A 72,089-nucleotide genomic window follows, 5' to 3' on the forward strand; every position below is an offset into this window, starting at 1 on the left:
CAGATCCACAGATGAGTTCTTGAACATGACCCAGTCCACTGATTTGAAGCAATTCCATAGCCGCCCCACCTCCTGCGACTACCTCTTTGTTGCCTTAATCTCTGGAGCTTTGCTCCTTAGCCTCTGCCTGTATGCAGGGAGGACAACAACCAAGTGACCGATTTACCAAAATGCAATCTGGGCATGGGACTGTAGGCATTCCTTATCTTAGTGGTCTAGTGTGTTCGGATCTTGGGTACTTCAAACTATATGCTGACAGTAATTGGGCAGGGTTTCTTCAAACAAGCCTGGTTGAAGTTTCGGATCATGATCTGAAATGTGGCAGGATGGACTGTTTCTCATTTGGAGATAGCATCATGCAGCAACTCAAGCGCTTGATAATAGTTGGCTGCAGGTGGTATGTAAACTGAAAGGTCCATGAACACTATCTTGTTCTTCCTCTTTCGCTATTTCTTTCCTATTGCAGTTGATAGGAACTTTTTTGTCTTGTACTGTACTGCTGCCACAAAACAAATTTCACAACATATATGTGATAATAAACCTGATTCTGAAAATAGTTGTGTAGAAAGTAAATTGTCCCAGCTCCAGGACATCTCTACAAGAGCACCTATTATTCAGAAGTGTTCTGGAGCGAACTATCTTCATTTCTTTTAACAACCTTCACTTAATCACAAAGTCAGAAATAGCGATGTTAACTGACATTGGCACAATATTCAAATTCATTTGAGACTTCTCGGCAAATGAAAACACGGAGACACAGGCTTGCCTTCTGACAAACCCTTTCCATCATCCACAAGGAAAAGGCAGGAACATAATAAAACACTCTATATTTACATCACTGTGTCCAGGTCCATCAACTCAAAGAGCTTAACACTATCCCAGATACAGCAGCTTACCCAAATGATGCTCTTTCAACCATTCTGAACATTCAATCCCTCACTGACAATGTCTGTATTTTGCATCATCTTCAAAGACCACTGATTACTCTCCTAGGCTACACAAACAGCACCTCTCAAACTTGTGACCTCTGTCACCAAGGACAAGGACAGGAGGAGTATAGTTCTGATTGCAGGTTTCCCTCAGTCATGTCACTTTGATTTATAAATATATTGTCATGTTCATCTGGTTCAACCCCCTATCCAATAGCACTAGAAGGGAGTTCACAAGAAAGGCAATAAATGCTGGTTACGGAGGGAAGTTGAAAATCTGCCTCACCAACCACCTCTCACTCAAAGTCAGCACGACGAAGGAGCTGATTATTAACTTCAGGGGGAGGAAACTGGTGTTTCCAGTTCTCAGTTCTCACCAGGGGATCACAGGTGGAGATAGTCAGCAACTTTATATTCCTTGGTGTTTTTACTTTGGAGGGCCTTTCCAGGGCCAGCATGCAACTGCAATTACAAAGAAAGCATGGCAGCTCCCCTACTTTCTTAGAACCTTGCGAAGATTCAGCATGATATCTAGAACTCTGACAAACTTCTATAGATAAGTGGTGGAGAGTATATTGACTGGCTGCATCACCACCTGGCATGGAAACACCAATGTCCTTTAATAGAAAATCCTACAAAGAGTAGTGTACACAGCTCTCCCCACCATTGAGCACATCTACATGGAGCACTGTCACAGGAAAGCATTCATCATCAGATCCTCACCACCCAGCTTATTCTGTCCTCTCGCTGCTGATAGCAGGAATAGGAGCCTCAGGACCTACACAGCCTGGTTCAAGAACAACTACTACCCCTCAACTGGGAGGCTATTGAATCAGAAAGGATAACTTCACTTGCCCCATCACCGAACTGTTCCTACAATCTATGGACTCATCATCTCAATGTTTATTTTTCATTTTGTATTTTGCAGTTTGTTGTCTTTTGCACACTGGTTGCCCGTCCTGTTGTGTGCAATGTCATTGATACTAATATGGTTATTGGGTTTATTGAGTATGCCCGCAAGAAAACAAATCTCAGGGTTGCAAATGATGACAGATATGTACTTTGATATTAAATTTACTTTGAACTCTGGTGGCATTGCTCAGATCCTGAAAAACCAAAAAATGGTCAAATCCTGTAGACAGGAGGCCCATCCTCGGGTTGGAGAATTGTCCTTTTGTGTAGATGGGAAGGAGGAGGGGGGGGTTTTGCTGTTATTGTTTTGTTCATGTTGTGTTCTGGGTTGTTCTGAACATCACGGGCATGAGGTGCTCGTGTCAGAATGTATGACAACACTTGCGGGCTGCCCCCAGCACATCCTGAGGTTGTGTTGGTTGTTAATGCAAATTATGTATTTCACTTTATATTTTGATGTACATGTGAAAATAAATTGAATAAAAATAAAAAATGTTCAGAGCGAAGCTTGGTAAAGTTTTGGAGATTTTAGAAACTTACAGCATGCAAAAGTGCTTTCTTTTGTAAGTTAGTGACTAGACTTCAAAAGCATTTTATTTGCTCCAGCAACACCTTTGGGGTACTGTCAGATTATGAAAATTTCAATGCAAGTCACTTACTTTATATAAAATAATTATGTTTCATTGTCTATATTTCAGCCGCTCAACACTTTTACATATAATTCAAACTTAATTCTTCCAAACAATAATGCAAACTAAAATGTACAACAAAGTTTTGATTTTCACAAAATATTGTTCAAAACTGGCGAGCATTAATAAAAATACAGAATTATTCAGTGCATGTTTTAAGTTCTGATTTGCAATTTATTAACCATTGAACTTTGTCTCCAGGTTAACCTTGCCTTTGTTTGTGCCGAGGATGAGTCTTGCAATACACATACAAGCGACCCCGTCGACGCACAAAGAAGCAGTCCTTGCAGCGCTTCTTTAGAGCACTCTTTGTTTTCATTCCAGCACAGTTCTGTATGCCTTGCAGCTGATGTGGTTCAAGAAACGACATGGCAATCGGTCTCATTGCTTTGTAATGATCTGGCCAAACCATGGGCTTCATTGCAGCAGGAATAATCAAATGCTTCTGCATCACAGAGCTGACTGACGTCCAAAGCACTGAGCACCTATTCCATTGCAAAAAAGGCTTGTTGACCACTTGGAAAAGATTCTTGACAAGTAGAGCCATTTTGTTGGCATCTGTAATGATAAATACATGATTTAGTATAGAGCAGTAATGGAAATTAATTCTCTCCTTATGACCTTCTGACATTAATACAAAATGAATGAGGTTGAAATGAATCAAATCTATTTAAAGGTTTTACATCTGCTTACATAGCAAACACTACACCTCAAAGTAATTCGTTAAATGCACACCTTTTTATTTTTCTATTATAGTGTGTTTACTCCATTACTTACAATATTAGGAAGTTGGTTATATCTTGCTGCAAATGTCAAGATGTTAACAATTCCTTTCCCTCGACAGTGACTGCTCAACCCACTGAGTTCCTCCAGCTGTCTGTTTTCCTGTCCCGGTTCTTACTGCCATCCAAAGGTCAGCACTAAAGCACATTGGTATGGATTATGGGCAATTGCACAAGAGTCTAATTGTGATACATTCTCATGTTTGAATTGGTTATTGTCATTAATTATCTGTAAGGACTTCTTTGATTTTTTTTCTTTTGGAATTTTATGATTAAAATTAGGACTCAAAAACAGTTACTTTCCCCAAGCATTAAGGCTAATCAACACCTCCACCTACTAACCCACACCCCACCATCTCTACTTTCTCATTTCCTGCCAGTCACCTCACCTTATGTAGACACTCCTATACCTAACATCATTTCTGTACATACAATTTTTATATATATATATAAAAGCTATCTTATGGATTTATATTATTATGGATTTTCTATTATTGTGTTCTTTTTGCTGCATTAGATTTGGAGTGATATTTTTATTGAGATACAGCACAGAATAGGCCCTTCTAGCCCTTTAAGCTGCACTGCCCAGCAACCCCCCCAATTTATCAATAGTCTAATCACAGATAATTTACAATGACCAATTAACCGACAAACCGTTATGACTTTGGACTGTGAGAGGAAACCAGAGCACCTGGAGGAAATCCATGCGGTCACAGGAAGAACATACGAATTCCTAAGAGAGCAGTGGAAGTTGTACTCAAGTTGCTGGTACTGTAAAGTGTTGTGCTAACCACTACGTTCTCGTTTACACTTGTGTACAGGAAATGACATTAAACAACCTTGAATCGTGAACAATGCTATCAACTTACTTCTATTAGGATCCAGAGTAATGAGAACAAATTTGTGAACATTATTAATACCTAATCAGCTAGTACGATAAGATGGACACTTGATGTTAGAATTTACCTCGGTATGACTTTGCACTTCACTGTCTGCCTGCACAGGACTTTCTCTGTAATTCTTTATTCTGCATTGTTAATCTTCCCTTGAACCACCCCAATGAACTGTTGTAATGAAATTATCTGTATGGATGGCATGCAAAATAAAGTGTTTCTACTGCACCTTGATTTGTTTGACAATAAACCAATTGACCATTTAAATCAATTTTCACTGACACATTAAAAGAAATGACAAATGAACTGTCCAACATTATTTAACTTTAACAGATGATCAGAAATTCTAACATTACAGTGGGGCAGCATGGTAATGTAGTGGTTAGCACAATGCTTTACAGTACAGGCGACCCAGGTTCAATTCCCGCCACTGCCAGTAAGGTGTTTGCACGTTCTCCCCATGACCGCATGGGTTTCCTCTGGGGGCTCTGGTTTCCTCCCACAGTCCAAAGACGTACCGGTTGGTAGGTTTAATTGGTCATTGTAAATTGTCCTGTAATTAGGCTAGGGTTAAATAGGGGGAATGCTGGGTGGCGTGGCTCAAAGGGCCAGAAGGGCAGATTCTGCATTATCTCAATAAAATAAATTTTACCCGGTTCTGCTGAAAGGCCTTCAATCTGAAATGTTAACTCTGCTTCTCTTTCCACAGACACTCATATACTGGCTGGGCTTCCAACTCTTATTTTTAAGAAATATAAACTGTTCCATTTGCTCTAACAACTATCTGATGAGTCTATTCAGCATTACCATTAAAGATTTCCAGCTGTATTTTTTTTAGTTAGTATTCAGTTTACAGTTACAGTTTTTTCCAGCTGTATTTTTCATAAGTTAGTAGAGCAGGCATCTCACTGCTCCAGAAACCTGGGTGCAACCCTGACAGCACGCAAAGCATGTGTAAAATTTGTACATTCTCCTTGTGACCACATGTATTCCTCCCAGTCCCAAAAACATGTGGGTTAGATACCTGGTACAGTGAACAATCTGTTGGAGGAACTCAGCAGGTGTGTGTGGGGAGGGGAAGGGAGGGATGGGTAAAGTTAACTCAAGTTTAAGGACCAAACTCTGTGTCAGTCTGCAGTTACTTGTGTTTGTTAGCTACTATTGCCCCAAATACACAGGAGACTGGTTAAATCTCAAGAGTGTTGATGGAAATGCGGGGAGAATAATTAGATTGGTTGTTGGATTAGGCATGATGGAACATTACTTGCAGGTCTCACGGTGACATAACTGATTCCAACTCGTCTACCAAACTAGTTATATCAATATACTGGGCCTACAACCATCTTCTCAGGACAGCCCAGAGGTGCTAATTACAGATTTGACTGGTGAAGGCTTCATCCCAAAGGCAAGTTAATGAAAAAAATGACTGACACTCTTAAATGTCAATTTAATGCAAGGTCAGATTAATCATTCATTATGTGCTGTGTGGCATGACGTAGGCGATCACGGTCTACCCAAGACCATGATTTGTTCCTGGCAGATAATACCTTGTTCAAATGTAGCATTTCCAGCATAGGTTCCAGGAAGTAGAACTAAAACCATCTAAATTTACAGTGTCTACAAAAACAAAAAATGCTGGATGTTGTCTCAAAGAGACTACTTCAAATGAGGTTGGAGGCGACATGGGATGCACAACAACTCTGGCAGGGTTTGCAAGACATTACCTCCTACAAAGTGAAACCTAACCGCAGGAATGGCAGCGATGCTTCACTACCAGATGAACTCAACGCCTTCTATGCCCGCTTTGAAAGGGAGAACACAACTAGAGCTGTGAAGATCCCTGCTGCACCTGATGACCATGTGATCTCCGTCTCAGAGGCCAATGTTAGGCTGTCTTTAAAGAAAGTGAACCCTCGCAAGGCATAAGGTCCCGATGGAGTACATGGTAAAGCTCTGAAAATCTGTGCCAACCAACAAATGTATTCAAGGACATTTTCAACCTATCACAGCTATGGGCAGAAGTTCCCACTTGCTTCAAAAAGGCAACAATTATACCAGTGCCTAAGAAGAATAATGTGGGCTGTCTTAATGACTATCGCCTGGTAGCACTCACATCGACAGTGATGAAATGCTTTGAGAGGTTGGTCATGACTAGTCTAAACTCCTGCCTCAGCAAGGACCTGGACCCATTGCAATTTGCCTATTGCCACAATAGGTCGATGACAGATGCAATGTCACTGGCTCTCCACACGGCTTTAGACCACCTGGACAACACAAACACCTATGACAGGATACTGTTCATCAACTATAGGTAGCTCAGCATTTAATACCATCATTCCCACAATTGTGATTGAGAAGTTGCAGAACCTGAGCCTCTGTACCTCCCTCTGCAATTGGATCCTTGACTTCCTAACCAGAAGACCACAATCTGTGTGGAATGGTGATAACATATCCTCCTCACTGACGATCAACACTGGTGCACCTCAGGGGTATGTGCTTACCCCACTGCTCTACATACACATGAATGTGTGGCTAGGCATTGCTCAAATACCATTTATAAACTTGCTGACGATACAACCATTGTTGGTAGAATCTCAGGTGGTGACGAAAGGTCATACAGGAATGGTGGAATGGTGCTGCAGCAACAACTTCGCACAACGTCAGTAAGACAAAAGAGCTGATTGTGGACTTTAGGAAGGGTAAGACGAAGGAACACATACCAATCCTCATAGAGGGATCAGAAGTGTAAGGAGTCAGCAGTTTCAAGTTGCTGGGTGTCAAGATCTCTGAGGATCTAACCTGGTCTGAACATATCGATGTAATTATAAAGAAGGCAAGACAGCGACTGTACTTCATTAGGAATTTGAAGAGATTTAGCATGTCAACAAATACACTCAAGAACTAAGATAGTGGTACCATGGAGAGCATTCTGACAGGCTGCATCACTGTCTGGTATGGAGGGGCTACTGCATAGGACAGAAAGAAGCTGCAGAAGGTTGTAAATCTAGTCAGCTCCATCTTGGGTACTAGCCTACAAAGTACCCAGGACATCTTCAGGGAGTGGTGTCTCAGAAAGACAGCGTCCATTATTACGGATCTCCAGCTCCCAGGGCATGCCCTTTTCTCACTGTTACCATCAGGAAGGAGGTACAGAAGCCTGAAGGCACACACTCAGCGATTCAGAAACAGCTTCTTCCCCCTCTGCCATCCGATTCCTAAATGGAAATGAACCCTTGGAAACTACCTCACTTTTAAAAAAATATACAGTATTCCTTTTTTTTGCACGTTTAAAAAAAAACTATTCAATATATGTATACTGTAATTGATTTACTTATTTATTTTTTAAAATTTTATTATTTTTTTCTCTTCTAGATTATGTATCGCAATAAACTGGTGATAATAAACCTGATTCTGATTCCCATAAGGGTCCTTGTCAAAGGGTGCTGCCTAATCTATAACTTCTTAAAGCATTTTCTGTCTTTTGATTTACATGTTATGGTAACATCAAATGCCCGAAATACCAGTTCCACCCAGCACACACACAACAATCTCACGAGCCCTACCCTCAAACTAGGGCTTCATCCTTCCCCACACTTCCTTTTAAAATCTAAATCCATCTACACCCGACACGGTTCTACACCCCTACACTGCAGCCTAAACCCCCATGATAATCTGAGTCGTTCCCCCCCTCCCCCCGGATCCACAATACGAACCGCCCGGGGTCTGGGCCCCAATTGCCAGCCTCCAAACAGAACCGAGCCGGCCCAGGCCACAGACAGAATTCGAACCGAACCGCCGCGGGCCCCATCCCCGACCCCCTCGGAACATCAGACGATCTCTACCGCTCACTCAGGGCACACCGACCTGACCCCAGCCCCGTCCCAGATCCTCTCAGACCGCCGACCCGCTCCCGCTCAGCCGGACGGATGTCGGGAAAAGACTAACCGGTCCTTCCGGGCTCCCTGCGTCGAGCTCGGCTGGTGGACTTCCGCCGGGCCCTTAGCTCCGTCATGTTACACGCTCATGGTTTAGTCCTTCACATTTCACGATCAAATGGTAACTCTATGTTGGAAATAAAACAGTAATACGTTCAGTTGTAATAGAGACTCAAAGGAGGACTTGTTAAAACCTATTCATTAATAAACAAAATTGCTTCTGAATGTTTTGAAACATTTCTACATATCAAGAGAATATTGCTAAAAATGTATAACCTGTGTTACTCTCACTTGGTATACAAATTTCAGCATTACTTTTTTGTTCGTATTGACAAAAAATCGCGCTTCCGTTTGAAGTAAGTAGTCAAGGCTGATTCTACAATGGTTTTTTTTAAATGAAATATCCTGCTGTTTGAAAGATTAAACTCAGGTTCGTCAGTATCCTCACCTGAATGTAGATTCTACCACGATACTCTTCAAAAGTAACTTGGAGTTTGTCCAGATAACGTTTACAATATTCATCCTTCAGGCAGCAGTACGACAAATAAAAAAGATGCTTTTGATCAATGAGTAAACTAGTCAGTATCTGAGGAGAATTTTTGAAAGGCGTTTTGACACAAAAATGTTAGGAGACAGCAGCCCAGATTATGCTCCTTTTGTGTACTGACTGTGCTAAGACAGCCTGAGCGGAGCGGTGCGGGCAGTAGGACCCGGCGGAGCACAGGTCACCGCTCGCTTCCCTGAAGGTGACCGATTCAACATGGCGGCCGTGGTGGGTCGCCGGCTCTGGTCCTCGGCCGTTCTGCGTGCGGGCACAAGGCTGCTCGCCGGCAGCCCGGGTGCGGGTGTGAGGCTGGCCAGCAGCACCCCGGTCGCCGTCTTGCAGGCAGCGGAGCGAGTAACACACACCGGACAGGTAGGCTGGGGCGGGCAGCGGGGAAGGCACTGAGTGTGGGTGAAGGTGCGACCGAGGAACGGCGTACACTCGGGAGTTTGATGTCCAAGGGGGGTGTAAATGGAGAAACCTGGAGATGGCGTGAGGCTGGGAGAAAGAGAAACATTCTCTCCGCATCCACTCTACATATTTGATAGGTTTCAATGACATGTACCCTTCATTCTTCTAAATTCCAGCGGGTACAGGCCCAGAGGCAACAAATGCTCCTCATATGATAAGCCTTTCATTCATGGAACCTCTTGTGAACCCTCTCCAATGTCAGCACGTCCTTGCTTAGATAAGGGCCCAAAACTGCTCACAGTACTCCAAGTGAGGCTTCACCAGTGTCTTATAAATTCTCGAAGTTATATCCTTTTATATTCTAGTCCTCTTGAAATGAATGCTAACATTGCATTTTTCTTCCTCACCACCAGCTCAACCTGCAAGTTAACCTCTAGGGAATCCCGCATGAGGACTCCCAAGTCCCTTTGCACCTTGGATTTTTGAATTTTCTCCCCCATTTAGAAAATACTGTACCCTTTTATTTCTACTACCAAAGTGCATGACTGTACACTTCCTGACATTATATTTCATCTGCCACTTTTCTGGCTGTTCTCCTAATCTGTCTAGGTGTTTCAGCAGCCTCCCTGTTTTCTCAACATCATTTGCCCCTCCACCTACCTTCGTATCATCCACAAACTTGGCCATAAAAACCATCAGTTTTGTCATCCAAATCATTGACATACAACATAAAAAGATGTAGTCCCAACGCAGACCCTTGTGAAACACCTCTAGTCACCAGCAACCAGTAAGAAAAGGCTCCCTTTGTTCCCACTCTTTGGCTCCTGCCAATCAGCCTCTGCTGTATCCATGATAGAATCTTCCCTTTAATATCATGGGCTCTTACCTTGCTCAGCCACCTCATGTGCAACACCTTGTCTAAGGTCTTCTTAAAATCCAAGTATACTACATCCACCAGTTCTCCTTTGCCTGGCCTGCTTGTTATTTCCTTAAGAATTCCAACAAGTTTGTCAAGCAAGATTTTCCCTGAAGTAAGCCATGCTGACTTTGGCCTATTTTATCATGCACCTCCAGGCTACCCAAAACCACATTCTTAACAATTGACTCCAACATCTTCCCAACCACTGAGGTCAGACTAACTGGCTTATAATTTCCATTCTTCTGTCTTCCTCCCTTTTTGAAGAGTGGAGTGACATTTGTAATTTTCCGGTCCTCTGGAACCATCCATTGATTCTTGAAAGATCATTAATGCCTCCACAATCTCTTCTGCTAACTCTTTCAGAATCTCTTTCAGAAAGGTGAAGTGCCTTCTCACCTGGAAGGACTGTTTGAGGCCATGAATGATGGTGAGGGTGGAGGTGTAGGTACAGGTTCAGAACCTGTCACTTACTTTTCGTCTCTGTTGATTCAAGAGAGGAAGCTGATTAATTGAATATTGGTTGTACTGCTTCTTGAGGATAAGAAATAACTTTGCAAGTGTTCAGCATTTTTAGAACAACTGGGCTAGTTAGTTCCAAAATACAAGTCTTCAGCACTGCATCTGGGATTTTACTGGGGGCCTTTAGACTTTGCTGTGTCAGTGTATACTCGTGATGATGCAGAACTTTGGAGGAGGCTGCAGGGCCTCGACTCTGTCTAATTGGACACAGTTACACCTACTTCAGGGATGTTTCGTACTTCAGAATCAGGTTTAGTATCACCGGCATATGTCGTGAGATTTGTTATATTAGTGGCAGCAGTACATTGTAATACATGATAATATAGAAAAAAAAGTAAATCATTTATTTTAAGTATATATATATTAAATTAAAAATAGTGCAAAAACATAAATAATATAAGTGAAATGGTGTTAATGGGTACAATGTCCATTTAGGAATTGGATGGCAGAGAGAAAGAAGCTGAGTGTGTACCTTCAGGCGTCTGTACCTCCTTCCTGACGGTGACAATGAGAAGAGGACATGTGTTGAGTGAGAGGTTCCTTAATAAAGGACACCACCTTTCATAGGCACTGCTCCTTGAAGTTATCTTGGATACTACAGAGGCTAGCATCTAAGATGGAGCTGACTAATTTTACAGCTTTCTGTAGCTTCTTTCAATCCTGCATATTAGCCCCCCCCCCCACACCATACCAGCCAGTGATGCAGCCTGTCAGAATGCTTTCCATTGTACACCTGTATAAGTTTTCGAGTGTTTTAGGTGACAAACCAAATCTCCTCATACTACTTCTTTGTACCACTTCTGGGAACATCATTTAGGATGGGGACAATCAAGGGACCATTTCTGTTAGCTGTTTCACTGTACACTGTTCATCACTGGATGTGTCAAATCTGCAAAGCTGTTATTTGATCGATCGGCTGTAGGGATATCTTAGCCCTATTTGGAATGTCCTGCTTTCATTGATTGCACAAACCTTTTTACAGCAGTAGTAAGTTGGTACATTATAGATGTTTGTAGTGAAGCTCCTGGCTTCTACCTCTTTGAGTCATTGAATAAGGTTTGGTCCCTGATTGATTAGTAGTGGTAGGTTGAGTCACATACCTGACCATTAATTGGCCACTATAAATTGCTCTTCATTTGTGTAGGTCCGTAGAAGAGTCTGAGCAAAGTGCAGGACAAATAAAACGGTAATTGTGTCAGATTAGTATAAATGGCTGTTTCATTACTTGATAAGCCAAAGAAGTTTCCATGTTTTATGACTACAGATTATAACGGAGCACAGTTTAGCTACTCTTGTTTTGCGTCTTATCTAATTTAGTTCAGTTGTACTGCTACAACACACAAATGCAAGTTTCTCGTTGTAAAGACAGAACATTTTCCCCATTGTCCCCCTTCAACACAATAATGGACTGATGCCTGTCCAGCACATGACCAGAGAAGTGCGAAAACGTGATCATTTCCCTAAAATTGGATTATAGAGTCATAGAAAAGTACAGCACAGAAAGAGGCTCTGGCATATCTAGTCTGTGCAAACCATTTAAATTGTCTACTCCCATTGACCTGCATAGGAACCATCACCCTCCATACCCTACCATACATGTACCCATCCAAACTTCGCTTAAAAGTTGAAATCAAGCCGGCATGCACCACTTGTGTTGGCAGCTCATTCCACGCTCTCACGACACTCTGAGTGAAGAAGTTTCTCCTCACCACCAACCATGTACATGTAACTGCAGTCTGGCTGATACTTCATTCAGGACTTGACCTACTCAGAAAGTTGTGGTGCTACTAAGCCATTCTTGTGATCGATGTTGAAGTTCTGTTATCAGAATGGTGATTCATTCATTGGGGAAAGCCGGGCACATGTTTCCTCGCTCGTTTAGCCTGAGGTGAGACTTCATGTTGTCCAGTCATTACATTGGATTACTTGGCCCTATAAACTGCCAGCTGTGTGTTGTTCCTTTTCGTACCTTCTGTCACATAAGCTGACAACCTTGCAATTTCTTTAGTATTTTTATCTGTTTTTACGATGAATGGAAAGTGTGCAAGAAGTTGGTCGGATTTGAATCCGGGACCACTCGCCTTAAAGTCTGACGCAGGTGGACTACACCACCAGTCAGCTTAATAAACTACCAATGTTAACCTCTATTCCATAACATCACCCTTGTTTGGTCTGTCCTGCTAGTGGGGCAGGACATATACAGAAAACTGAGACATTGAATAAAGGCTATGACACTGAGCACGATTGCTGGCTGGGCTTTTGCTTGATGATAAAGCTTGGTACAAGTACTCCAGTGTTTGTGTTGAGGAACGGGGGTCCTTTGCAGTGTTTGCTTCAATTATGATTGAAAGATGAGTTTTAATTCGGTTGTCTGTCATTATATTCTATTGATGATACAGATCCTGCCATTTCATCATGCACACCATTTCTTGATGAACATCTTAAGGTTAACATGTTCTCCACAGATGCTGATGTTCCTGTCAAGTTAGTCCAGCAATTTTTCTGCGTGAGATTCAAAATCTACTTTCAATACATTTACTTTTATACATAGTACAAATTTTTTAAAAACGCTGTACTTCAGTTAAAGTTGCAGTCCTCATTCTAAGAAATTAATGTTATCAAATGCCCTTGTTGGGATTGTATGGTATTTATGATTAGCATCAATGGAATTGATACTAAGTGCTCATAACACGCAGTTGTTTGCTTGTTTGCTTCAGGTTTATGACGAGGAAGATTATAGAAAAATCAGATTTATTGGTCGACAAAAAGAAGTAAGTTTTTGCATATTATGACTGCACTGGGAGGTCAGGGGACTATCCACTCCTTTATTTCAGTTCATGCACTAAAATATTTAAAATAGTACTAATTTTACAGTAGTAAATCAATTTTAATATCAGACAACTTTTAATTTAAAGTTCAAAATCTAAAACAAAATTAGTTTTCATTTGTCCTGGTATCTCCTGACTTTGGTTCTATTTGTCAGCTCTTTATGCAATTTTAATATTTATTTAAACTTCTGTCTCATTTTATTCTATGCAGCAGAGAGCATGCAGTGTCTCTCCAGTGGTTACTTAGTTTAATTTACCATTGTCCTGTACAGAATATCCATTCCCTTGTGAACATAGTCTTTGCCATCTTTGAGCTATTGTGGATGATTGCATCAATTGCATCATTTGGGATCAGACTCATTTAAAAGCTCTTTTTAATTTTGTTCTTTTCTTCATTTTCTATTCTAAATGTTCTTAATAGCTGTGTCTATTATTCCATCACCTCTCTGTGAGAAGCTCATGGACTAGTGTGACCAAAATGCAGACCATCCAAATTGTTCCCTATGTTCCTTCCTTCATGTCCATTTATTAACTAACCCAAATGTTTATCTTCTCTCTCCTCCCCCTCTCCTCCTCCGCCTGCCCTCTCTCTCTCTCCATCTCTCTCTTTCCCTCCCCTCCCCCCATCTCTCTCGTTCATCCCTCAAAGCATTGATTACTGAGCTTCCCTTCACTTTACTGATATTTTTAATTGTTCTCTCTCCTTGGCTCTCTTCACATCTTTTATCGTTAACTCTCTATTCAGTAACAAGCCTCGAGTCTTACTGCTTTGGACACAACTGCGCTCCTCTCCCAATGCCTCAGTGCCAAAGTATTCTTTATCGCTGCCACAAATGACATCCTCTTTCACTCTCCTCCTACTTGACCTGTAACAATATACTCCTGTGATTAGGAATTATATTTGAATATTGTTTGCTGCTATTTGTTATTAATCTCTTTAATTATCTATGGATAAAAAAGTTATAATTGAACATTTATTGTAATACCATGGATCTTCTTCATGCCAATAATGAACAACTGAACACCAGTTGTTCAGTCCAAACATCAGAATGGGGAAGATGTGTGATCTAAATGACTTTGACTGTGGAATGTTCGATGGCACCAGATGGGGTGATTTGAGTATTTCAGAAACTGCTGATCTCCTGGGATTTTAATGCATAACAGTCTAGAGTTTACAGAGGTTAGTGCGAGGAGCAAAAATTAACAAGTGAGTGGCAGTTCAATGGGTGTTGAGAGAGGTCAGAGGAGAATGGCCAAACTGGTTCCAATGGAGACTGGGAGACAGCTTTGCTGAGCATCTACACTCTGTCCACCAGAAGAAGCGGGATCTCCCAGTGATAGATAGATAGATAGATACTTTATTCATCCCCATGGGGAAATTCAACTTTTTTTCCAATGTCCCATACACTTGTTGTAGCAAAACTAATTACATACAATACTTAACTCAGTAAAAAATATGATATGCATCTAAATCACTATCTCAAAAAGCATTAATAATAGCTTTTAAAAAGTTCTTACGTCCTGGCGGTAGAATTGTAAAGCCTAATGGCATTGGGGAGTATTGACCTCTTCATCCTGTCTGAGGAGCATTGCATCGATAGTAACCTGTCGCTGAAACTGCTTCTCTGTCTCTGGATGGTGCTATGTAGAGGATGTTCAGAGTTATCCATAATTGACCGTAGCCTACTCAGCGCCCTTCGCTCAGCTACCGATGTTAAACTCTCCAGTACTTTGCCCACGACAGAGCCCGCCTTCCTTACCAGCTTATTAAGACGTGAGGCGTCCCTCTTCTTAATGCTTCCTCCCCAACACGCCACCACAAAGAAGAGGGCGCTCTCCACAACTGACCTATAGAACATCTTCAGCATCTCACTACAGACATTGAATGACGCCAACCTTCTTAGGAAGTACAGTCGACTCTGTGCCTTCCTGCACAAGGCCACCCATTTTAATTTCAATTCCCATTCCCATTCTGAGGTGTCAATCCATGGCCTCTTCTACTATCACGGTGAGGCCACACTCAGGTTGGAGGAACAGCATCTTGTATTCTGTCTGGGTAGCCTCCAACCTGATGACATGAACATTGATTTCTTGAACTTCCAGTAATGCCCCCACTCCCCCCCACCATTCTCTCACCTCAAGTCCTTGCCTACCCATCGCCTCCCTCTGGTGCTCCTTCCCCCTTTACTTTCTTCCATGGCCTTCTGTCCTTTCCTATCAGACTCCCCTTCTCCACCCTGTATCTCTTTCACCTATCACCTTGTGTTTCTCTCTCCCCTCCCCCACCCCCACGACATAAATCTACTGCTCATCTTTTTTACTCCAGTCCTGCCAAAGGGTTTCGGCCCAAAGCGTCAACTGTAATTTTTTTCCATAGATGCTGCCTGAATTGCGAGTTTTGTGTACGTTGGTAAGAAAGGTGACAGTAACTGAAATAACTTTGTGTTGTGTTACAACAGTGGTGTGCAGAAGAGCATCTCCGAATGCAGAACACATTGAACCTTGACGTGGATAGGCTACAGCAGTAGAAGATGTTGGTGTACCTTATAGGGGTGCCAAATAAAATGGCCACTGTGTGTATGTTTGAGGGGTAGGGAAAGGCACAGAGCATTGTCATTTAATATCACACAGACTCAGTAAATACTGAAAATACTCAGCAGCTTTGGCAGAGAGAAGCAGAGTTAGTGACCCAAAATTAAATTTAGCAAATTACTTTTCCTGGTTTATCTTCTCCTAGAATGGCTCCTGTAGCAATTCTTTAGTCTAGTTAAGGGCACACATCATTACTTGTCCTGGTCACATTGGCTGTTATTGAGATATTTATGTAACTTCTTAATAAATGGTACCAGAGCAAATCCAAGTGCATATCTTGCAAAGCACGTGTATTCTGCTAGGTATAACATTCATTACAATTAAAGTTAAATCCCAATTCCTTTGCTTTCCAATTATATTTTGGTAGGTAAATGAAAATTTTGCTATTGACTTAGTAGCCGAGGAACCAATAACTGAAGTAACAGACAGAGTGGTTTCATGTGATGGTGGTGGTGGAGCTCGTGGGCATCCTAAGGTGTACATAAACTTGGTAAGTGTTTAATTTACCATAACAACTTGCATAAGGCATATTGCAAAAAGTAACAATTGATCATAAATTTACTTGATGCCGTGTATGGACTTCAGCAAATGAAAAATATTGACTTGTCTGCATGTAACATAATTGTGAAAGCATAAGTTATATGCGACAGCCATACTATACTTACATTGTACAGATTTTTCAAAACATGAGCAGTATGCCTTTTAAAACCAATGTTCATTAGTATATTCTCTAAGGTAATTTATATTGATAATTTTTACAAATTTTCTTTAAAATTATATTCAATATTAATCAAAAAATAAAATTGACTGATTATCACTAAGCAGGTTTGATACTTTAAGGAAGGTTGATTTTGACTGGAAGTTCTGTATGAATGCAAAGTGAATACATTTATATTTAGTGAGTAATAGTTTATAATACTTTTGTGCATCTGAAAGCTAGAATAATCTTTTTGTGTTTTTTAGGATAAAGAGACAAAAGTTGGAACATGTGGTTATTGTGGACTTCGTTTTAAACAAAAGCATCATCATTGAAATTGAGTCATTTAGAACAGATTCACTTGCTCCACTGTATGACTGCAAAGAAAGCTTTGAAAATGAGTTAATTGAACTTTGTATTTGGTTGTTGCTGAGTTCAAAATGAAGTTAGAATAAAAATAGTCTCTAATGAGACAAATGTGACTAACTAACAGATTTTCAGAGTCTAATTTCCACCTGAAAAGCAATTTCTCAGATTAACATTCATTAAAGTAGCCTCCACTGTTCTGAATGTTTTCCTAACTTCAAATTATTCTATTCTAAAGCCTTATGTTGCTGACAAATTTGCTGGAAATGTGATAAAAGAAGTTTTTTTTTAGTCTGATTTGAAATCCAGATCCTGATATATTTAACAAAGATAACTTGCATTTTGAATTGTTGCATTATGACCCAGAGTTTGCAGGGGTAGGCTACTTGCACTGTTTCGCATGTAGCAAAGCTTATCTCTTCGCCTCTGAAATGTTTTGCCTTGGTAATTTGAAATGTTGGGCACTAATGAAGTGACAAGGGAACATGATAGGGCCAGACTGTCCCAATAATTGAAATATTGGGGAAGAAAGAGCAAAGCAGTGATACATTAAAATCAAAATGGTCAACAAATAGAAAGAGAAACAAGAGTTAGAATAATAGATTGTGGGGGCAGAATTGCTGTCTTAATAATTGCAAACACGTTTAAACGTCCATGGAGTAAATTCTAGGCAAGAATGAAGGAATGTAAGTTTTTTTCCTGCTAAATAATGGATAACACACTAACCTAGCAGGTATTGTTGCTGACTCATAGCTCCAGGAATTCAGATTCAATCCTATACTTCGATGCTGTTTGTGTGGATTTAGTTAGCACCTATGAAATAACATAGTTCTTGGGGGGGGGGGGGGGAAGGTAGAAAAGGAATAAAATTAATGCTCTGGCTCTGAAAGTTGGCATAGATTTAATGAGACTAAAGATCTCCTGTATTATAAAATAATTATGATTGGTGTTAAAACAATCAGGCTGGAACAGTTTGATGCACTTTCTAGCTTACAAGTAACATGATTACACCTTACCATTGAAATTTCACATTTAAAAGGCTAACATTTTCTTTTAGTGTTTAATGTACAGGGGAAACATGTCATTCATTGTTCTAAATGTTTTTTTATTTTTACATGTACATGATGAATTTTCTATTTTCTTTGTTTTCACATTTTGCCTTTATTTCACATTTGATAGAATTACACTGAAGCTGAAGAAGTATTTTTCACTTTAAAAGCCGTTGATTGCATGATTTTTGGATTGCCAAACCTATCCTGACAAGAAATAAAACGTAGCTACATGTTTCTTCCATGGTTATGAGAGGACATGAACAAGACGTCAGAGTTGCTGTTATTCTGGAACTATTTTATGAGGATCATTCTATCCCACCCTTAATATTTTTGATTTTGTGCAGGTTAAGGTAAAAATAATGTACTTTACTGACACAAAAATATTAAATATATTATTTTTGTTGAAGGGTCTAAATTCCCCAAGTTCTTCTGATGAATATTGACTATGGTGAATTCAACTGAATATCCATGATATTCGTTGATATCCATGATATTAATACAATATTAATCTGGTAATCTTCAGTCTTCCAAAGCCCTTTATACTGTGTAATTACCCTTAGCAATCAGATTATTTAAATTCAAGCTTCAGCTGAAATGTTTAAAACAGTGGAAACTTTATTTCTATTAATTGCCAGATGTTCTGATTGCAAATACCAGCTTTTAGTCATTGTAACTGCAATACAAGGTGGTCATCAGTGATCAAATGCAGAAGGCTGAGGCTTACTGATGTTGACAGTAGGATAGGCCTGTTTGCTATGGACTGGAATGCCATGAAAACAAGTAGCAAGGCCTAGTTTTGCTAGAATTGTGAAGCATAATTCTGAGGAATGTTCCATCTGATTCTGCACCAGATATACTTGAATCTGGATCCAAAACCCCCATTAACTTTGGGAAGTGTTATGGGGCAAGCATATGAGACGCAATAAAGATATTAAAATTTAATTACTTTGCATTTACTGTCTCTTAACTGCGTTTGCATGTTGTAACTCATAATTTCGACATTATTAATGCACTTTATTTTTTTAAACTTCAAATTAATTTCCTCCTTTTCCAGTCAGTATCTATAGCATTTTTATTTTGAAGTGTGGTTGGGGCTTTGCTGTATGTCAGAATTTGTCAGTGGTATGATTTTAAATAAAGGGCATCTAATCCACTTGAAGCCATGCCACTGAACTCTGTATGTGGATGGCTGCTGAGCTGGTGTCCTTGCATCCAGATAAGGGAAGTACAGATGCAGAAGACACCAGAATACAATTTCCAGTGGGGGAATTGTGCCAGCAGAATCTGGCCCATTGATGATTTTAAACTTCTAGGTGTTAGTATTATATAGCAGCTTACCTTCATGTAAAACATCTAGATTGTCTAAAACAGATTCAAGGAACCTAATCTAAAAAGAAATGCAAATATTTAATTGATCACTGGAATGTTCAATGTTTACATTTCCATTTCACTGAAGTGGCTGCCTGAAACAATAACAAAAACAAGAGATCCTTCACGTGCTGAATCCTCAAACTGGGTACCGATATCCGTAATAAATCTGCCGACAACCACAACTATTCAGACTATACCTTTTCCCACCCTATCTATTGTAACAATGCCATTCTTTTTTCTCAGTTTCTTCCTGCAGGAACAGGGTTTCCCTTCCTCCACCACTGATGTTACCCTCAGCTGCATCTTCCTGCTGCCTTAACTGGAAGAGTTCCTCTTAACCTTACCTACCACCCATGAGCCTCTGCATGCAGTAGGTCATTCTCTGCAGCTTCTGCCATCTTCAGCACGACTCTACCAGCAAACCTCCCCCCCCCAAAAAAAACCCGCCAAATGCTCCTCTCATGTTAACCCCTTCATTCCCAGAATCATCTTCGTGAACCACCTCTGGACTCCAGTGACAACACATCTTTTCTGAGATAGGGGCCCAAAAGTGTTGACAATACTCCCAAGTGTGGTCTGACTAGTATCTTATAATGGCACAGCATTATCGCCTTGCTTTTATATTCTATTCCCCTTGAAATAAATGCCAATATTGCATTTGCCTTCTTTTATCACAGATTCAACCTGGAAATTAACCTTCTGGGAGTCTTGCATGACGACTCCTAAGTCCCTCTGCACCTCTGATGTTTGAAACTTCTCCCCATTTAGATAATAGTCAAGCTATTGTTCCTTCTACTGAAAATGCATTATCATACATTTCCCAACACTGTATTCCAGCTGCCACATTTTTGTCCAATCTTCCAACAGTCTAAGTCCTGCCACAATCGCATTGCTTCCTCAACACTACCTACCCCTCCACCTATCTTCGTATCATCTACAAACTTTGCCACAAAGCCATCAATTTCATTATGCAAATCATTGACAAACAATGTAAAAAGTACTGGTTCCAGTACTGGCCCCTGAGGAACACCACCAGTCACTGGCAGCCAACTAGAAAAGGCCCCTTTTATAACCACTCACTGACACCCGCCTGTCAGCCATTCCACTATCCATGTCATCCCTGTAACGCCGTAGGATTTTATCTTGTTAAGCAGCCTTGTGTGGCATGTTATCAGACGCCTTCTGAAAATACTAGTAAATGACATCCACTGCTTCTCCTTTGTCCACCTTGCTTGTTACTTCCTCGAAGAACTCTTAACTGATTTGTCAGGCAAGATTTCCCTTTACAGAAACCATTCTGACTTTGACTTATTTTGTCATCAGTCTCCAAGTTTCCTGAAACCTCATCCTTAATAATAGACTCTAACACTTTCCCTACCACTGATAGTGTTACCAATAACTCTCTTGCTATTGAAAATAATATTTTTATGAAATGTGGGTATTGTTGGAAGGCTAACCTGTAATCCCCATCTCTGCCTGTCTTTGAGGAAGTGGTGGTGAGCTGTTTTGAATTGATTTAGTGCTGCTGGTGAAGCTATTGGACGCTTCTTCTGCAATGAAGGAAGCACAATTTGCTAACAGGTCAGATTGGTGCCTGCAGGTGGTCATGTGACCATACACAGGCTGTCTTTGTCCTTTGTGGTGTTAAGTTTGGGAGACTTGTAATGTCAGAGACCTGATGAGGTATTTCTCAGTGTTCCAAAAGAAATATGATATTCCACATTTTAAAAATTTTCTTGTATTTTGCTTCCTATTCATTGGACAAAAACAAGTGTGACCCCCTCCCCACCCACCGCCCCGAAGGAGGGAGAGAGAAAGCTGGGGCTGGGAATTACCAACACAATTCATCTGATGTTGACATTACAGTGGGGAAGTTCTGGAATCAATAATAATGTGATATCATGACACTTATGAGAAATATTCCTTTAAGAATGTGCAATGGATTCCACATCTGTAATATTGTGTACAATCTTCATCTCCTTACCCAAGGAGAGCAATGATGCTTTTCCAGATTGGTTCTTGATATGGTGGTGAGTCCTTATGAAGGGTCTCGGCCCGAAACGTCGACTGTTCCATAAATGCTGCCTGACCTGCTGAGTTCCTCTGGCATTTTATGTGTTTTGCCTTGGATTTCCATCAACTGCAGATTTTCTTGTGTTCTTGATATGGTGAAACTGATATGAGGAAGTATTGAATAAGTGAGATGTCTATTTAGATTCCAGGCATTTTGTGGTTTCATTCAAAGCTACAGTTTCTGGAACTTTGAATACTTGATAGAGTAGATATGGGGAAGATATTTAACTTGGCTAAAGAGTCTAGAATTCTGGCATTCATCAGAAGGAGAGTTTATTTAGGACTGCAATGAAATTATTAATTCAAATGTGATTCAAAAATTATTCATTCAAAGAATTCTTTGTAATTCTCTAGTAAGTGCTTTGAAGACTTAGTAATTGATTCCATTCAAAGAACGGTACTTCCCTCAATTGCAGGGCTCTGCAGAGAGTGGAGCGGACAGCCCAGTGCATCTGTAGATGTGAACTTCCCATTGTTCAGGACATTTACAGAGACAGGTGCATAAAAAGAGCCTGAAGGATCACTGGGCACCCAAATTACTCCAACCACAAACTGTTGCAGCTGCTACCACCTGGGAAATGTTACCGCAGCATAAAAGCCAGGACCAACAGGCTCCAGGCCATCACACTGAGGCAATTGTATTTCTGTATTGACTGTCCTGTTGTATACACTATTTATTATAAATTACTATAAATTGCACATTTAGACGGAGACGTAACAAAGATTTTTACTCCATGTGTATGTGAAGGATTTAAAAAATAAAGTTAATTCATTTCAAATGGTGATTAATTTCTTGAGCTTAAAGGGCTTGAGATATTGGGGTAGAGCAGGAAAATGCAGTGTAAGTAGAAGATCGCCCATAATCCTGCTGAAAGTCAGAGTGAGTCCAGAGTTCAAATGACCTCCTGCTCCCACATGCAGTATGTTCTTAGCAGGTCGAGCAGCATCCGTTGATTTTCGTCTGTGAAGAATATGATTTATATGCAGTTACAGTTTAGTTTCAGGTCAATCGGTACACCTCCCCCAAACTGATTGTAATGTCATTATGGGTCCACTGGGAGATGGCAAGTTGTGTGACGTGACTATTACTTACCCCCGTGGACGAATACTGTCCTTAGTGTTGGCATGGAATGCTACATTTCCTGAGAAGTTGCGATCCAATTGCACACTATGCGATTATCAGTTAGCATCTGACATGATGATAGCCACGTCTTATTAAGCATGCCTGGGGCAGCAATGCTTGACCTCCAACGACCATCATTCTATGGAGAGCTATCAGTGATGCCGTGGACAAGTGCGTGTCCAATAGGTAGGTTTGTGTTATATATTCAATATGTTCGTTCAGGAACTTCTGCGTGCCAATCTGGCAGGCGCATCCTTCAGGACAAGGTCATCCTGATCGATGACCAACCCCCTCTTGGTGGTGGGCAGTGAGTACAGCGCCCCGGTTTCCCCCCGTCAACTATTAACCAACCAAGCCCGCGGGTTCAGTTGAAAGCGGGGGAGCAGAAAAGGACGAAACCGAAGGCAGAGGGGTGGATTAGGATTGACATTGATTAAAAAGGGCAGCCATTTTTATTTATTTTTTCAGTTATTTGTCAAAATCGCGCATCATGCTTTGCATTTCCAGGAACGCCGCACAACTTGCAAGTTCTCACCCAGCAACGAACCCACGTACGAAGGTGCGGACAAACCGAAAACCCTCTCGCAGCCTCTTGAGCGTCAGAAAGAAAACGCCATGGCAGAGAGAGGGCGCTCTTGGCCTAAGAAACGTAGCGATGGCTCCTTGAGTTTCAGAATTAGTAATTCTTCAATGTTGTTTCAAAACCTACTTACCGAATTCCTGGTCTGCCTACTTTTTTAAAAAAAAATCTACCTCCCTGCCTTTCTGCCTGCATCTGTTGCCGGTTATCCTTAGAAACCCTACCTCTAAATATTTTGCTCATGTCAGGATGTACATTTCGATACACGCGGTGGATCCTTTGTTTTGGCAGTCTGGTTATTAGTTGTACTAGGGTGCCTGTATATATACCATAGATGGAAACACAGCTATTCCAAAGCCCTTCAATTAGTTGTTTTCTTTAGAGAAATAGCTTTGAGATAAAAGATGTAATGACATGTTTTACATGTCATTAAATGGATCCAGTATCATCGTGCTTCTGTAAATTTCAGTTTTATAAGTAAATGATTAATTATTAGTGACTTAGTTTCTATCTCTCAAATATCACGATATCACAGCTGTGCTTGTAAAACATATTTCCTTCACCTGTATCTGCGTCTCTTTCTCAACTACTTGCAAAATTGAGCAGAGCAAAAAAAAATCACGTTTATTAATCACACAATTTACAAAAGCCACCTCTCAATTTAGCTTTATTATTTGCTTATGGTGTATCCAAAATTGTAAAATAAAGCTTTGAAAGCCTGTGAAGCAGTGTAGTCATCGGGTGCTGCCTTTTAGATGAATTTGAAGAATTTACAAAAAATATTATAAAGATGTAAATTATATGCAACAAATGAGAAATAAGTTCTATCACAGGAGAAAATCTGCAGATGCTAGAAATACAAACAACACACACAAAATGCTGGAAGAACTCAGCAGGCCAGGCAGCATCTATGGAAATAAATAGTCAACGTTTTGGGCTGAGACCTTTCTTCAGGACTGAAAAGGAAAGGGGAAGATGCCAGAAATAAAATAATAAATTATATTACTGGCTTAAAGACAGGAGTGGAATGCATTTCCCTTATGAGTTAATTGAGGTAGATCGCAATAAATGCAGTGTGTTCTTTTAAGAGAGATTTATCTGACTGAAATCCAGAAATTCACCATCTTGCTTCTGTAAATAATTATTCAGGAGCAAATTCTGATGCACAGCATTATCTCCAATACCTCTGTTTCATATGTTAATCTAAGTTGATGTGTTTGCATTTGGGCAGCATCCGCCTAGTTGAGGAGTGGGTAGTGTCACTGTGAAGGAATTCCATCACCCTGCAGGAGTAGGGAAATCCACATTAATCCAATCATTTACATGAAGTATGTACTCTATATGGATTTACCATTTTAAAGAAATAACTGATGGATGTGCTTCAAGACAACAGGCGAGTTGCAGATTATTACAAGCTACATGTTGACACCAATGAGAAGCATTTTAAACTTTGAACATTTTTATTCCTGTTCCCAAAAAAAAATTAAGATGCATCTATCATGTGTGAATTAAACATAAGGTTTAAGTTCCTAAATTGCATTAACATTCAGCAATATATCACTATAACTGTTTTTGAATAATCATTTCAGCTTTCTAATCTCATTCAATGATGTATGTGGCTACAAAAGATGAGGGATCTCACGGTGTTAGTGCAATCCTTTTGAGTGAAGTTGCCTGGCTGTCAGGCGCTTGGCCTCGGCTGGCTGAACTCGTCTCATTAAACCGTCTGCCCGTTTATCCACCTCCAAAAGCTTCTGTATTATGTCAGAAACACTTATTTAGGCTCCAACCGTCAGAGTGTATTAACATTAATAGCAGCCATCACATGGGAAGAGAATGACCAGCTCCAAGACACAGAGATAGTATACACACCAAGAACTTGCAATCAAATTGGAAAGAAAGGTCACATTTGCAATAAGTTGGTGGAAATGCAGGTAATTGGTTAGAAAGCACTATGTATGTCCCTAACGGTAATGTCATTGATTTGAATACTTTTCATATAATTAAACGTTCTTGCATTTATTACTTTCCAAAAGCTAAAAGCATCTCAAATGTTAATGAAACCGTTTGTGTTACAGGCAGCATGGAACTGAGTTCAACTGCAATATCGTCCTTTTTAATTTTAGGTGAGTTGTAGTCAGATGATATTTCATTCTTTTACCTTTCAACATGTGCAGAAAGCATTAAGTCAGAGTGTAAATATTTCCCACATGAACTCTAAACACAAGGTACAGATTTAACATTTGAGGCATTTTAAAAAGCCTTTTAATCAAAAATAGAATGCAAAAGTTTTGATTATTTGAAAAGTGTTCAAATCCATCACACCACTGTTTGTGTTCTTTGGAGGCCTTACATTGTGTGTTCATACAATCTACCTGCATCCCCTTTCATTTCCAGCAAAGATAACCTTTCTGTCCAATATTCATATGCCACCATGGGCCATTTGGTCCTTCAAACCTGTCATTCAATTAGGCCATAGCTGACCTGTAGCTCATCTGTGTGCGGCAGTATTTCTTCCATAGTATTTACTATTGTCAATCTGTCAAAAAAAATCTTTTCTTTTAAAGAGATTGAAAGATTATTAAAAGCCTTTTTGGGTGTGAGTTCAGGTGTGAGTGTGTGTATGTGTATGTGTGTGTGTGTGTGTGGGAGGGGAGGGTGTGGGCAGGAATGCGTGAGTGTAAGTTCGGTGTTCCATTACCTTTTGTGAGGAAAAGTGCTTTCTGATTTCACAGCTGAATAGCCTGCCTCTAATGTGCTCTGTATCAAGTTCCAAAGCCTGTATCAAAACGAGTCAATCAGTGACATCTATACTTATAATTTAATTCAAGGCATATTCAATACTATAAAGTAAACACCAGAGATTCAGCAGATGCTGGAAATCCAGAGCAAAACACACACACACACACACACACACACACACACACACACACACACACACACACACACACACACACACACACACACACACACACACACACACACACACACACACACACACACACACACACAATTCTGGAGGAATTCAGCAGGTCAGGCAACATCTAGGGCAGGGGTCCCCAACCCTGGGCCCATGGACCACTTGGTTAATGGTAGGGGTCCATGGCATAAAAAAGATTGGGAACCCCGGACTATGGAAGGAAAGAAAGAGTTGATGTTTCAGGCTGAGGCCCTTCACCAGGACTGGCCTTTATGATCAATTCTATATGTTTGCATTGTGTTCCTTTGTGAGAGGTTGGCAGTCAGGTATAGTTAGTTTTAATGGGAAAGGGACAAAGCTTGCCCTTTCTTAAAATTTTGCTGCTTTCTGTAACAACAAATGTAGGTTTCATTCTAGGATGCAAAGAGCCTACTGCTATGCATCATACACAAAATGCTGGAGGAACTCAGCAGGCCAGGCAGCATCTTGTATGTGTAATATTGCTATGCCTGTGGGTTTTAGAAAGAATTTAGTAGTTTTTTAAAGGTGTGAGTCCCTGTATATTGGTGACAATGGATGGAAGTATTTGTAATCCTTTTCACTTCAGGTGAATCATGATAGGGTACTTATTTCAGCAACAGTGTCTCCATAACTTTAACTTCTGGAGATGAACGGGTAAAAGGCTCCTTTTTTTATTCAGGAAAAAGAATGAAGAAGTCAATATTAAAAAACCTGGTTGTACTTTCCATTTTGGCAGGAGTGTGGTATCTTGGGGAGAATGAATTAGGTTAATCCAACTTTGAAAAGAATGAAGATGTCACCTAACTTTCCGAAATGTCGGTTTTGCTATGTTGGGAGACCAAGGCAGGCCTGCCTTGCAATTTTGTCTATTCTGAAAGCCTAGCTATAACTTCAAAACCATTTTAGATTAGGAAGCTGCCAAGTTTGCAACATTTATTTATTTTTAATTGAAATGGTTCTGTTTTACAGATATCCGAAGGCACTGAACCAAAGTAATTAAACAGTTTGACATAGATGAACGTTTCTCTTTGGAATAGTCTGGGTCAAGTTAAGGTTGGTCTCGGAAACTGTGAGATGAAAAAAATCCAACAAAAATAAGTCATTTTGATGGAAAACAAATTGCATATGAGCATCCAAGTTTTTTATACGGGTCTCCGTGAAACTGTGCAAACAGGTGGACGAAAACAGCCTTTTGCCATTTTTGGATTCTTGGTGTTTACAAATCATTAGAATAAAGCACAGTGAAACTGATGTTCTGAAGTGAAAATGTATAAAATCTGCAGTGCAAATATCTTTTTTGAATTTTCCTGTAGTAAAATGTGCAAAACATGACATACATATTGATGAAGAGTTGATTTGGCTGTCCAAAATTCCACAACACATGGAAAAAAGTATTGTAAATGAGGACATTTCTGCTAAGTTTGATAGATTTTTTATTTCTTTTGCTCATTTGATGGATTTCCTTTTAAGTGTGCTCTCATGCAATTGGATGGATAATTTGGATGGCATTCTGCACCTTTTGTGCTGTAATGCTGTGGTGAGCCTGAAATTCCTTTTGACTTGTCAAGTTTTTTTTTCATTTACTGTTTGTTTTGGAATCTCTTCAGCTGATCTTCATTAATATTTTTTTTCTAAGATTCTTAATGACAACGTGAAAAAAAGAACCGAAATGATATCCTGCACTTTCCCAGTATTATGTATTTATGTATCTCAGAAATTCCACTCAGTCACCATTTTTATTATTCATTCATGACTTTTGACCTTATTTGTAACTGTATTTTAATATATTCATTAACTATTAACATTTTTATATATAATATTATACATATGATTTCGTCCGGACACTTCAGTTTCCTCCCACGGTCCAAAGATGTAAAAGTTAGTAAGTTAATTGGTCATTGTAAATTGACCTGTGACTAAGTTAGGAATAAATTGATGGGTTCCTGGCATTGTGTCTCAAAGGGCAGGAAGGGCCTATTCCATGCTGTATCTCTAAATATATATATATAAGACCATAAGGTATAGAAGCAGAATTAGGCCATTTGGCCCATTGAGTCTGTGCTGTCATTTCATTATACTGTAGCTGATTTATTTACCTCTCAGCCCCAATCTCCTGCCTTCTCCCCATAACCCTCCAGCTGATTTTATATATATATTCTCAATGAACATACTTGTCAACAAAATTGGTAATTAGTTTGTCTTTGTTATTTATAGCTTTTCCTAAATGCTATTGTATTTCTTTGTTTCTCAGTAAATGTCCGCAAGAAAACAAATCTCAGCCTGGTATATGATGACACATTTCCAGAGATGCTGCCTGACTTGCTGAGTTCCTCCAGGATTTTGTGTGTGTTTCCAGTACCTGCAGAGTTTCTCGAGTTTTTGTTTTACAGGGCTCACCTCCAAATGTATATATGCTCCAAAAATGTTTCCTCACTGCAGATGAATTAAGAATTATTAATATCATACGAGTGTTTTTTTTTTGTTTTACTTGCAGTTCTAACAAATTTACCTACCGTCTTGCTAACAGTCTTGTTTATCTTTGGAATATCTACCTCCACTCACACGCTCCTCGTTCGTGGTTTATCGTGTGGAATTATAAGTGTGCCTGAACAGTTAAGGACTCCACAAAGGGTTAAAATGCGGGTTGAGCGCCAGAGGAAGCAACTGGTCATCTGCTCGTTCCTTTCACTCTCTTGCACGTTATCCGGACTAGTACAATGTGAAACTTTTACAAATGAACATTGCCTCTAACCCCTGCCACACGATCACGGCAAAACCACACATTCGGAGTATTTTGTATTAAACATCTAGTTAAAGCATCACACTTAGTCCTTCTTACTGCTCGTCAGTGGCCATTGGATTGTGACAATGCACTAACTCAGTATTTCAGTTTGGTATAGTTTCGCTGCTTACGCATAACCGAATCAGTGTTAAAGTATAAACTAATATTTCATTAGTGAAATAAACTTTAAAAACACAGTAAACTATTTCTTTTCAACGATTTTAATGTCAGGCGTCCACGATTATATTGGTACGTTGGCACAATATCACACGCGCATTTCCCCATCACGGCATCTGCTAGTTCGAGACAAGATGACGGAATTAGATCCCATCCACTTTTCGCGAGAAAGCTGGGTTGTAATAATAATCCGTTGCCTGGATGAAATTCTACGCAGAAGGATTCGGAAGGATTCTGTAAATTTCACTCCTAGAGGAGGACTGCACTCTATCTAATCAATAATTCCTAGTCAGCTCTCTGCTTCCGGCTGCATTAGGTGCTATTATCACCTCGAGATAAGATAATGGCAAAGTTATTACGTTATCCCCTTTTGAGAGGGGGAGAAACAGCGTTTTCAAAGTACGATTCGTAACAGTGTTACCGGCGCTGCATGAATTACAAAATCTGTGATGATGTTTGTATTTTACACCCCTTTATCATAAACACTTCGAATATGCTCGAGGAAACTGGCAAGCAAGCCAAAGTAGATTAAAAACAAGAATCTTAGTACTTAGTATTTGGGGACAAGCCTAAAGCTCTGGGAGTTTTCATAATGTGACCTTTGTGGAGAATTTTGTGGCTGCTTTGATACTCAAATGCATCTTGGAGGTCATCGCAGGCAGAGAGCCATCTAGCAGTGAGAGAGTGTCACAGCAAGGACTTAGTGAAGGGAGAACAGATTTACTTTCCACTCTAGTCTCTGTCATCTCAACGCTACGGAGTCACCTCTCGGAACTCCCATCACTTCTTAATGGTTGGGAAGCCCCGGGAAACCGACTTGCTACTTCTGTCAGCAAGATACGGACCATATTTCTTTATGAATCTGTATCGGGCAACACGAGGACAGTTCGATAACACGCGTGACACCCTTAAGTTCATTTGTTTCTGCGTTTACACGGAAGAGAACTGTCAAAACGTACTCTGGTGCCGAGAGGCATAGTGATACGAAGTGATAAAGGCAGATTTCCAGCTCCTAGACTTGAATCTCCAAAGTGTGTAAAATGGCATGAAAGTTGTAAAGGTGGGAGAAACCATGTTTCGAGGAATGCAATCTAATCCTCCCAGACTGGTACAGTACCTTTATTCAGGAGGAGAGTCATATTGATGCTAGAAGTTTTGACAATTGGGCCCCACTATAACTACAAATATAATATTTGGGGATGTCAATCCAAATAAAAACAGATTGAATGGGGAGTACATTTTGCGTTCTATCCATGGAATTTGCGGGTTGCCTGTTTTAATTACTTGCATTATTCCATTGATTTCCCAGATACACTGTAAAATGCAACATGGATTAGAGGTGACGGCAAACTTTTTTTGCCGTACGGAAAGTTAAAGGAAAGCAGTTGTTCACGTTCCTACTTAATGTTTTCGTGATGAATTGGTTTTCAGTTTGTTGGAAAAATTGAATGATTTATCCGCACAAGCATAATAATTTACATTTAAAAGTGATGACTGCTAACGCAGAAGGAAGTTAGTTTACAGCTTTTTTTTTCCTTTTTAACAGCACGCCGTATTATTTTCCCATTATTTTCACGAATGGACGATGCGGGTCGTATAATGTTATATTTTCTTGGACCTTGCACGAAGTTCCAGTATCGCAGCCATCGTTCAAGGGCGCGGAAAGTTCCAATTGCTGCCAAACTTGTGTACTTGTTGCCACGATCAGTCAGAATGCTTGGGGATTGTCAAATAATCAAACTCACAAAGTTACCTCCACACTCATTGATTCCGCTGTTGCTTCAAATACTGTGCTGGGGAGATCACATTAATCATAAGCCCATATGAACGCATTGGGAAGATCCAAAATTATCAACTGGTTCGACACGAAGTTGTGGCACGCCAGAATACAGACATAATTTGTACTTTAATCTGAAATAGAATTCGGCACCCGCCTCTTCAAACCGGATATGTTTATAGGAATTATTCACTGGTAGTAAGAGACTCCAAGAACCTTATCATGGAAATCAATCATACTTTATTCAGAACAGGTAACTTTCATTGAATGCACACGCACGCTTTAGAAAATAATGAATATTGAATTGAATATAATGTATGGCGGCAGAAGGAAAAGTGCGATGTTTTACTAACTTGGATGATAAAGTTTTCTTTTTACTTATTTGAATTTCCCTGAATGCTTCTCATTAGACCATAAGACATAGTAGCAGAACTAGGCCGTTCGGTCCATCGAGTCTGTTCCGCCATTCCATCATGACTGATTTATTATCCCTCTCAACTCCATTCTTCTGCCTTCTCCACGTAACCGTTGACGCCCCGACTAATAAAGAACCTATCAACCCCCCCCCCCCCCCTTTTAAGCCTCCCCAACGACTTGGCCTCCACAGTCGTCCGTGGCAATGAATTCCACAGATTCACCATCCTCTTGCTAAATTAATTTCTCCTCATCTCTGTTCTAAATGGACCTCCTTACTGTTTCTTCAGAGGCTTTAATTATGCAATCTGGTCATTTGCCGCATTATTAAAATATGTTCCGAGAAGGTGATCGCCCACAATTAAAAAACAAGCGATGTAAAGGAAAGAAAAGCAAGTGCTTAAAAGTTTATATGCTTTTTAATGTGGTATAGCTTTTAACTTTCGACATAACTTGTCAAACGTAAACACTGTTAGAATTTTTAATTCTCGTATTCTCAGATTCCAGCATAAAATGGTCTCCTGCTGAAATTGAATACCCGTGATTATTCATAGCATAAATGTCTTACTTCGTCTTTCCCTTCGGCTAGAATCGAGATAGGGTTGGGCTTTAAGTTTACGGTCCTGATATCACCCTGTACATAACCTGAAGTAATCCTGAACAGAAGAAACAGAAAATAGAAGCAGAACTGCTTTAGGTTACAGAAAATCTCAAATATTTAACTTCACATGCATTCTTTCCCCTCCTTAAAACAGACAGGGGAACACTGCGTCCAAATGAATAAGCTGGCGGGACAGCCGGATAAAAACAGCCCCCATTCAGCACCACCCGTGACCCCGTGTAGACCCCATCCCTCGTCTGCGAATGAGGATGTTTACGCAGAATACAGTAAGCAAGTTGAGTTGCCTGTCTGCTTATTTACTCCAGTGTTTTCCAGAAACATGCCTTTGATTCACTGCTCTAAGATTAACAACTAAAAGTAAGATGCAAATTGCCGTTATTATTCATTATTCAATCTGTTACTTATTTATAATAAGGGATAAAAATAAAAGAAAATCTCAGTTGAGCTCATGCCGTATTGTTTTTCATTATTCCAGTCAGGCATATTTAAGCCCATACAAACTTCTCACCGATTCTCCAAAATGATGAATACTTAAAACGATTGTCTCGAAGTAAAGCTGTTTTATCAAGGCAAATAGCTCCAGAAGTCACGTACATAATATGCGTCTCACAATTCACCAGGCCTGGGTATATAATACAAGAGTATATTTGAAACCAACCTTTTTAACAAGTGACAGTGGTCAAATAACGTTATAGTTTCTGTACAATAAGCAGCGGTTGTGTTTGCCAGGCGAAATTATGAACTAAATTTCTGTTCTGCAAGCTAGATATATGTCCGTGTAATATATCATGAAAGATATATCAAGGGACTTAAAAATCAAAAGCAATCAAAATTTCTTTTTACTGTTTGATCTGGAAGAACACGGAGTCAGAAGCAAAATTCAGTGGCGATGTTGCACACAGAGGACTTTCCGCCGCGGGGAAATGGGTCCAGTTGGATCCAATCCAAGCAGAGACGATCAATCACACGCTTAATCCAGCATCATGGACACGCGGACAAGGCATAGACCAGACACACAGGTGGTCCAGCGCCTCCTGAGGCAGTCCCTCAAACTGGACACAATCAGTCTAATACCCCATACGCAGACAACCCAGTATCCCACATCCACAGGCGACCCAGCTCTCTACATTCGAATGCAATGTAGTAACAAGACAAACAAGCAAGCTGGCTTTCCAGATAATTACATAACCTGCAATTACAGGAAGACCAGTCCTTCCAGTATACACTCGGAGGCCAGATTAGTAGGTACCTCTCATACCTAATGAAGTGGTCACTGAGTGTATTGCTGTACGTTCGTGGTCTTCTGTTGCTGTAGCCCATCCACTCCGTGTTGTGCATTCAGAGATGCTTCTCTGTACACCACTGTTGTAACACCTGGTTATTTGAACTACCGTCACCTTCCTGTCAACTTGAACTAGCCTGGCCATTCTCCACTGAACTCTCTCAGTAACAAGGCATTTTCAACCACAGAACTGCCACTCCCTGGATGTTTTTGTTTTGTTGTTTTTTTTTTTGCAGCGTTCACTGTAGATTCTAGAAACTGTGTTGTGTGTGAAAATCCCAGTAGATCAGCAGTTTCTGCGATACTCAAACCGCCCCATATGGCACTAACAATCATTCCACAGTCAAAGTCACTTAGATCACATTTCTTCCCCATTCTGATGTTTGGTCTGAAAGGCAACTGAACCTCTTTACCATGTTTCTAGGATTTTGTGTATTGAGTTGCTGCCACATGATTGGCTGATTTGATATTTGTATTAATGAACAGGTGTACAGGTATAGCTTATAAGTTGGCCACTGAGTGTATAAGTGTAAAGTAGTAACAAGACAGAAAGAAACAAGCTCACTTTCCAGGTAATCAGATTATTTGCAATTCCAGTAAAACAGTCAGTCTGGTATATATGGTCTTGCATATCGGGGGTATTGAACTTGCTATGTATCTGGAATTCTATATACACAGCAATCCACTATTACAGTTAATATTCTGGGTTCACCTCAAATTTAGACACACAACATTATAAGCATAAAGAAAATCCAGAATATGGCTCAACATCAATAGATATATAGATGCCATATTCCTAATGTGAATCAATTCAACATCAGAGCTCCATAGGCAATACAATTATTGAAACACATAGGCAGGCCTAGAGTATGAGATATACAGCCTCCCAAATATTCAGACAAAATCCAATACTGAAGTAAATTCAACATTCCAGATGGGCAGAATATCCAAACATCCACATTCCAAAATAAAAACAAGCTATGAAATATCAAACACAAGGAAATCTGCAGATGCTGGAAATGTCAACATGGAAATGCATTGTAGAATCATTGTAGGAACAGTAATCAGCACATCTGAAATTGGACCAGACTATGGTATTTTGAGAACTACAATCCTAAAATAAATGCCATCAGTAAAATGACAGGAAAGCAGGTGGAATCTTCTAAATATTTCAAAATATACACTAGCATGTTTTGAGGATGGAGAAACGCTGTTCTGCAAAGCAGCCAATTTAATGATCTTAGTACAAAATCACCACAGAGGTCCAAGTCTAGATTCATGGTTCTGTAAAGAACACAAACCGTTCAGAGATTAGCCTCTAACATTAAGGAATCCATGGACCTATAGATATACAGAATCAAATTATTTGAAACAAGCAATAAAGCATGCAGATGAGTAATATTGTCATGCAGCTTAACTAAAACATCTAGGAGCCAATTTGTTACAGAAACAAACAAAAAAAGTATTTCTGAGCCGATTGATTTCTCCAAGATTCATAGAAAATTGTGTGTTGGTTACACAGGTAGTTCAGCTCAATTATATCAGGAAGTGTTATTGAAAAGTTCAGACTCACAAAAGAGCAAAATTCCTAATTACAAATAACTCCCAGAATCATATGTGTGCCAGAACAATCATACTAGATGCCTTGTTAGATTAGTTACACAGTCAGCATGGAAATCCAGACACAGGCAATGCACTCCAGAACAGGCAATCTGGCAGCCAATATAGGAAATCCAGCAGTCCAGAAGCAGAAGCAATCTATCATCCAAGATGTGCAAACAATTTATCAGCAATGGCTCAGTCAGACCAGAAACCCATGCCCAAATCCAGCAGACCAGATGTGCAGGAAGTTTGTTGAAACATACTTACGGTTTAACACATCTCTCCATCTTTTCTTCCTCTTTCACAAACATCCAATCTAATTTTTGATTCTCTATAAAAAAAACACCTAAATAATTAATCACTTTTTATAAACATTGATTTTCAAAATTGATCCCTTGACACAAAATTAGATATGAGTTAATATAGATTAAGAAGGAAATACTGCATTGGAGATCATCTTAAATTGCAGTAATTATTTATCAACTCTGCACCTTCAAACAATCCATATTAACTTCTAAATACCTAAGTTGTGTAGAATGGGAAGTGATGCCGTGGAGTAGTCATGCATTATCTTCAGTAAATCGGCTTAACTCAATGACCAATCGGCCAGGTTTATGCTAATATTGTGCACAACTATTTAATTTTGTTGTAATAATTAACATAAATGTTCTATTTATCAACAAACATATTCTTCTGTCAGCCAGCTTTCCTATCAATCTTCTAAAGTGTCAGCATTGGCATTGTTTTATTCCCATCTCCTGAAAACTTCCTATTCTGAGCCTGAATCTCTGCTACTTCAAGATTTGGTCAAGGAATTATGAATGCAATAGTGTAGGCCGGAGATCCAGTGCCATGTTGAAGGAAGACCACACTATTGAAAGCATGGCCTTTTGGATATGTTGCTCAACAGATACATGAACAACTCGTGGATATCAAAAATAAAATAGAGCACTATTTTGAATGTAGATAGGGATCATTATTTTATCCTTGATCAACATTACTGAAAGATGACAGCTTACTTGGTTTTACCACAATAAACTCAGTGGGAATTTACTCTGCACAAAATGGCTGCTGTATTTACTACATTCTGCAGGTGACTCAATTGTATTTCAGAAATACAATTGATGTTTAGTCTTTGAAATTTTAGAATGTGAATTGAAGGGCAATAATTTAAAACAAAGACATCCTGGCTGGATTTTGCTTTCATTAATCTTTCATTTAATTGTTCTACAGTTTTCTAAACTGAGGTGCTCCCAAATTTGATAAAATGACCGTAAAGAATTAATATAAGGATTTAAAAATACAATTGTTTCTAAAATAATGTTTGAGTTTATAATGAGGATGCTTTCATATACTGTACTCTGCATGCGTATAAGTACATTAACATTTTTTTAGCTTAATATTACTCACCTTCCAACATTATGAGAAAGCTGTTTTGTCACATGTACAAAATTAGAATGGCTTTTCTTGAGAAGTGTGTGTGGTCTCAGAACTGAGTTATGCCATTGTGCCACTAAGGAAATCAGAGCCACATGCATTGCCCTTATCTGAGTAAGTGCAGAGCGATTTTCACACGTATATGCATGTCTGTTAAAATCTATAGGATCCAAGAGATTGCTGGACTGTGTGCTTTGATGGCATGAAAAAAGATAAAAATAAAGTTAAAATTTTCTGTGAAAATTATTCTCATCATAATAATAGTCAAGTATTCTAAAGTTGAAATAATATAAGACTAATGATGGAAGAAACACTATGATGTCTCTCTAAATACATTTTGGGTGATTTTACATTCAAAGTACATTACACTGTGTGCTTCAATGTAAACAGTAACAAAACTTACTAATTTTTTTGAAGCCCATCATCTTCACTTGGGGCATAGGCCGCTGACAGAATCTCGCCAGAGTCCTCTGTCCTGCACCAGTCTTTCAAGATGACCTCAGGTATAGCCCAACTTCAAAGGTCCTTCCTCTTCCAGGGGTGAGGTCTTTGGAGTTTCTGTTGGTGTTTCTGTAGTTCTGAGTGTTATAGAATGGGGTTACTAGCCCCATGCCCAATTTTCCTCCTTTCATAGTCAGGTTTGGGACTATCCGTGGATGAGTTAGAACTTGATTATAGTGTGTTAAATTTCAATTTTCTTTTGCACATTTTTTCTAGTACACCTTTGAAAGATATTTAATGCTACTATATTTCCTACATATCTTAGGATGACATCTGTGATTTATATTATATATAGTGGAAGATCAATATTAATATATGCATATTGCTATGATCTAAGCTCATAATAAGGAACATTAAGGGATGAGATACTCCATAAAAGCCTGCTGTTATTTTTCTGCTTCACAGATAAAATATTTAACTCTATTTGTGTCAATGGCTTGTTCAGAGAAATCCTAATCTTTGTAAATTTTGGGCTGAAATCATTTCATGTTCTTCAATTCTATACTTTGGAATAACCACTGCAAAATTTACTTACCACATGAAAAATATGCACAATATAAGAACATACAGTTTTCCCTAGAATTATAGAAAATGACAGATGTCTTTTCATTAACAAACATCAAATCAATTTGGGTCCTTCATTCTCTGGCCATTATGTAATCATGGCATGGTGTGGCTTGATAAACAACGGTAGGTTTAGCAGCACAAAATCCACTTCTAGAGATTTGAACAAGGTAGGAATCATTGTGTAAGTTTCCTCTGGATGCAAATGCTGATTGTAGCAATAATATTCTGCCTAAAATGTAGAGTTCAGAAGGGGAGGTTTCATATTATATTTCTGAGCTGTTATTAGACCAAAGCACTGTAGATCATTGCCCAGACTTATGACTCACTGAAGACATATGGAAGAGACTAGTGACTGGACCTGTCACTGATATTTGAGACTCCTCTATTTGTACAGTATGTAGATAACTCTACACAACAATATCCTAGAGATGAGTGGAGTCTTATGCACAAGAATTTGGAGCTGATCATTATTCTGTAGTTAAACTCCAGCAGTACGCCAAGGCAGATGTAAGGCATTCTTATTTCAGGTCTTGTGGCCCGTGTCTTCAGAGGGAATATCTGTATTTCATATAATGTTCCTGATTTCTCAGTAACTATAATTGAGTATTTTGAACATAGCTAATTTTTTTTTGCATGAGTAAAGACCTCAAAATCAGAATACTTACATGGATCAAATTGTGTAAATAAGTCCCCTCCTACCCCCTCTATATTCCCGTACATTGTAGACTTATAAAGTTCTATGTCTAGTACGGTTTCTAAAAAGTAAGAATATAAACAAAGAATTTCAATAATCACATTGTGTGGCTTTTGTTAGATGGCTTTGTGTTATTAATAGAGGATTAATGATGCAGTCCAATAAAAGGGTAATAGGCCGCTTCAGATCACTGAAGTGCACTGCAAATTAAAACTAATGTTTAGAAACAGGCAGCTGTTTCGGACAAGCATTTAATGACACAAAAAAAAGTAAAGAAATCCTGAAAAAATATATTAAAATCTTAAAACAATTTTTAAACTGATTTCGGCATGTCTTAAATAAAGTAGCCTCCATATATGATGGATCTGAATGGTTCTATACATATTCACACTGTAACTGGACTTAAATAGATTTCACCAGTACTAAAACTAGAACAAAGTAAAGCTTGTTGAATAATTGCTTTTGCCAAAAAAAAGTCTGAAGAGGACTTGCGCGCTCGTGAACTTCACTACTCTTGATCTTAAGCGTTTACACCTTAACATTTCTGAGTAAGTATTTGTATGCAAGGAACTTAATAAACCAAATTGTTTTGTAATATTGACTGTTATTTGAAATGTTTTAAAGTTGCTCTTCGTTCTTTAAAAAATGCACAAGGATGAATTTAAAGTGGAAAATTCATGCATTCAGCTGACTCATTTTCATGGCAAGCTAGACATCTTTTTGCTTCATTGTTCTTGAGAAGGCTCCATGTGGCCTGTTGCAATACATAAATCTTCCAACATGTTTGTACTGCCTAGACCATATTACCTTTTTAAATGTATAATGTGCATTGTTTTAACTGTTGCTGTGTCAATAACATAAATGATTGAAACTAATGAAATGAAAATGCCATAAATTACAAATATTCTCCCGTGTCAATAATTTTTAAAACTTAATTGGTTGATTTTCAAATATCATTTAAGACCCCTTTTACAAACGAGAAGGTGTAGTGTCAGACTCTATTACTTCGGCTGGACATCTTCCTCTAAGTTAAAAAATAGAACCATCAGCACGGGTTTGAGAGGTCGATAAAGCTTTTAGATTTTGAGATGTTTTCAGGGAGCCCATTTCCTGCGGCTAAGAGTTGTTAATGGAGCTTAAGGAATTATCTTATGACTCTCTGTTTGAGAGCGGTTATTTCCTCGCTTATGTTCCCTTGTCGAGGCTGAATATGCTGCTGTCAAACTCGGTTAATGAAAAGTAACGCGTCGGTGATTACAGTTTTATTTGGGCTCTATGTAAAAAGCGCTGTTAATTTAGCATCCCCTCCTCTGTGTGTTTGAATTTGCCACGGCTGAATGATTTAGAGTACCCAGCGAAAAGTGATTCTTTTTTTCACCCTCAGCACAATCTACCTTTCTATTCCAATTTCAACACAATTGCATCTCTCCACCTCCGCCGTCTAATGGCTACATTATCCAGACTTTGTCAGTTGCATTATATTTGAAAATTATTTATTTGTCTAAGGTTTCAGTTAAAGGCTCTGGCTGGCCCAGGCTACATTAAAATTCATCATACTTCAGCCTCTAGCTGTACACTTTCCCCTGGAGAATAGACTTTCGCTATTACTGTCAAGTACCCTTGACTCTTTCTTTTTGCCCTTTTATCTATTACAACTAATTCAAGTTATTTTGCCCTTTTCAGCGAAGACGTGGCTCACCGCAAAGCTTAGCCTGCCTTGGAGATCACAGGGCGCAGAGCCTCTGGAAATTGAGGGGTTAGTGTCAAAATGAAAATTTCACTTCAAATTATCTTGGCTGTTGCACATTTTGGCAACCAGGGCTCTTGTCAGAGATTTTGACAAGTGGGTCTAGCAAATAGCAACATTTGTGATCTCGACAATATCATCAGAGAGCAGCGAAGCTTAATGCAGTGACAACGATGTGACTGCATAAACGTTTTTTTTTGTAGTAGATCTGCTTCATGATATATGTAAAAGATACTGTTTTCACTCGCCATAACTATGGAATAATGCATTGAATTTTCTTCTAGAGTGTACTATTTGCACCAAATATGATATAATAGCTGGTGTTTACAGACAAGACTAAATAGATTTGCAATATGTTTCAAATGATTCCTCTCTTGTATTTTAATGAACAACAATTAAAATACAGTAGCCAAATTCAATTTATTTCCTTATTAAGGAGAATGTGCATAATGTCCGCTCTTTTTTTTTAACACCAGATGTACCATATTTACAATCGGCAGGTTTGAAATTTAAGAGAGAAATAAAAGACCATTTCTTAAGTCGTAATTTCAAAACGAGCCACTTAAGATTTGATACAACAGAGTTCGCAGTCGTAATTAAAATTTCAGTCTGTTTATAAAATTACAGATACTATATACCATTTAACTGGAAATTACAGAGGTATTGTGGCGGTGGTTTAGGACTGCTGCTGAACACTAAGAACGACACTTTTCAAGGTTGGTGCAAATCATTGTACTATCTTGTTTTGTTAATTCATTTCGCAAGTTTTTTCTGAAAAGAAAAAAATAATAGAAAATGATTCCTGGTCAGCATTCTCTTAGTTCCAAGTATTGAGATGCGTGTATTGACCGCAAACTACAATTCATTGAATACAATCACTTGAATACATGAAAAGTTCTATAGCTTTTGCTTAAACGTGGAGTAGATCTTGAAATGTTTTGAAATTATACGATAAATTTATGCATTGTTTAATGTCATTGGGACAACATTGTCACACTTTTTGAAATAACATACCATGCATATTTCTTCCACCATGTCAGATCTATGGCATAAAACTTGGGTTTCCTTTGAAAAATTCCTTTCCGAATTGGAGAAAAAAGCATGGTCCACTAAGAAGAATGAACAAGATGTCTGGCATATTGCTCTACACCTGAACTCATAACATAGAGGTTCAAACTTTGATTATTTCTGACAATCGGAGCCATGTCATAAATACTGACGAATATTTAATTTATCCAATCTTGCAGAGTCGATGAAGATATACTTCTTACTTTAGATTTGAAGATAGTTGACCTACTGGCAAAATGCAATCATTGTAACAAACGAGTGTATAACGAAGAAACGTCCCGAGTGGGACGAAAGGGAATTATAGAACGTTAAGAAGTAATTGGCCAGGAAAGAAGCAGGGAGTACTTTTGGAAAATATTTTTTAATGTGAAGTAAGTGCATGCTGTTCTATCAAATAAAAGTTAAAGAAAACTTCAATAGTATCGTATCTAAAAATAGATAAAGTGAATAATATACTTTTATCTGACGGGTTATAACTTTAAAATGGAAAATTGTTTGAACTCATTATTCAATCATTCTATCCATCCACAATGTAACCAGACAACGCTCGTTAGATACCTCTAAAGGAGCACATTTATTTCAGTGCATATATGTTTAACATATATCCTTGTATTTCTTAAAGCTAAAGAACTGTGCAACGGTGTAAAGTTCTAACAAGTGTTGCAAGTGATCCATTGGCAGAGCTCGGTAATAGCATAAATATTCTTTTCAAAAATGGAATTTTCGGGAAATTATATTTGCATGCTTTCAGGCAGACTGCGAATTCCAACCTAAGCTACCCACTCCTGTAAACGCTGGCATCTGTAAACCTTACCGATATGTCTATAATTTCGTTTAGACGTGCTTTCCCACACGGACCTGAATAAATTACACAGCACTATTGAGTTAAAGAGCGCCTAAAATAACTTCAGCCGTTTTGTGAAAAGTTTTAAACAGTGATGAAATATATAAAGTCTAGTAAAAGATGGGCTGGGATTCTGAATAGAACATCTCGCCTCTTCCTAGTGCATCACAAGGCTCCGGAGCAAGAGTCCATATTATTTGGTTTGTTATGAACAGAACATTTTGTTCCCTGTTTTAGGAAACGTTGTGATGTCCTTACTAGTTTCTTGCTGGGGTAAACCTGGGATCTGTCCTTTAATTGTATTTGTAGGAGTTCCCAAAGAGCGCCCCATTGCCTCTGTATCCAAGATAGTGCCTTTGGTGGTAGCCCAAGAAACGGTGGTGTTGTTAAGTGCCTGGTTTAAAGTGCTGTGTCTGAATAGAGGGTCGTGGAAAACCCCGTCCACCCAATTCCTTAGGGTGGTCACAGGGGAATCTTGCCTGTCCACCACGCCGGCAGGCATAGAGGCCAAAGGGGGCGAGGATGAGATAGCCTGCTGATGCCGTTTCAACATGCAAGATGGATACTCGGCTTGGCTCAGCGAAGTAGCCGTCTGAGCTAGGGACCAGATCCGGGGCTTGCTGTCCAGCATCTGCTGCCTGTGTTGTTGCTGCTGGAAGCAAAACTTGGATTCACATCCCCGCTGTCCTCCAGCCATTAGATCTTGCTCGGAGTTTGTCATCACTCGCTTGAGACAGTTCTTGACCTTTTCTGAATAGCCATCTCCCGGTGCTGGCAAGGGTATCTTTAAGGCGACCTTCTTGCACTGGTCAGCCGGACATTCTGAAACCTTGATCTGACCGTTGTCCATCTGTTGAAACGGGCCTTTCAGCTCGCACTCGTCACTTTCTGTCTCGATTCCATCAAAGTCATCGAGGTCACTCAGCTGCAGCTCTTTGTCTTTGCATGTGGTATCTGTCGGAAATAGAGTTAGAGGAATGAGAAGATAATGCGATGGAATGCTTAGGAGAGTGTACTAACTGACCTGAATTAGCGTATTATATTCGTCCCTTAAACATAACAGATTAAACGTGACTTTACTCTTGGCAATTATATTTTACATTAAATAGCTGCGCATTTTCTTAAGTGGTTCTTGACTTTTCACCCCAAAAGGTCGGCCTTTCCATTTAGTGAAAAATAACTAACACGGCAAATTACTCTTAGATCCACCGTCATGCCTGGTGTACTGATTTGTCTACCCGGAGAGAAAACAGTGATAGCGAACCATCATTGTGCTTATCTTCCGGGGTCTTACGGCTTGGACTTCCATCTTCTTCCTCGTCGTAGGGTTTTTTGTCATCGGCGCATTTATTCCTCGGCGACCAGGTCATCTTGTTCTCCTTCTTGAGCCTCCTCCTGGCGTTGGCGAACCAAGTGGAGACTTGGGTCAGGGTCATCTTGGTGATGATGGCCAGCATGATCTTCTCCCCTTTGGTGGGGTAGGGGTTCTTCCTGTGCTCCTGCAACCAGGCTTTTAGTGTGCTGGTGGTCTCTCGAGTTGCATTTTTGCGCCTGGCCCCTGGATCCACCGCCCATACCTAAAATTTGTTAAAATAATTCCAAATTAATAGGAAAGGTGTCAACGTGCAGACCATATTCAGTTATTCGGTTCTAACATGGATTCTGAACTTTGAAGTCTTTGCAGTGCCACAGTGCTTTGCACTGGGAACTGCCACGTCACAAACTGGCAAATGGTGGAAAATTCGTTCTACAAATATGATCAAGGTACTAAAATACAGGACAGAATGCACCAACCGTGTGGATCTTATTTTTCTCTGCACCACCAATGTGGACCTTTTTCCCCTCTGTAAACCAAGGCTTTTTGCTTTACTGTCTTTGGTTGGAGCATTATCGCTGCCATCATACTGTCTTTATTCCGTGTTTAGAAAATGGTAAATTTCATCACCTATAATTTCAAGGAGTCTGCAGCAATTAAATCCATTCGCATGGCGCTTGCAAATATCCTATGTACTGCATATTTGCTTTCAGATCACTACCCCAATTCCTTTAGGTCCGATAACTGCAGGGGAGTAAAGATGCTTGAAATATAACATTGATCCCCGACGTGATCAAATAAACGACTGAACGGGCTCTAGCTAAATTGAATGAAAAAGATAGAATATTAAGGGCCGCTGAGAAAAAAGCTAGGGAAATGAGTATTCCGAAGGGGAAACGCCATGGAGCGTGAGTAAAGGAAGTGAAGGTGGCTACGGTTATGTCATCGTTTCTTTTAGTTAGATTTCTCGGGGTCTAACTTTCCCTAAATTTAAATCAGGCTCCAGTTCACTCTGCTCAGTAATGTAGGAACACATTAGCTGGATACAGTTCACTGTACAATCATAACCCTTGCCTGCTGAGCAAGAACAGAATGTTATGTTGAAGTAAGACATTCACACCCATTTCCATACCTCATGCAATTCAGCCGTAAAAGGCCAATCCCAGCCAGCGTGACGGAAATGTTTTTTTTTCTGACAATTTCGAAACTAACAACAGCTTAATGCGCCGTTTCCATATAAGGAACATGATGGCTGGAAACGTGCAAGCCAATTATCAGTGGTCACAAGTAATTAAAAACAAACACAAGCGGAAGTTTCACGGGGCATGATTTCGTGCTTTGATGTATTTCCTATCCAGTTTCACAGAGAGAAAGAAACCTGGTCATCATTTAATGCCGCACAGTTGAAGTATATAAAAGTTATGTAATTTCAGAAAACGCACCTCTCCCAGAAACAAAACTATATATCTTCGGCACAGATTTATAAATTATTATTATAATGAGTGCAAATACTTGATAGGACGAAAGGACCAAGAAGCAATCTACTTGCACACCTGTCATACTGATACTGTCCCAAGCTAGGATCATATGGGTAATAGGCAGTAGCCTGGCGATTCCCGCATGCGCAGATCCCGCCGCATCCTTGGTGTCAAATGGACTCTGTAAGAGACATGTTGGCACATTTTGACTTTATTACCTGCACGCTTATTTAATTCAAAACTTTAAGCTGATCTCGATCACAGAACATTTAGTATGAATAACTGCACACAGAGGATGACCATAACAAAATAGTTATTTGGCATTTATGAGTAGATAAATCGGGCGTTCATTTTGTTAAATCCCAAGCTTAGCAAAACGTCCCAAATACTGGAAAATAAAAAAAGAAAGCAGCCTCTTTCAGATTCTCATAGTGCAATCTGGTTTCGGACTTCAGCGAAACTTTAAGGCAAATTGTTTAAATGCTGAGTATGGCAGAAGAACTCTTGTATTGGGGAAATGGCCCAACATCATCGAATTATTTTAGTCCAGTTATAAACTAGCAACATCTGGCATTGTATTCACATAATCGAACTCTTTTACTAAGTGGATAGGTTTATAAGTTTGTAGCAACTGCTTGCCAAAATAATTGAATAAAATACATTGAACACGATGGTTTCTAGGTTGCAAAGCGAACTTCACTGTATATATTTTATAATGTATATATTTTTAAGGTTCATTGCGTTGTTAGTGAAGACTAGGGCCTTCAATTAGAAAGATCTAACTGGACATTCACAGATATAATCACTCACATACATTTTAGACATGATGTTATTAATGGAGATAACACGTATTAATTTAAACATTTTAACCTCTTTGGTAAGGCAAATGTAGTATATTGCGTGACCGAGGGGAACGTTGCTCGACAGTAAATGAAATAAGGTGATTCTCCGGAATTCTCAAATTTACTTTCGACAAGTTCTTGACTTTAGCTCTGCCATAATGTTTTAATATGGAGCTGTTAACTGTAATTTACGAATTTTGGTCAAATGCTCATTTTCCTTGAAACTTAAGTCCATACTGACCTGATACTAACACCTTCTAGCGTTGAACCGACGGTGATTTATCTGCTCAGCCCTAATTGCAGACAAGAAAACAACGACCAGAGGAGTGCTTACCAGTGAATAAAAAGCCGAAGGGTCTGCCCCGTAGGTCACATAGTTGCCATATCCCTGGCTGGTGGCATACGGGCTCCGTACATTCCGAGGGCAGCCGCTGAGTTCAGCTCATGTCTGGCCGTGGCCAACAGCCTGCTCTCGTACACGGGACAATAGACAGGGGTTTGTGCAGAGGCAGCAGCCCTGAATCCGTCAGTGTTCTGCCACTTGACTCACAGCACGTAGTCAGGGGGTTGGTGGTCATCAGAAACTATATTTATTAAAAAAAGACAAATAATAATAAAATATATAGATTGGGATTGCACTGAATATTACGTCGAGACTCCTTAATATTCTTCCTATGCGGATATTCTCTTTTATACTAAACTGAATGTATGTTTTGTTTTTACAGAATAACTTCGCTTCTTACAATTAAGCATGCATTTATTACCACACCGTAAAGTTAAGGCATGCCATATTTATCCGTACTGAAGTGAGTTAAAGATCACGCTGTGGGCGAGGCGGTGCTGAAAAGCCGGAACGATCGCCAGTAATCAATTAGCCCCTTGACTGCGATTAAAGCAATTGAAGGATCGATGTGACATACCTGAGGTGCAGATGTGTAGGGATATCCGAACTGCGGGTACGACATTGTCCAGGGCTCCCAACATTCAGAGAGAGAGAGAGAGAGAGAGAGAGAGAGAGAGAGAGAGGGAGAGGGAGGGTGTGTGTGTGTGTGTGTGAGAGAGAGAGAGAGAGAGAGAGAGAGAGAGAGAGAGAGAGAGATGAGAGAGAGAGAGAGAGAGAGAGAGAGAGAGAGAGAGAGAGAGGAGGAGGGAGGGAGGGAGGGAGAGAGAGAGAGAGAGAGGGAGGGAGAGAGAGGGAGGGAGAGAGAGAAGAAGATGAGGGGGTGAGAGAGAATGGGGGCGATAGAAAGGAGAGAGGGGGAGGGAAAGAGAGAGTGTGAGTGAGAGAGAGGGGCGGGAGAGAGAGAGGGGAGGGGGGGGGAGGGAGGGGGAGAGGAGGGAGGGGGGGAGAGGGAGGGGAGATGGGAGGGGAGAGAGAGAGAGAGAGAGAGAGAGAGAGAGAGAGAGAGAGAGAGAGAGAGAGAGAGAGAGAGAGAGAGAGAGAGAGAGAGAGAGAGAGAGAGAGAGAGGACTGATCTTCACGCTATTGCAGTCTTGTTCCGTTCCACGGTACCAATTGATTGGCAAGCGCAGAGGCTCCTAGATGCTTGATAGGACGAAACAGGACGGCACTTCAATTTATTTACATACAGTTTAAAACTTTTCTTCTAGATACTAATTTGTGTATCTCGTCGCTGCACGACTACTGAATGTTGCATTTGTCTCGAAAAGTGAATCATTTTGCAACGCGGAATAGCCACTCAAAGATACGAAGACTGATACAAAGTGTTCCGCGAGTGAACTTAGTTAATATCAGTAGGCATGACGTCAGATTAAGACAGTTTAAAAAAAAGATCCCCCACCCCGTCTAACTCCACGGTGTGAAAATGAACACAAATGCTTCAAGTTTAAGAGCATCAGGACAGGACTCTGAGTTTATCATAGCCTCTATGCGAATATCGTTGCTTATAATGGATCAATTGAGCACAGTATGGTACTTAGCAGTTTTAGCGATGACCACGTTATTATCGCGTAACACTGCGTGCAAACAGCTACTCAGATTACGAACAACATTAGTGGATTAATAATTGTTCTTGATCGTTAGGCAAAGAGACAAATGCGATTAGAAATATATTATTGATCAGACCGCAGCTTCTGTTCCTCCCCATTGCAGTGCAGTTGTAGGGGATATGAAAGTCGGCAGGCAAACCAACGCGAGCTTCACAGTATTTCCGTCCATATGCATTCGCTACTCAGTAGCTAATCAGTTAGACTGATATCCTGGAAGCGAAGAGATCAATTCTTGATATATTACGTAGCACACTTGTGTTTATATGTAAAGCGTTAGGTTTCAAACGTGTATCGAAGCATAAAATTGCAATAGGTAAGATCTGTCCTGTCCTCTAATAGAAATGATCGCTTTGAAAGCACAAGATTTATGGGAAACTTTAAATAACCAGGCATATTTATACGATTTTACAAAACACTGTCATGCCAGTGATTTATGAAACGCCAAGTGTCCCCCTTTATCTGAATTAAAAGTTACCCCGTGTGTTTAAGTGGTAAGTCGCCGAATAAACACCAGAAAACTCAGGACATTATTCTGATTTTGTCAATACATGGGACACCATAACATTATTATCTTGTAAAAATTCAACTTCAAATCTTGTCTTAAATCTCCCTTCGGATTTTTTTCTCTCTATCCGACTGCGTCTAGGAGCGCAGATGGACAGACACATGGCCGCCAACCTGCTGGAGGGGAATGTGACGAAGGTGTCCTCCACCTTAAACCGTGTCTTGCTTTGGTGGTACTGCAGTAGATTTCTGTACAAACCCATGGTGTGTAGACTTGCTCGCATGTTCATGAGTTCAGACATGTGAATAGCCGCGGGGTCACACTCTAATTAATGATGATGTTCTAGTATTCTCCCCAGCTGGAAGACTGCCTCCAAGAAACGAATCTGCCTGCTTTGACAGCTCGATAGTGGGTGATTGATGACTATCCAGAGACCATAGTCTACATAATATAATATCTTCTGCATAATTGCTTCTATTTACAGATGAAAGTACGTGTTCTCAAATTGAGTTACTCTTTGTAAAACAGTATTGTGACATATTTATCTTACTGTTTAAAAATAATGAAAATTACCAGCATTTAAAATATCCAGGCAAAACCGTGACCGTAACGCTGTATGAAGGATCATGCAGATGAATAGTTGAAACAGTCGTATCTTCCAATTAGATATATGTGATCTGTAAAAAACTGAGAAGATTATTATTTTTTAAACTTTCAGAATAGCGTTCTCCTTTAGGCAAATTAATCAGTAAACGACAGTTTCTTAAAGCAGCCAATTAAAGAAATATTAAATATGTGCATGGAAAGTTTCTTTCATACTTGGAAACCATAAATCCAGCCCAATGTGCTCATACCTTAATTGCAACATTACTAGGATATATTTCTGCAGATGCACACTTGTTTATGATGTTTACAGGATAGATTAACAGCTTGCGTATACAGATAATCACCCTTTCCATTCCCATATTCTCAGCCCATACTTACCTCCGATTAGAGTCGACAGAGGATTGTTAAAATACATGTGAGGGAAAACACACACACACACACACACACACACACACACACACACACACACACACACACACACACACACACACACACACACACACACACACACACACACACACACACACACACACACACACACACACACACACACACACACACACACACACACACACACACACCTTAAATGTTTAATGAATTTCGCCATCAAAGTCTCTTCCAGATATTTGTGACTAGATACAAGCCACTTATACTGTGTATTCTATTTGTATAATATGAAACAATATTATTATAGATTTTGTGGCCCAGGTTGTAAAACCAAAGCCAAGGGGTTTCATCGGAGTAACATTTGACCCCATCCTGCCTAAAGAGGTTATTAGTACTGGTAAGCAAATACTTGATCAATGAGAGGTCTTAATGAGAGGCAAATGGGGTTGTGACGGCTGATAAGTTTCGGTAAGAAATACCAGAGCTTGGCAGCGGAAGGTAACGCAGAGAATGGCGGAAGTAATGATCAGAGTTGGAGGAACATAAATACCCGGCAGGGTTATAGGTTTGGGGAAATTGTGGCGATGGGATGGATGCCATGCGCGATCATAGAGGAGGCAAAAGCCATCATGTCAAAATTCAGGCTTTGCTCAAGCGGGAACCAGAGGGCAGGGTGATGATGAGTGAACAGGTAGTGAGCAGCTAGGAATTAGGCAGCAGAACATGCTCGGCATCAGGTTTAGTGAAGGCAGAATTCGGCAAGCAGGACATTGCATTGGAATGGTCAAACGTCCAACAAAGAAATGCAACTTCTCGTGGCAGATGTTAAGACTGGGCTGGGGTAGGGTGAAATTAGGGCGCCTTGGTGCTCATGTCAAAGCTTTTGAGGGTTCTCCTCAATCTCAGGGAGTTGCGGGACAGAAGGGTGTCTCTGGATAGGCTTTATGATGGTTTTATTTCCCAATATATCTTTGCAAGGAATTGTCCATACTGTATGCGGGGTAATATTACAATGCAAACACTCTGGGTTCAGATTATATAATGTCTGAAAAGCAAAATCAGTGCTTATTAAAATTGTGATGGGAATGATTTCCCTCCTAGTTGAAGACCACACATTAAGGCTCTGAAGTAGACAGACAGAGAGAAACGAGATGGAAAAAGCTCTTGCAAGCACATGCCGCTTGTATATATCCCTCTTCCTCTTTAAACGCGATTGCTTTGGCGAAGATTCCAAGATACGATCGGCTACTAAACTTCGCACAAACCTATTAAATATCTATTAGCAATGCACGAATGAGCAAGCGAGTTCCTGGTAATGGAACACACACACATTTCAGAGCGCAGGTCACCCGTGTCAAGTGGTTTCATATCAAACTGTATTAGCGGGTTGGCGGGATTTAGTGACACCTTCCTACATAAAAGGAGAATGACTCAAGTACAAAAAAAGCACGATGCTTGTAAACTGTTGACTCTGAAATCGAGTTCGACGATATTTCATGACGTTGAATATGCATCAAAGGGCAAGTTTAAACAACTATCAGCTATATATAACAACATTTTATAACTTTTTGTTTACTGTAGAAAGTCAAGGTTTTTACGGCTATTAAAAATAGAAAATTTCCCCTATATCCTCCTGCTTGTAGCATTAACATGCCTGCAGCAGAACACTGAATATGAGAGGAAAAACTCTTTAAAAAATCACCACTTTAGGTGGTCTACCAGGCATAATTTCAGGTAAATAAATGTCTCAAGCTTGAAGAAAGTGTATTCAATGCATAAGCAAAAGTTTAGATGTCCTAACATTCTTACAAACAGGTAACTTGAGGAAGTGCTCGCGCACTTTCTGAATCCCCTTGCATTGCGTGGTTGGCTGGTTTATGAAAGATTTAGTTACATTAGTGTATGCCTTTACACTATAAAAAGAATGGCAAGAGCCCACTGAAATTGAGTCGGCATTGTTCATGTTAAAGATTTAAAGCAAATGTGACATTTGCTGACAAGTAAAGTGAGCTGTACATGTTGTTCATTTAGGGCTGCATCACAGGGCTGAACGCAAAAGCGAACCGTCAGTGTCCATTCCCACCCGTTCACTCTTCCCCTGTCTAGGATATCTTTCCTCCTTTGCCTATTGCACAATCCCATTCCAAAGGAATGAGCGGAGGAACTAAGTTACTCACGGCGTGGTAACCAGTACGGGCTAAAGCAGAAATGCATTCGAGTAATAGTGCCACTTAAAACCAAGCGGACCATTTAAATAAAGGAACTTGCACATTTTGAGCGCAGACTTAGCTAAGCCAGTATGATTTTTAAAACTTAAAATAGCCTTGATTCAACACCAGCGCACTTTTGTTGAAACACCACTACAACCAACCAACTCTTAACACAGTTTTAATTTTTTTAAAAAAAATTTCAGTTCCTTTCCCATCACGGTGAGCATCGCTTAATCGAGGAATTCCGCACCGTAGCGGATTCTATTCATTGTAAAGCTGGTATAACACCTGCGAACATAATTTAAACTTCTGTTACTTGTAACTCAGTTCTTGTTTAAATGGATGACGTTCCTCAAATCCAGGCTTAATGGCATTGATAATGTAGTATTCACCCGCTGAATGGCACTGATGGACGAATATCTTACCTTGACAAACAAAAAAACCCCTCAGAATTCAGGTACAAAAAGAACGCACCTGAAAAACACAGGATAAATATCATTCATTTTATTCCACAATCTCCCAAGACTGAACGTGATTATCCAATTTTTACCAATGCCATTTTAACCATCATTACACTCCTCCCGAAATAAATGTTTTGCAAAATATCATTTACATTGAAAAGTTTTAAGGATGTTTAATTGCAAAATAATCTTAGCTACAAAAGCACCAGCGAACAGGCATGCATAGTCACAAGATAAATGGCTGCTTGTTGTGTGTTTATGATTTACCTGTTCCTCCTCGGAGTTTAGAGATCGTACGCTTCCATTGGCATTCTTGCACCTTCAGGAGGTAAATTGAGTTGTCGTTACGGCCCCTGCAAAGTCTCCGGATCTTATCGGTGGTGTCTGCAGCAGGAGAAAGGGAGAGCTGATGTAGACATTCCCCACTCTCTTTCTGTTTCACAGTTGGGGAAATGTTTGAAGCCCCGAGCTCCACAAACACTCCAGTCAAACCGTGACGTACAGGAGCAGCACAACTCCCTGGCTCACTCTCCTTAAAGTATTCCCTTTGGAGGAGCACCTATGATCCGAATATGAGGCACGATTGCCCGTTTACTAACATTCACCCATCTCAAAAAATTCCACATTCCGAATTGAAACTATGCCCCGACATAGCCGGTCCGTCAAAAGAGCTGCATGGGGCACTGGAATTTTTTTTTTTCTTGACCAGAGTAGCAAAACTAGAGGAGAAAACTTTGTGGGATTCTCGGTTCCCCCTTCCAGACTCCCATGAGCCCAAACACCAGTGCGTCTCGCACTTGTTAAACGGAATTGCGGCAATGGCTCCTTTCTTGGTATTCATGACAGAAACAACGACATTTAGACAAGGCAGATCAATACAATATAGTCAAGCTATTAATCCATGATTCAAACAGCGCCGGCGTTTACCTTCGGACCAATCCTGTCAATAATGTTTCTCATAACTGTCAGAGCCGTCAGCAGTTTAATCATTAAAACGAGTTTGCGGAGAATACATCTTTAAAAAAAACTCTTTAAAAATGTCAACTAGAAGATAAATTTGTGCTGAAGCTTTGAATTATGTTTAAGTAATTATCATTAATCAATAAAATGATTGGATTATCATTGGCAGACGACTTTGTTTTTCTGATAGTTTTCATCTATTTTTTCCTTCTTTTCTGGCCAGACTTAGTTATCAGGACAATTAATGAGATACTAAGTTGGATATGTAAAATGCATTTTAAAGTGAATTTTATGGAACTACTTGTTTGTAGACACGAATAAATCTATATAACAATTATCGTCAGTAGTTATAATTCTGCAGAAAATGAGACGGAGAGATCTTTAGCCGCAGAAGCTCTGCTGGCCAGTCACATAAATGTTAATGTATGTACTGTATATATGGCTGTCTTGCCATCACTGGCGTTGCTACAGCCGTGTGACAGGTTGACTATGCTCTCCGTGAGCAGTAGTGAGAAGTAGAGTGCATATATGCAAAGGAGTCATATGGTCGTTCTGCTGCCACTCAGTAATTGCTAATTCCAGGATCTTTATTCCCCCTTCAAAATTACGACTAGGCTGCGCGAAACACCCCGTTTTCTGTTATGCTGGCACAGTCGAAGCACCGGATACTCATTGACCTCGGGGTCATTTTTTGCGATAGTGGAACTTCACACATTTCCACCAAATACATATTTTATTGAAAGCTTTTAATACTTTAGACATTAAATTTAGTTTAGTATAAACTTGAATGATTTTGAGAATATAGTTTTCTAGTCGGTGTGGAATAAATCTCCATGAAAGGAGGCTTTAGTATTTTTTTTAAAAAAAGTCAGAGTATGTAAATTAATCTTGAAATGTGCAGAGTGATCCATTCCATGTTTTCAATTTGTCAATATCCAGAAGAATTTAATTCTGCAAATATTGAAACAGAAAAATCTTTAGCTGCAAAATCTCTGCTAGCTAGTCACATACAGTAAATGTTAATGTATGTACTGTATATATGGTGGGTATCATATAGTCAAAAAATTAAAAAGAAGGCTGGAGTTTATTTAGAACAGGTCATTCTGTCTGCTTATGGAATTGTAGTCATTGTTATATTAAATCAACTAAAGCAACGACATCATTCTGTAACAGTTGATCATTATGGGAGACCATCATTTATTTATTAAAGTAAATTTCAGAGTAAATATATTATCAACATTTACTTGAAATTAATTTACTTGCAAAAATTCACAGGAAAATAAAGAAATACAATAGAATTTATGAAAAACTATACATAAACAAAAATATGTAAAAGAAGACAAATCATGCAAATAATAAAATTTAAAACGAAGAATAAATAATACTGAGAACTTGAGTTGTAGAATTCTCGAAAGTGAGTCTACAGTTGGTGGAAATTTAGAGAAATTATTTAATGTTCACTTGTAGGCACATGATTAGTAATACAAGATTAAAAGCGCAGAGCAAAAAAATCTTGTAATTATATTGAAAAACAAAGGATGAAATGAAGACACAGGTTCATGAGCTCAGAGTAGTTTCAGGATAGATATGTGTGTGTATATATATATATATATATATATATATATATATATATACACACACACAATCACATGTTAGATATACATACATATATACAAACACATGCACTATGTAGTAACATTTCCTGGCTTATCCTTCCATTCGGCCTACATAAGAGTAAGTTATACTGTGAAGTAAATAGCAGATTTTAAAAAAAAGAAATATAAAATGGCATTTGTTGGTTTCTAGACATAAATACTATTCAAAATATTAAATCCAACAGCTCTGTAGTCCTGCAGGCATCACCACTACTTTACAACGTATATGGAATGCAAAAAAAAAGATATACCGTGGAGAGCATTCTAACTTCCAGCTGAACCATGGAGAACATTATACTGGTCACATCACTGTCTGGTATGGAGGAGCCACTGCACCGGATCAGAAAAAGCTGCAGAAAGTCGCAAACCTGGCCAGCTCCATCATGGGCATGAGTATCCAGGACATCTTCAAAAGGTGATGACTCAAAACGGTAGCATCCATCATTAAGGGCCCTAATCACCGAGGACATGCCTCTTCTCATTTCGACCATCAAGGAGGTGGTACAGGAGCCTGAAGCCACATACTCAACGTTTCAGAAACATCTTCTTCCCCTCTACCATCAGATATCTGAGTGGGCAATGAATACACGAACAGTACCTCAATATTTTTCCCCTCTCTTTTTCACTACTTATTTAGTTTAATTGTCTTTTTTTAAATATACTTATTGTAATTTATAGTTTTTATTACTATGTATTGCAATGTACTGCTGCTGCAAAACAACAAATTTCATGACATATGCCAGTGGTATTAAACCTTATTCTGAATCTGAATCTGAATCTGACTTGACAACACTTGGCATATCTCTGGAAAAATCTTACGGTGAAACAGATTAATAGATCATAATAATAACAAGGAATAGTAAGTCACTTGTTAAAACTGGTGCAGAATATTTAACTGTTCAGAATAAGAATAACGTTTAATACCACTGACATATTTAACTGTTTAATATATCACACTATTATTTTACAGAGGATCAAACCCTAGTTTGACATTAGCCAGCTTTGCTGTTGTTACATATAATCATTAGCACTTATTCTGGCTTATATACAGTGATGTTCTATGCAAGTTCTTGAGAAGGCATTGTTTTTCTCATTGCCCTGAACCATGCTGAGCCGAATTAAAGTTGTTACAGTTTAAATAATTAGGCTTGGCAAGTTCTTGAGAAGGCATTGTTTTTCTCATTGCCCCTGAACCATGCTGAGCCGAATTAAAGTTGTTACAGTTTAAATAATTAGGCTTGGTTTGATATGTTATAATCGCTTCTTTTTAAAATCCTGATGGAGTGATCTCACGTATAATTGCTATTATAGCAAAACAACCTCCATCACATCATGATTGTGTAGTCAAATCCTGTGTTCAGTAACTGCAACATTTGTACAAAGGTTAGCTTAATTACAAGTTCTCTGATTTGCACATTCCCCATATATTCTACACAGCAATTTATATCATTGCTGTGGGCAGTGGAGCGTTGGTATAACATCCATGGACCAACAACTCAATCAGGATGTTCTCACCACAATACTCCCTTGGGTGCAGCACATGACAAACAGTACACCTACGATGTAGTCAGCTGACACCACAGCTTCAGTTCCCAAAGCTTGTCCTCACAAGCTGCATTCCAAGCCTGCATTTCTCCCAGTATGTTGACACCATTGATCCCTAGGGCTAATTAAGACACCCCTCGTAATCACTTTCCTCAAATAACTACAGTTAAAACTGTCCTCCTGACAAAGTAATATTTCTATTTCCGGTGGCTCTGGAATCAAATAACATAACTCAAGGTGGTGTTGGATAGAAAATAAATATTTCAAAATGTAAGTACCTAATGTAAGCATTTGCTGTGGTAAACAAAGCCTTATTAACTGCAGTTGGAATTATGATACACTTATCTGAGGTTTCACAATAAAACATCCAAATAGATAAAAGTACCATAATATTTATTTCTTAGAACATTATACTGTGATGATAATAAAACACTTATCAAATATTAATAGCATCTATCCTTTTAGTAAAATAGCGACAATAACAAAGTTTTAAACAATTATTTAAATAAATTATTCTGTAATTAACTTAACTAAGTTAATTGTTTAAATCAACCTTAAACAATTATTCTGTACTTTATTATTTGTTAATATTATTATTATATTTATTATTATTATTAATTATTATTGCTAAATGTGTTTTTAAATGTTGCTGCTGTAATGAAGTAATTTCCCATCCCAGGATCAATGAAGTACTTATTATTATTATTATTAATCAGTTTCAGTCTTAGAGCCTATAAAACTAAAATTTACACACCAAAACACATTTCACTCTATCATTTCTATAACTCATATTCTCAACTGACCAGCTTACAGAAAATAAGTTAACACAGATTTTTGCCATATGTGCAAGTAATGGTTGAGCTCTAACCTGTTGTCAGCTGAGTAACGAACAGCATCATCAATACTTCTAGAAGTTTGTTCAGTAATACTCAACATTGTCAAATCAAGGTAGGACATACACAGTAAATGGTATGGCACTGAAAAGTGCAGAGGGACAAAGGGATCTGGGAGCTCAGATACATAATTCCCTGAAAGTGGTGTCACAGGTAGACAGGATTGTAAAGAAGGCTTTTGGCATCCTGGCATTTATAAATCAAAGTATTGAGTATAGGAGTTGGGATGTTATGGTGAGGTTGTATAAGACATCAGTGAGGCCAAATTTGGAGTATTGTGCACAGTTCTGGTCACCTAACTATAGGAAGGATATCAGTAGGATTGAAAGAGTGCAGAGAAAATTTACTAGGATGTTGCTGGGTCTTCAAGAGTTGAATTACAGGGAATGATTGAACAAGAGACGTGATGTAATGATGCAGCTCTATAAAACTCTGGTTAGGCCACACTTGGAGTACTGTGTCTAGTTCTGGTTGCCTCACTATAGGAAGGATGTGGAAGCATTGGAAAGGGTACAAAGGAGATTTACCAGGATGCTGTCTGGTTTAGAGAGAATGGATTATGATCAGAGATTAAGGGAGCTAGGGCTTTACTCTTTGGAGAGAAGGAGGATGAGAGGAGACATGATAGAGGTGTACAAGATATTAAGAGGAATATACAGAGTGGACAGTCAGCGCCTCTTCCCCAGGGCACCACTGCTCAGTACAAGAGGACATGGCTTTAAGGTAAGGGGAGGGAAGTTCAAGGGGGATATTAGAGGAAGGTTTTTCACTCAGAGAGTGGTTGGTGCGTGGAATGCACTGCCTGAGTCAGTGATGGAGGCAGATACACTAGTGAAGTTTAAGAGACTACTAGACAGGTATATGGAGGAATTTAAGGTAGGGGGTTATATGGGAGGCAGGGTTTGAGGGTCGGCACAACATTGTGGGCTGAAGGGCTGTACTGTGCTGTACTGTTCTATGTTCTAGGTTAGGACGTTATTCCTTGGAGTGTAGAAGAATGAGGGGGGGTTTGATAGAGGTTTACAAAATTATGAAGGGTATTGACAGCGTAAATGCGAGTATGCTCTTTCCACTTAGATTAGGAGAGATAAATACGAGAGGACATGGTTTTAGGGTGAAAGGGGAAAGGTTTAGGGGGAAACATTAGGGGGAATTTCATCATTCAGAGAGTGGTGGGAGTGTGGAATGAGCTGCCATCTGATGTGGTAAATGTGGGCTCACTCTTAAGTTTTAAGAATAAATTGGGTAGATACGTGGATGGGAGAGGTCTGAAGGGTTATGGACTGGGTGCAGATCCATGGGACTAGCGGAATAAAGTTTCAGCACAGACTAGAAGGGACGAATGGCCTGCTTTCTGTGCTGTAGTTTTCGATGGTTCTATTGTGTACTCAAGCATCACATGACCTCGAAATGGCATCATTACTGTGACTCAAACAGAAATTGAGAAAAGGAGTGGTCATTTCCCTTAAGATCCAGGGAAACAGTTGATTGAATATGACACCAAAAAATCAAAGGGACACAGAGTTCATTGGCAGGTTTGGGGAAATGATTGAAGCATTCCCAGAAGCACACCAAGATAGTCGCAGTGGGTGTTGCTCAATTATTACACGACTAAACAAGGAAAGACCTTGACGTATTTTCCTACAGTTGTTCCATCAAAGACCATCTATTTATCAGAAGATCAAGGATCAGAGCTGAATTTGTTCTTATTTACTTACCATATATTACTATATGGAAGATTATTTGGTCCATCTTGACATATGCAAGTTCCATCACAGAAATTCCATCAATTCCATTCTTCCCTCTGTACCTCCCTTAAACAAATCATGCTTTACGTTAATCATTTTGATAGTTGAACATTAGAGTCAAGTTGCAAATGATAATAAATGGATGTGATATTGAGAAGGAAAGCAAAATAGTATAAAAGCTACTAGCAACCTATGCACCGGATAACTAAGCTGTCCAGACAGGCCGATGTGAGGCAATGCACTTTACTGAGGAAGCACAGAAACATCACCCACTGCTCAGGTGTTATTAAACTGAATTGGGCTGAAAACTGCGTAGAAACTCATCTATTTCCTCAAATCAGCATTGAATAGCTTTCTGTACTGGATTCCCACGTTTCATCTTTGTTTGTCTGCAGGGAGAAGGAGCTCAGCCTGGTGCTCTGACTTACCAAAGTGTGGGCGATGGAGGGGTGGCTCTTTAATGGTGGTGTAGCAATAGTCAAGGGGGTTTAGGCCCTGGTGGGACAGGAGACATACTGGCAATTCAATACGAAACTTACTTTGAAATTTTTGAACTATAGTGGTATTTTGGTAGCACAATCTTTAAGATGGCTAGCAATAATGAAAAGGGTTATCATTCATTGAGTGTGAGGTAGACTGTCATTGGGATAAGTACAATGAGCTTCCATGCCAGATACTGGCTGACATTTCACTGTTAAAAATTCCAAGATGGATGAACAGGAACTCTGTAGACTGCCATGAGGATAGCTGAAGTGAAAAATAAATCTTACGTAAAAGATGTACATTATTACATACAGTAATATTTAGCACATCTTGTAAATCTGTCCGCCTTTCTCGAATGCAATAGTGCATCACTGATGAGCTTGCAGAAACTGGTGCAATTGATCCAGAGAATCAATATAAACAGATTTGAATTTTACATTGAATGGCCCAATGTAGTACTGTAATGATAAACAGTTTAATTCCCTGAATTTTGTTCCACAGTAGGTTGGCCATCATAGAACTGCATAAGAAAAAAATATTTTAATATAGTTACTGTTGGAACTACTAGATACGCTAACTATCAGATGCGCTAACATCTGATAGTATAGAAGAATCTGAATCATATTTCATCTGATAAAGATTGATCTCGGGAAAGTGGAAGGTAAAAGAAGAATGGAAGTGCATTAATCTGCCCAGGTTATAGGCATATTCTCATAAACTAACTGTAGGAATAATGAGCAATGAATAATTTCAGCTGGTTGCATCGCCATCTGGTATGGAGGAGCCACTCTGCACTGGATCAGAAAAGCTTGCAGAATGTTGCAAACTCTATCAGCTCCATCATGGGCGCTGGCCTCCCCAACATCCAGGATACCTTCAAAAGGCGATGCCTCAAAAAGGAGGTGTCCATCATTAACGATCCCCATCACCCAGGACGTGCCCTCTTCTCGTTGCTACCATCAAGAAGGTACAGGAGCCTGACATCACACAAATTGAATTGTAATAGGTGATAGGCATATTAGAGTCATAGAGAAGTACAGCACAGAAACAGGCCCTTTGGCTCATCTACTCCATGTTAAAAACCATTTCAACTGCTTATTCCCAGTGATCTGTACCGGGCCTATAGCCTTCCATATCCTTTCTATCCATGTACCTATCTGAACTTCTCTTAAACGCTGAAATCGAGCTCGCATGCACCACTTGCTCTGGCAGCTCTCACAACTCACCAAATGAAGAAGATTCCCCCCATGTTCCCCTTAAACTTCTCACCTTTCACCCTTAAGGCATGACCTCTGGCAGTAGATCCACCCAACCTCAGTGGAAAAGCCTGCTTGCATTTTCCCTATCTATACCCCCAATAATTTTGTACTCCTCTATCAAATCTCCTCTCAACCTTCTCCGTTCTAAAGAATACAGTTCTAACCAATTCAATCTATCCTTGTAATTCAGGTCCTCTGGACCCAGCAACACCCAGCAATTTCGTCTACACTCATTCAACCATACTTACATCTTTCCTGTAGGTAGGTGACCAAAACTGCACACAATACCCCAAATTAGACCTCACCAACATCTTAAACAACTTCAACATAACATCCCATCTTCTGCACCCAGTACATTGATACATGAAGGCCAAGGTGTCAGAATCTGTTTTTATGGCCCTATCTACTTTTGCCACCACTTTCAATGAATTATGGACCTGTATTCCCAGGTCCCTTTGTTCTATCACACTCTTCAGTGCCCGACCCTTCACTGTGTATGACCTACCCTAGTTGGTCCTACTGAAGTGCAAAACTTTGCCCTGGTCTGCATCCCCCTGAAGGAAGGCACTGAGAGACACTGCTATTTGGAAAAGGGATAGCCCTCAATGTGGAATTTAAATTAATCCTGAGGGGAACAGGCTCCAGGAAAATTGAGGGGTGGAGAGCCTTAATATTTTGGGCTGTTGGCACTCTCTATTATATAGGGAGACTGGGTAGGGTGTAGTGAAGGTGGTCTGTTTTCTTTGAAACTGCTGTGGAATGAAGAGGGAACTTGTGTTACCTCCAAATGGGCAGGTTTTCCTCCAGTCTAGTGTCTTTATAACCTTGCACACCCTTAAATCAATAGTGGGAATAAGCCTCAGGGTAGGCTAATATGGGAAAATCCTGAAACTATCTGTGCATAGAAGTGATCATGACTTCATCTGGACCTCCCATATCAACATTTTGTTTCTCCAGCACGACAGAAATGCGTATCCGGTCTGGGATGTGTGTGAGCAAATTGGACATTTAGTAGCTGGACTAGTATTTTCCACATCAGGAATGCTCTTGGCCTTCACCTTTAGCCAGAGGGTGGCAAACCTGTGCAACTCATTGTTACAGACAGCTGTGAAGGTCAAGTCATTGTGTATATTTAAAGTGAAGGTTGATAGGTTCCTGATTAGTAAGGGAGTCAAAGGTTACAGGGAGAAGACAGGAGAATGGGTTTGAGAGGGATAATAAATCAGCAATGAGAAGACTCGATTGGCCAAGTGACCTAATTCTGCTACTATGTAATTTCATTATTTAACTATCTACAACCAGTGCAGCGGTTGATAGATTACTAGACCATGTGGATAAACAAATAGCAGAGTACTCATGCATTGGAACAATAGTTCACAGATAAACTTGGAGAATAGCCCTAAAGAAAGAATAAGACAAGAGAACTTCAAATTATAATATGGAAAGCACTTTCCATCAGACTTAGGAAAAACTACTCTGGTGTCAATAATTATTTTGAGGTGGTAAATAAGAGTTTTCTCAAAATGGTGAAACAATGTACTGCTTCAGTAGAAGTTTCAGTCTGCAGTCCTCTCACCTTTTATAAAGTGTGGCTCTTACACTGTACCAGTTAAAACAAAATTCAATTACTAAAGATACCAGAAGCAAACAGATTAAAAATATGTATTATCATTTGAATTATTGCCAATATGTCTTCTTCTGCTATAAGTGTTGCAAGATTTCCATGAAACTTGTACCACTTCCTCTCCCCTACCTTCTTATTCTGGCTTCTTCTCCGTACTTTCCAATCATGATGAAGTGTCTTGGCCTAGAACATTGACTGTTTATTCCTTTCCATAGACGTTGTCTGACCTCCAGAGCTCCTCCAGCATGTTGTATATTTTACTCTGGATTTCCAGCACCTGCAGGATCTCTGAGGTTTAAGATTTCTGTGTTCCTCATTTCTCTCACCTTGTGCAATTACTCCTACATTGGTTTCCCTCCCTCATGCCTTTTTCAAAATCAAGGATTTTCAAGATCACCTGGCATTTATTCTTGTTTTGGAAGAGTTTAATAGCGTGCTTTGAAATTTCCAACACAACAGAAATAGAACCCTTTGGGGAAGCATAATGCCATTGCCTGCCTTGCCTGTAGGTGTTAACTCAATGTCCTAATTTGAGAATAATAGCTGCAAAGGAATTATAAAAAAAAGGATAAAACTTGTTGTGCATTATGACCTGTGTAAAGCACTTCTCTAATTACTGCACTTTGCATCAGTCCCTAGGATGAACACAGTTTTTCATAAATTGCTTTTGGAATGTTACATAAATCACAAGCAATAACTGGGAATAACTAACAAAGAGCTTTTTTTTTAGAATCCATAATCTGGTCTAATTGGCCCACTGTGCTTTTGGTGCATTGCCCACTATCAAAGGTGTTAAAGCTGCCAACATCATCATAAATAGACATTGCCTTCACTGACGGTTAATTGGCTCCAAGGCAAAATATAAGGCAAGATTTATACATCTAATATTAACTCATTAAAATATCCTCTTGGCAACATTGTTTGGAAAGACAAGAGGTTTGATGCATAAGCTGATAACATGAAATGCCTTCTCACCATGATCTCTTCCTTTACTTCCAATGTCTTTAGTTTGTCACAGATAGAGATATGCACACAGTAATCATTTAGCACATTGAGGATGCACTTGTATATTCTATGTATGTTCAAAAGACATCAAATTTAAATGCTTCTGGGCTTGCTCGGCACTTATATAGAGCATAGAACATAGATCAGTACAGCACAGGAACAGGCCATTCAGCCCACAATGTTGTGCTAAACCAGCTAAAAAGTAAATCAATAACACCCCAAGAACTAATCCCTCTTCCTTACACACTGTCCATATCCCTCCATCTTCCTCTTACTTATGTGCCTATCTAAACATCTCTTAAAAGCCTCTAATGTATTTGCCCCTACCACCATACTGGGCAGCTCATTCCAGGCATCCACCACTCTCAGTGTAAAAAAACTTACCCCTCACATCCCCTTTGAACCCTCACCTTCAATGCATGCCCTCTGGTATTAGTCATTTCAACCATGGGGAACAGATACTCCCTGTCTACTCTACCTACACCTCTCATAATCTAGGAAACATCTAACAGATCTCCCCTCAGTCTCCGATGCGCCAAAGAAAACAACTCAGGTTTGTCTAACCTCTTGTGAAAGCACACACCCTCTAAACCAGGCAGCATCCTGGTAAACCTCTTCTGCACTCTCTCCAAAGCAATTTAGTTTGGGCTGTCCCTGAACCTTCCAGCTAATGGTTATTGCGTTGTGGTTAGTGTGACTCTATTGTAGTTCAGAGCATTCTGGAGTTCGGGCGTCATTCTGTAAGGAGTCTCTATATGTCCTTCCCATGGAATGAGAGGGTTTCCTCCAAGTGATCTGGTTTCCTCCCACAGTCCAAAGATGTACTGGTAGATTAATTGGTCATTAATGTTGTCCCGTGATTAGGTTAGGGTTAATCGAGGTTGTGGGGTTGTTGGGGTGGTGTGGCTCCATGCTCTATCACTAAATAAATAATTTTAATTCATGTAAAGTTTTGCTTACCCATCACACTTGTGTAAATCAATCTACACAGACTCACAAGCCCACAGCCTCAGCTTTAAAATTCTCATATGTACCTTTAAATTTCCCCATGCTCTGCATCTATATCCAGAGACCCCATTGCCCTGTCATTTTCTTCAGCTAAAATGCCGGCAAGGTGTTTGTGTTCCTCATTCTGCCAACATTAGTCACCCTTCCTAACCACCCTCCCCACTCCCTCTTTTGAAAGTATCCTCACAGACTGGTATGGCAACTGTCCCACCCAAGACTGTAAGAAACTGCATTTTGCTCAGTCCATCACAACAAGCAGCCTCTCCTTTCTGGACTCCCTCTTTATTTCACCCTGGGAAAGCAGCCAACATAATCAAAGAAGAAGACGTACAAAGTGCTGGAGGAATTCGGCAGGTCAGGCAGCAGCAATGGAGAGGAATAAACAGTCAACATTTCGGGCTGAGAACCTTCATCAAGACCCTTAATCGAAGAATCCTTCCACCATGGACATTTTCACTTCTCTTATATCAGGCAGAGGATACAAAAGCTTGAAAATACACACCACCAGGCTCAAGGACAGATAAAGTTCAACTCTTGATCTCACAGTCTAACTCGTCATGGCCTCTGCATGTTATTATCTACCTGTACTGCACTTTGTAACTGTAATTTCCTATTCTGCATTCTGCTATTGCTTTATCCTATGCACTACCGCCATGTACTAATGTTTAGAAATGATCTGTATCGATGGCATGCAAAACAGTGTTTTTCACTGTAAAGAGGCAGCATGGTAGTGTAGGTGCTCTGGTTTCCGCACACAGTCCAAAGACGTACCAGTTGGTAGGTTAATTTGTAATTGTAAATTGCCCCGTGATTAGGCTGGGGTTAAATCGGGGGATTTCTGGGAGGTGCAGCTCGAAGGACCTACTCCACGCTGCATCTCAATAAATAAATAATAGATAAATAAAAAAACATTTTGGGCATGTCATAAAAACACTCGCAAATTTCTACAGATGTATTGTGGAGAGTATTCCAACTGACTGCATCACTGTCTGGGATGGTTGAGGGTGGGCACTGCACAGGATTGAAATAAGCTGCAGGAAGTTGTGAACTCAGTCAGCTCCATCATGGGCATTAGCCTTTGCAGCATCCTGGACATCTTTGAGGAGTGATGCCTCAAAAAGGTGGCATCCATCATTAAGGAACCCCATCACCGAGGACATGCCCTCTTCTCATTGCTGCCATCGGGGAGGAGGTACAGGAGCCTGAAGGCTCATACTCAACAATTCAGGAATAACCTCTTCACCTCTGCCATCAGATTTCTGAATGGGTGTTGAACCACTGACGACTAGCTTGGCCTGAAATGTTGACAGCATTCTTTTCTATAGGTGCTGCCTGGTTTGCTGAGCTCCTCTAGCATTTTGTGTGTGATCACTACCTTACCTCACTACTTTTTTTCCCTCTTCTTACTCTACTTATTTAACTTATATATATATATATATATATATATATATATAAATGTTTGTGTGTGTGTGTGTGTGTGTGTGTGTGTGTGTGTGTGTGTGTGTGTGTGTGTGTGTGTGTGTGTGTATTTATTTCTGTAATTTACCGTTTTAAAATTATGTATTACATTGTACTGCTGTCACATAACAACAAATTTGATGGCATATGCCAATGATATTAAACCTGATTCTGATCTTCTTAAATACATTGTTGACAATTTTTTTTCTTGACACCATTCTTTACAAAGCCCATGAGGGTTTTACTACGCTCCAGTTGCAATATTTATCTATTTTTTACTAGGGCTGGGTAACAGGCTCTTCCAGCCCAATGACCCTGAATGACCCAATTACACCTCTGTGTCCAATTAACCAACGAATCTGCATGTTTTTGGAATGTGGGAGGAGAGCAGAGCACCCGGAGGAAACCTATGTGCTCACAAGGAGAACATAGAACTCCTTACGGACAGCGACAGAATTGAACTCGTGTTACTGGCGCTGTAGTAGCATTATGCTAACTGCCATACTACTGCGCTGCTGCAAGTATGTTATAAAAGATAAAAGTATGTTTTTCTGCTATAAAAGTTACTTACGGCCTGATGTTCAGAAATGTGGTTTACTTCATTCCCATTATTTTGAACCAAAGCTTAAACGACAGTAGTAATAAGAAAAAAAAATCTTACATATAACATAAAGCCTTTGGTTATTGCAAACTGGAAAATGCATTAATGAAGGTTGCATAGCAAGCAAGCGCAAACTGCGTATGATAATATTCATAGTTTGTTTCAGTGATGTTAAATAATTTATAAATGGAAACCAGGGCACTGAGGTAACCTCCATTGAACACTGGTGTGGGATCTTATATTTTGCGTCATGGAGCATACAGAACAGAACCAGGCCCTTCAGCCCATCTAGTCTGTGCTGAACTGTTATTCTACCTAGTCCATTGATCAGCTTCTGGACCGTAGCCTATTTATAAACGTACTTACAGAAACTTCACTTAAATGTTGAAATCGAACCCGCACCCACCACTTCCTCTGGCAGCTCACTGCGCTCTCACGTCGCCCTCTGAGTGAAGAAATTCCCTTTGAATATTTCACCTTTCATCTTTAATCTATGACCTCTAATTCCAGTCTCATCCAACCTCAGTGGAAAAGCCTGCTTGCATATCCCTTATAATTTTGTTCTATCAGCTCTCCCCTCATTCTCCTACACTCCATGGAATAAGGTCCTAACTTATTTGACCTTTCCCTGTAAATCATGTCCTCAAGTTCTGGCAATATTCTTGTAACTTTTCTACTAGAGAGCACTAGCTAGCCACCGATTTCAAATCTGCAGTTTCCAAAGCACTAAAAAAAGTTTGCATTTAATGTGTCTGTGTCAAAACCGGAGTCTTGAAAGAAGTGATCTTGTTGCACATCTTGAGAATGAACCTAATGCTTCAATATAGTTGCAAGGTCTTGCAGGAGCCCTTCAGGGTAGCTAGGGAGAACGCCACTTACTGCTACAGCAGCTGGTTCTCCAGAGCCGGGAATGTGCATTTAGTAAAGTTTAAAAAGCCACCTGTATTGTGTTTCCAAGATCTTTTAGGCTGCACGGAAAGTTTGTCCTCTGTTAATGTCCTGGTACTGATCTGAAATGCAAATTGGCTTCTTTCAGAGAGAAGGGTCACCAGCTGAACATCTTCCTGGTTTCAACAGTCCAATCTAAATTATTCTTTAAAAAGCAGAGGAGATGGCTCCATATTAGTTTCACATAAGAGTACTACCATGGACAGCTTTGGAGCCAAGAATATCATGCTGACCATAATTATGGGAAGGCCTACAGACTTAGAAAGAATTTATATTTGCTCATGGAATATGCAACACTCATTGACGTGGATATCTAAAGATCGGGGATATCCAACCAAATGATGCATGCTTATGCATCTATCTGCCTTCTTCCTCCATCTCCTGCACATCTTCCTCAGCTTTGTTTTCTCCAGCTGTTGCTGCTTGTGGCCTTCGGCAGGCTTGTGTTGTGATGCTGTCGAAGTGCGAGGCTACTGGAGGCTCCTTTTTGGTGACTCAAGTAACTGAAGCTCACTGTTCAGCTTTCCTCTTACAAATTCAGGGAGGTACCCTTGTAGTTCCTGGAATCACATGGAATATGCTTGTGAGTATCCTATCACTCTGATTTCCCCTTGTCATGATTTGGTGTCTACCTAAGGACCAGGTGAGATGAAGCCTTCACTCCTTGAATAGGGAGCAGTAGCATCTTCTTCTTACAGTGTGCTCTGCCAGTTGGGAGAAATGGCATGAATGCTGCAGCCAGGGATTCATTGCGTAGGCAGAACGGGTCCATGAATGAAGATCAGGTCACAGCTCTCTCTTGTTGTTGCTTTTAAGAGCCTCAGTGTCTAGGTCCTTTCCTTCTTCATTTACTGGTGCTAGGAGTGTGGCTCTGAGAAGACATATAAAATATCTGGCTCTGGTGGTAAGAGGCCTTCTGTCCTTTTTCCAAGCTCCTTTGTCAAATTGCCCTTTACCCTATGCCTCCTCCTGTGGGGCCACCTTTGTAGCCTTTATTTCTCCCAGCGAAACTTGGTAAATATGAACAGTGCACTCACGCTGACTCCGCACAGGAGTCTCCTGGCCCCAGACTGAAGTGAAACAATTTGTAACGAACTCCCCAACTAAACTAAATGTGATTGATGATCCCTTTAAATAGGACAGGTACAGGGTATGTCCCAGCTATTAAAGACTGCTTTCCTCTGAGTGGTCCAAACCAAGCATTAATTACATTTCTCCATTTAACTGTTCCACAGGGATTAATGCTTGAAATATATGCTCTACATGGACTGTGCATTGACATGTCACACAGGAAACCAAGATCTCAATGTATATAATGTGTAGAATTTGTTTCTACTCACAGTCCATGAATGATTTTTCATGAAACTAAATGCACAGTGCTTAAAATGTATGTGCTAGGTGATTAAATTTCTAGGCCATGATTTATTAAGTCTATTATTGCCTAATGTAAAAGACAATCATTCCTTAATTCATTGAGATTTTTTTTACAATTACCTTTAATAAAAATTCCTATCAAATTTTTACTGAATGTTTCTCAATACTGCTGGGCAACTTTAGATTTCTGACTATTTGCAGCCAGTCAATCATGGGTAAGCCTAGGCCATCCACATTCACACCTCCATCCCAGTGACACCTCCCAATCCTGGTCACGCACCTGGGATAAGCAGTAGTATACATACAAGAAGCTGGCCGGTGGTGTTGTGGCATCTACACCGGTCTTCAAGGCGAGTTGTCCCGGATTCGAATCTGGCTGGCTTCTTGCACGCTTTCCATCTGTGCTAGGTTGAGCAACCTTGGAAAATACAGACCGAAGTGCTAAAGGAAGGGTGAGGTTGCCGCCTGATGTGCCACAAGGCATGGAGAGGAATAATAACAACAATACACAACAAGAGCCAGACCCTTTATTTGCCACAAGCCAAACTCGAATGAGTAATCAAAGACTCTAAGATACAAAAAACTGGCAGATATTAGAATCTGGAGTAAAAGAATCAAGCTGCTCAGGAACTCAAATGGTCAGGCAGCATCTGTTGAGGCCAAATAATAATCAATGTTTTGGGTTGAAATTCAAATTTTCAACCACGTACACGTACAAAAGCTGGATGAACTCAGCAGATCGGGCACATTCTTTTGAAATGAGCAGTCAACGGATGCTGCCCGACCTGCCGAGTTCATCTAGATTTTGTATGTGTTGATTTCACCACAGCATCTGCAGTGTACTTTGTGTTTTCAACCACATACGATGCTTGACCTTCTGAGATCGTCCAGCAGTTTGTAATCAAGGCCTCATTGTGCCAAACCCCCAAGAGCTAGGTGCAGGAGCAGATGTAGGTACTAAAGGCCTAGAGGGAAATTAATAGTTGGCAAACATTTTTCTTTGTCCACTGTTCTGAGCCTTGCAGAAGGTCCTCATCAGATGAGGTCCGGGAGTCCCCTGGCCATTCTTTCATCTCCAGGTCTAATACGCAGCTTTTGTCTCTAGCAAGTGAGCCTGAGATTACAGGGAACATACATATATACCATGAGCAGTCATTATTCCACTCTGACATACCGCTACAGGATAATTTTTACAGCATTACAGCTATTAATGTAGTGAGGAGTTTGGACAATATCTTGAGTTTTATATGTGAGTTTAATTACCTCAATAACTTGATAAATAGAAAAATAATTGATGTAGACATATACTAGTAAAGATAATCTGAAGTTGTTTGAAATTGTTTGTTTGGTAAACATTTCTCTTATAACTGAATGCATCAGAACTTGATGCATTATGTTAAAGATCAGCATTTATTTAAATTGATCCTTTGATTCTCCCCCCACTTCCGAATAAGTCTATAATCAAAATTTCCACCAAAAATATCTGCAGTCTTTTCCTCATTGGCAAACTGTAATTATCTTAAAAATATGCTTCTTGGACATGTTGCGGAGGGTGCCAGAAAAAACAATATTGCTCTGATTTTTGCTTTCCTGGCAGAATTAAATCATGCAAAAGAGAAAAAAAGGATAAAATGTGTACAGCGGAATTAAATCGTTGACCAGTTTACAAACACAAGGTAACAGCTTGACCAAAATAGTTGACACGGCAGTCAGTTCCTCAAAGGATTTTATAGTTGCCAATCCTTGTTTCTGTGAAAAAGATGACTTCCCGTCAAAGGATCACTTGTAATATTCACAAATGCTTTCAGTCACCCCCATAACGCGTGATTCGAAAGTGAGCAACAAACTGCATCCAGCCTATCATTGTGAACATGTAATCATGTTTAAAGCAAACACTAATTTAGGCCAATTAAGTTCTAATAATTCAACAGGTTTTTAATTAACCCTCAGGTCACAAACCCCTTTGTAATTTAACAAAATGGTGATCAAGATTTTAATACCAGAGGCTGTGCAATTTGATGGATTGATGGAACATACTCATGCAATATTGCCCGTTGTTATGTTTACAAAATTGTAGGCATCCAGCACCCATACCAATTAGACTGACAGCTTGAATATCTTACAGTTCAGAATGCTGCTGGTAATTAGTTCCTAGGAAACATTGCCTTTCGCCACAAGGTAAACTACCTTCCTCCCTTTAGTGCAGTGGAAATAAAAATCCTGAGCTACTTTGGAGATCTTATTTGAAGATTTTGCTAAATCTTTAAATTATTTTTCAAAGTATCAGCAATATTTAATTTTATCAGCAGATGAAACGACTCCCATAGCTCTTTCTTGCTTTGTGTATGGAACATAAAACCCAATGTTGTAAGATTTATAAAATTTCATTTACAGAAAGGATAGCTTTTCAGTAGATGTTATTCAGCTGAGACGTTAGTTAAATTGCATTTACATGGTTCATACGTGAAGTCAGGTGCCAACTATACAGGCAATGCCAAGAGAGTAAATTTGGCATGGTTTTTGAAGTAGTAAATCTAATACTGAAAACAGAAAAATAGTGCAAACTTTGAGCAGATCAGGCAGCAATGGTGAAAGAGAATTCACATTTTAAGTTGGAGATCTTTCATTTCAACTGGAAAGAAAAATCAAAATGATAATTTTAAGCCATGGAGAGGAGGCAAGAGGAATGGATAGAACCAATAAATTTTATGCATTTGGCCAGTCAGCATTTTGCAACTAGCTACTAGGCAAGTGTTAGGAAAAAGTGTCATATTTGCATTAATGATTACTGTAAAAGTTAAAGATTCTTTTTAGCTTTTATCTTAAGATTCATCCAAGCAAAATCTTACTCCAATTTTGCAAGCAGGACATTTGATAATGTAAAAGCATTGCAGTTTAAAGAGAAAATAGCTCGTGCAACAATATTTGGAACAGATCAACTTTCAGCCAAGGGAAGAGCTTGAGTCCTCGTCCGATCGAACTTGACACCAACTAATTCCCATATAAGGAAATTTTATGGAAGCGTGTCTTTGTGTGGTTAAAAACTTGTAAAGATAATAACAGAATTGACTCAGGTAAGATTTCCACCAAATGTAACTATTCAATTCATAGAAAACAAAAGGTAAAAAGGAAGCAATTATGAGAAAAAATGGTTAGAGTCTACAAATTCTTCTTGAGTAATTATGCAAATGAATTTGGAACAAGTATCATAGATGGATTTCTTGGGAATTTAGTACTTTCAGAGAAATATGTGTAAGGATAGTAGGCAGAAGGTTTAGTAGAAGGTTTAGGCAGAAGTTTATCTAGTTTAGTAACAATTCTGTGCATTCTCATAAAAATTCTTTTTGTTTTTGCGTATGTTAGTTATTGACAGATTTATGGAGAACCCGTTCCTTTTCATACTGTTCATAAGAGCTCTTGGCAAAGAACAATGCCATCTGCATTGTCTTTTATTAACATTTGTCCATGTGTTTGAAAACTCCTTTGTATGGATTGATTCACAGATTGGGCCGTAGAAATAATAAAATACAAATTCTATGTAAAAAGGTCACCTCTCTATAAAGACAGGAATAAAAGCAGGAGTAAGCAGTGACTATATATTATTCCTAGGTGTGTTCAATTACTGTTATCATAAATCACTGAAAAATGGCCTCAGGGACTTCCATGACTTTCTAAAAGCATTGAATATTTTTACAATATTTAATGAAGTCTAGGGAAGCAGATAAAAGCAAAGGTGCCTAAGCAGGTGAAAATACTCCAGGGTTTATATCTGGATACTAAAGAGTGACTTGAAAATCTGGCTCTAATGTGGATCATTGAAAATCACATAAGGAGACTTTGCTTCTCATAACTTATATAAAATACCTTAACTTCTTACTTTGCTTTCCTTTATGTCCTCAAAACATTGTGTTGTAATTACAAATTTCAAAGAAGGGAGAATATAAAGAGAAAATACTGAAACTAATGGGTGCTTTGGTGTTAAGAGAAACCAGCGAATTGCCATTTTAAAACATACAATTCAAACAGCTTAGCTTATTTTTGTTA

General features: G+C 39.6%; 2 protein-coding genes and 2 long non-coding RNA genes across 4 annotated transcripts; 2 read left to right on the plus strand and 2 right to left on the minus strand.

Moving 5' to 3' along the window:
- The first annotated feature begins 8,858 nt into the window (after positions 1-8,858).
- ndufs6 (NADH:ubiquinone oxidoreductase subunit S6) lies at positions 8,859-17,140 on the plus strand. The gene is made up of 4 exons (XM_073024355.1): positions 8,859-9,056; positions 13,251-13,304; positions 16,321-16,443; positions 16,917-17,140. Exons 1-4 carry the CDS (start codon positions 8,901-8,903, stop codon positions 16,983-16,985), a joined length of 402 nt encoding a protein of 133 aa, XP_072880456.1. The 5' UTR covers positions 8,859-8,900; the 3' UTR covers positions 16,986-17,140.
- A 5,575-nt stretch (positions 17,141-22,715) lies between these two features.
- On the plus strand, positions 22,716-28,619 carry LOC140713982 (uncharacterized). Its single transcript, XR_012095795.1, has 4 exons — positions 22,716-22,821; positions 25,294-25,341; positions 27,126-27,209; positions 28,408-28,619. It is a non-coding gene; the product is annotated as an uncharacterized lncRNA (long non-coding RNA).
- Positions 28,620-40,159: 11,540 nt separating this feature from the next.
- LOC140713806 (iroquois-class homeodomain protein irx-4-like) lies at positions 40,160-46,270 on the minus strand. Its single transcript, XM_073024356.1, is given in 9 exon segments — positions 40,160-42,624; positions 42,935-43,247; positions 43,997-44,000; positions 44,539-44,596; positions 44,599-44,644; positions 45,640-45,713; positions 45,716-45,817; positions 45,820-45,889; positions 46,226-46,270. Coding segments are annotated over 9 exon segments (1,461 nt in total). The 3' UTR covers positions 40,160-41,875.
- Positions 46,271-46,734: 464 nt separating this feature from the next.
- Positions 46,735-51,895, minus strand: LOC140713983 (uncharacterized). The gene is made up of 4 exons (XR_012095796.1): positions 51,752-51,895; positions 51,449-51,497; positions 48,394-48,507; positions 46,735-46,851 (listed from the first exon to the last, which is right to left on the minus strand). It is a non-coding gene; the product is annotated as an uncharacterized lncRNA (long non-coding RNA).
- Between the last annotated feature and the right edge of the window lie 20,194 nt (positions 51,896-72,089).

This window comes from Hemitrygon akajei, chromosome 20, assembly GCF_048418815.1.
Source record: "Hemitrygon akajei chromosome 20, sHemAka1.3, whole genome shotgun sequence".
Classification (NCBI taxonomy): Eukaryota; Metazoa; Chordata; class Chondrichthyes; order Myliobatiformes; family Dasyatidae; genus Hemitrygon; species Hemitrygon akajei.

Excerpts from the sequence above, each read along its gene's own strand:
- ndufs6 (XM_073024355.1), top strand. The coding sequence starts at position 8,901 with ATGGCGGCCGTGGTGGGTCGCCGGCTCTGGTCCTCGGCCGTTCTGCGT. Across the intron at positions 9,057-13,250 it reads GAGTAACACACACCGGACAG|GTTTATGACGAGGAAGATTA; the intron begins GTAGGCTGGGGC and ends TGTTTGCTTCAG. Across the intron at positions 16,444-16,916 it reads CTAAGGTGTACATAAACTTG|GATAAAGAGACAAAAGTTGG; the intron begins GTAAGTGTTTAA and ends TGTGTTTTTTAG.